This window comes from Protopterus annectens, chromosome 2.part0, assembly GCF_019279795.1.
Source record: "Protopterus annectens isolate FY-2018-M chromosome 2.part0, PAN1.0, whole genome shotgun sequence".
In the NCBI taxonomy this organism is placed as follows: Eukaryota; Metazoa; Chordata; order Ceratodontiformes; family Protopteridae; genus Protopterus; species Protopterus annectens.
Genome location: NC_056728.1, coordinates 1,348,550,036 through 1,348,622,124, shown reverse-complemented (window position 1 = coordinate 1,348,622,124; position 72,089 = coordinate 1,348,550,036).

Below are 72,089 nucleotides of genomic sequence, written 5' to 3'. Positions count from 1 at the left end.
GCTGCTTTGCTGGTCCCACAGTCTTTCCAGAAAAAACTTGCATTCTCCATCCATCCTCACACCACACCTCTCAACCTCTTAGTGTGAAAAATCTGGACAAAGCCAAAAATAATGGGGATACAAAGGCTTAAAAATAGGGACACTTTTTTAAATATTGCTCATATAAAGTTGCAAACTTGCTTTCTGACTTTGCTTTAGCCTGCATTTTCTGAAGGATGTAAAGTCTGAAACGTAAATGTCTGCCATTATTTAGTGAAGAAAAACACAAAATTTTATGAAGAACAAACCAAACATATGAAGCAAAAATGTGGGCATTGTTAAAAAACTGGGCAGTTCAGAGGTAGGCCTAATACTGATAATCCATAGACCTGACCCAACAGACCACAGATTACAGCAAAGCCGATCAGAAAACTGGAATTTGCGTCTTTGACTGCTGCATCCAATCAGGTCCCTAGCCTCATTGAAGCGGACCTGATTGAGTGCAGCTTTCAAGTGAAGCAAGGGACCTGATTGGCTGCAGCAGTCAAGGAAGAAAGTTCTTTAAAAAAAAAAATGAAATTGCGTGACAACACTAAATGAAAGAGGCAAGGAGCAGAAAAGATGGAGAAACCCGCGGCTGCTTAATGTGGGGGCCCTCACATGCAGGGAGATAATCAGGGGCTCCCTGCGACCGCGGGTTTGGCAGGTGCCTAACACCAGCTATGGCAATAATTAAAGGTATAAACTTCTTTTAATTCGTAAAATATATATTCAAATTCACTTATTCTGTCGATCTCCCATGTGCTACCACTATTTTAAAAGTCTCCCTGACTGTCCCTGATAATTTTTGAATTTGTTGAGAGCTATGTCTGATCTGCTTACATCCCATGATGCTCTTAGTTTTTAAAAAGAGTTATTTAGATTTTTATTTTTTAAAGGTTTTAGAAAATACATAAGTTGTACTACAGCAGAGCAAATTAAAATTCACAGAATGGGTTGTACACCTTTGCTTTACTCTGCAAAATAATACTTTCATATTATAAGTTTTTCTTTCTTTCTTTCTTTTTTTTTAAGGAAAACCCCACCTTCTCCTACAGTTTAACTCAGAGGTGATGTTTTACAACAGTAACCCTACAGCCATTTTGCGCAAGAATGGGTGTGGCCATAGTGATCAACCTACCTAATGGCCTTGATGTAGTATGCAAATGATGCATGAGTGACATGCCATGGAGATTTGCCTGTGACATCACAAGTAGTTTACATGCTTCCTCAAAGTACTGCGATCTCGGAGTTGGTATAGTTGTATTTATATACGTGGCTACATGGGGTGTGCAGGGGGGGGTTGCCTCCCCCTGCAAAAAGCTCACTGAAAAAAAAAATATTTGTGAGCTACATGGATAACTGGATGTTTTTGCCACAAACTCTTGAAGACAGAGGTTGAAAGCATCCGATTCAAATTATGTTACGTTTATTCAATTTATCAATGACATTCAAGCAATTGTGAAAAAATCAAATAGAACTTAAATAATAGACGGTTAGGCAGTAACAACATTAAAAAAAGCAATGTAAAAAAGGATGAAAATTACAAAATAATACACTCTGAGCAGTCCCTCTTATAAAAGATAATTAAAGTAAAATATTCTATTTTGCCAGCAAGCTTCATTTAACTTTTAATGTTTACCGCATGCCAGTAACAACAAATGAATATTCATGTGGACTTCCTCACCATCTTCATGTTTATTCATGTGGGCAGCTGGTTGGGAGGGGGTTTGGGCAGACCTTGCTCCTGCGCATCAAGGAGTACTGTTGTAAAATAATGCCAACTCAACTCTTAGGTTGCTTTTCTTCCTACAATATGGCACACCTCTCAACCTGTTATCACCAGAAATCTGGAGAGAGATTAAAATAATGGGGACTTTCAAGATGGCTACAGACTAACAACTTAATTTCAGCTCTACCAATGTGCAGAAACTCACAAGAGACAACCAGTAAGTCCACTGCCTAGATGCCAGCAAAAAAGAAATCCAGAGAACCGGAAAAAAATAAACCACAAAAGATGTGGAGAAAACACTGACTGAGAAGAATTCTGCAGCTGTTCAGCAAAAAGCAGTGCAAGTTCCAACTTTGCTGAAAGGCACGACTTCCAGTAAACTAGAGGAAAAAATAAGTAAAATGTACTCAGAGCTGATTAAAATAAACCAAACACTGAAAGATTATATCAACTCATTGCGTAACAGCTTAACTCTAGCTATCAGAGTGTGAAAACAGAAACTCAACAGAGAAGGATAGTAGACTTTTCTGTTTATGGATACATTTCAGTAACTGGCTACTAAGTGTACTGCCTGGATACCAGGAAAAAAGAAATACAGATCACTTGGAAAAAAACAGCTACAAATGTGAGGAAGAAACACTGACTAGGGAAAGTTGTGCAGCTGTTCAGCAAGAAGCAATGCAACCTCCACACATGACTTCCAGTAACCTACAGGAAAATATAAGACAACCACACACAGACCTGGTTAAAATAAACAGAACACATATAGAGTATATCAACATAAACAACAAAAGGCTGGAAAAAATGGAAACTTTAAACAGATATTCAGGTGAAGAGATAAAAGAAAAATCAGAGGTTGACGTGAAGAAAAAGCTGGCTTAATATGAAACTGCACAGGAAGATATGTTTAAAAAATAGAATTAGAGGACAGAGCACATAGGGAAAACCTGAGATTTTCAACTATACCAGAGAAGCTGGAAGGAACAGACTGCATTAATTTTATGATAGCACAAATAAGCAGCTGGACTGGTATTCCACAACAGGAGTTATTAATTGAAGGGACATATCGTGTGTATGCTCCAAACCTGGCTATGAGAAAGCAAGCTAGAACTTTAATATTAAAGATGCAATCCTACCAGCAGATGGAGTTGATTCTGATAAAACTGTGGCAGAAGGAGAAAATACTAAAATTGGGAGACAGAAGAGTGTTTGTGGAGAACAATTACTCATTGTACACCAGGCAGAAGAGGAGTTAATTCATGCCACTATTTAGGGAATGTCGAGACACAGTTGTAAGATTCAAACTGCTGTACCCAGCTGTCTTCAATGTATTCTTCTCTGGAGGGACAAACTCATTTTTTGATGAAGTACATGCTAAGGAGGAAATACAAAAGTTTGTCCAACAAAAAGTGACCTGTGAGATGGACAGAAATTCTTCTTCTTGTTCTTTTGGCAGTAAAGACCACAGAGATAGTGTGGCTGTAAAATATTTTCCACTGCTTCTACAGAAAATGTTAGAAAGAAGGAAGGGACCATGAGAGTTGACTACAAGAATTGAGAGTACGTTCATAATGAAGCAGAGACAGGATCTGGGAGATGCAGATGAACAGTAATAAAACCAGTAATTTAATATGGGATTACAATGCAATAATTATATTTATGAAATATGACAGAACAAGAAAATCTGGAAATATTGGACTTTTTCAGAATTTGTTAGACTTCTGGGGGACTGTAAAGTATATGCCCTACTTCATGTCATTAATGTTTGGAAAAAAGCCTCGGGGAGGGGAAGAGTGGGGAGAAAGTTAACTATAAGTAAAGGAAATCTTTTTTTCTTAATAGTACTATTTTTGTGGTGTATTGTTTTCTTTGCATGAAATAAAGTAAAATTTTCTCAGTTATTTTTAAGTGTAATAGAAATTGTGTATATGTGATGTTTTTTACCCTTCTTTCTCCATTCTATCTATCTTCTTGCTAAGTTTTAAGAAATGTAGGCTCTGCAATGTAAAAGAAAAAAAAGCCCGGTTAAAAGAGCATGACAAAAGAAAACTTGATGTGCCTTTTCTCATTCTTGCATGGGGAAATGACTAGATTAAGGACCTTAGATCAATTTAGAAACAAGTTTTAAGAGAAAGCAAATCAATCAAAAAGAATATTGAATACTATGAGGCTTTTTTCTAGCAAATGAATGTATGGTTAGTAGCAATTCTGTATCTGGACCTCATGTCTCCATGGAAACAATCCGTTAAAGAGAAATTGGTTACAATCTAGTGGAGAGAGATTAACAGAGAAAAAAAGAAAAGAGAAACTGGCTAGGAGATAATGTTCTCTGAAAGCATTCAGGGGTTTTCTCAGCTGGGAGAGCTGTAAAGATGAAACAAAATGTCAAAAGATTTTAATACTCTTAACATATACTGGAAGAATCACGCAGATAAAAGTAAGCAAAAAGGTTTATTTTACATGCATGGAGACATGCTACAAAGTACATGGTATGTCAGCAGTCTAAATTCTGTACACTTTACATGGGCTTTTATACCCTCTTCTGCACGTACACAGCAGCTGGTTACTAGACAAGGAATTTCAGTCAAGGCTATAAATTCACCTACTGGAGCCTTAGATGGTCAGAGGTCAGACACAAGATAAGCTTGTGCCTGGACCAAGGTAGCATCTGTGCATTCCTCTTTGGTCAGCAAATTCTTTACAAGAAAAACAACTTATTTTAGCTTATTTCTTTGCATGCAATGCAGTTTCACATTTTAACCCTTACTATACATGATACAAAGATGTTGAATACAAATATTCTTACTACATAAAACCAGTTATCACTTAGTAGTAGCACAGGCTGCACCATGCGTCTTAGCATGTAAAACCATCTTTTAGGTTAACTCAAGTCTGTGAGTGTGGCTATCAGTTTAGGACATTTGTTCCTATCAGGAGGGTAAAACTTCAATATCTGAAGATGTACATATTTCTGTGTGTTAGTATTAACAGGTTTTAAGGGGGTATTGGGGTTATCTGTTTATATGAGGGCTTTCAATAAAACAAAAAGGTTTGTAAGGTATGACATAGGCTTAAATGGATATGACAAGAAACAACTATATAAAATTCAATCTGCCAAACACTGTATGCATGTAACACAAAAGTTGGAACTAGACATTTAACAAAAAAGATGTCATACATAAGAGGTGGGAATAATAACTTTTTTAATATAATGATGTTTTCTGTTTTAAATGCCAGTGGTTTCACAGATAGATGCAAAAAAGAAAGAATAGTGAACTATATTAAAATATAGAGTACAAACAGCTATGTTACAGGAGACGCACTTGGAAAGAACTGAACATATGAATTTGAGAAAGAAAGGTTTTCAGGATGGTTAATCAGCAGAATATCTGTGACAAAGGAAAAGAGGAGTACTTATATTAATTTCAAGCAGAGTTCCAATAGAGAGAAAAGAGGATAAAAACATAATGGCAGATTTGTAGTGTTAATAAGGGGCTACTGGCAAAGGAGGATTACACAGACATCTATTTATATTCCACCTAACACTGCTATAATGGAGCTTAAGAAAATTCTGGGAGAAATAATCAGTTTTCAGCAAGAAATATTACTTATAGGTGGGGACTGGAATTTTATTTGCAGCAGTGAAGATGTGTCAGGGGCAGAAGGGAAAGTATAACAAAGGAGAGTAGATTTTTGAAGAAATTTATGAAAATATTTGGCACAGAAGACCTGAATTAAGTAATAGGAGTTTAGAGTGAATTTATATATTATTCCCTACAATATAAAAACCGGGCAAGGGTAGACAGAATTTACATTTCACAGAAATATGTGCATTTAATTGAAGAGCTTCATATGCACCCATTAACTATTTCAGATAATGCATCGATAATAACTAAAATAAAAACACAGGGTACTGAAATAAAAATAAGACACTGACACTTTCCCACCTATCTGTAGAAAAGGGAGGAATTTAAGGAATGGGTAGTGGAGATTATTCAGGAGCTATTAGAGAGGAAATAAATTGCTTCTGAAAATATAGCAAGGGAGTGGGATAAAATTAAGATGGATTTTAAAAATAGGGTGGAAATAAAAGAAAGGGAGCTATGGTTAAGAAGTGACAAGAATTATTTAGAGGGACTGAAAAATTTTAAAGTATTACAGAATAGGGGGAAGCTCAAAGAACAAGAAGAGGATCAGAATGTTAAGCAAAAAATAAGGGATTACCTCGATAATATACATTACTTTAGAAAGATTGCTGTTAAGCAACTGTTTTATGATAATAATACTAGAGCACAAAAACTTTTATCACAATGACTCAGGCAATAGAAAGTAGAAAGGGCTGTCACCAAGCTTAGGGGAGCCTATAACAAGGAAGGTAAGGGGAAATCCTGTAGAGATAATAAAACTATTTTGGAAATTCTATGAAAGTCTGTATAAAGCAGAGAAATATGGAAATCAAGAAATGACACAAATGGAAATTTTATTTATTTATTTTACATTTATTTACCTCGATAGTCCATCTGGGTAGAAGCCCATTTTCAGCAGAGGCCTGGGGATGAAAGCTCCAAAATGAAAATATACATTGTCAGTTACAGTGCAGAATTTTCAAAGGTATTTGAAGTAAAAAAAGAAAATACATCAGTTATATAATGGACACTTAAATGATTTAAAAGATAATACTTCAAACAGACATTTAAGTATAGCAGAAGTGTACAGTTTTTTTTTTGTTATACAAAGCAGGCATAGACCCTTGGATATACATACATATGCATTTTAACATACAGATAAAAGAATTTAAAGAATTAAGGCTTTTATACATAATGCAAGCAGAAAACTATAATTCAAAGTGGAAAGGGATGATGATGAAACAGGAGGGAAGCTCATGAAACAAGGAGAGTCTGGGATTTTGGATACAGACCTTTAACGAAAATAACAATAATCATACAGAATATTATATCTATAAAGTAGCAGAAAGTATCCTAACCACTAAGCCAACACAGGAATGGGGAAAGTACATTCTGCAGATAGGAATGACTGCAATTAGGGATAGAGACAATAGGCAAGAGGGTGCTGGAATTTATTGGAGAAAATTGGCAAAGGAACCAAGGTATTGGGAGCAAATAACTAGAGAGGGAAATATGATGAGAATGACGGCTATACTAGACCTTGTGGACGTTGCAATTTTTGCAGTTAAATAGATAGCACTTCACATTTCTTTCACCCGGATTTGAGAAAGAATTTTATAATCTCTGCTGAAGCGGATTGTATGACACCGCACATAGTCTATCTAGCCACATGTCAGATGTGTTCCTCATTCTATGTAGGAAAGACTAATAGACCCTTCAGAGATCGAATAAGAGAACACGTCTACCATATTAGAAAAGGTTCAATACACAATGCCTTAGCTAAGCATGTATTGATGACAGACACTTCACATACATTTAGCTTTAAAGCCCTTGAAGTGATATATCCGAACCCTAGGGGTGGCGACATCTATACGTTTACAGAAGGTAGGGAAAATGAGTGGATACTTCTCTTGAAAGCTGATAAAGGTCTAGGCCTCAATGAGAGAGCAAGTCTAAAACTGAAATTGAGACAAAGGAGGAATATAAGATAGAACATAGCTTCATACATGTATTCCTATGTAGAGAGAGGCATATATATATATATTTTTATACAAAGAGAGAGGCACACTGTATTATGTTTTTAGCTGAAGATTTTTGAGTATAGACTTATTAGTGTACTATGTATGTACTTCTATGTTTTTGTGGATGTCTAAATATGAACAATCATAACATGAGCAATACCCACTGCATAATAGTGTAGAGTATATCTTTAGATATGAACATTTTTCTGCATTACATTTTTTATATATAGTGTATTATGACTGACCTTTATAAGTTTTTTATATATAGTGTACTATAACTGACTTCTATAAGTTCTTTGCCACACTTTTTAATGATATTGTACTGATGTTATTTATACATATGTATATATTCCCTTGCATATTTCCTTCCCTTCCCTTCCTTTATTTTATGTTTAAGCACATACACAGCCATTTGTTATATAGAACTTTTGATATGAGTTTTTAAATTGAAGGTTGTGATGATTTTAAACTCAGAAGTCACATTACCCACTGCTTTTATACTAAAGGGTAATAGACTCGTGTATAACCTTTTAAGAAGTTCAAATATTGTATTCCATATAATTACATTCTTTGTTTGTATTTTAAGCATTGAAATGTATGCTGGAATGTAGTCGCTTTTTAGTATTTATATCTACACTTTGCATGAGTCTTGGAATTCAATGTTAATAGGGATATTTCTTTAAGAACAGAAAAGTAATTACTGCTAATTAATGACAGTTGGTATATAAGTTATGTATCCTCAAAAGGACATTGTTATAGATCTGAAGAAGCTGTAAAAGCGAAAGCGCTCATCTTTTTATTTATTAAACAGTTTATTGGTATCCTACCTAAATGTTTTGATTCTCTTGTTGGACTGCATCGTAACAGAATTGGATCTGCCTACTCTGGGGTTTCTGACTGCTTTATTGAATTATTTTAAACCACCCAACTCATTTTTCTTGTGCTTCCAGAAAAAAATCCTTTTGCTCCTTTTCTGTAATTTTCCAGATTTGTTCCTTTGGTTGATACAATTATGCCTGGACTACATATAGTATTAATGGAGCTAAGAACATCTTAACCACCTATATCTTTGCAACAACATTCATGAATATAGTTTTCCACTTTTTAACCTTATTTATTGGGTTTTCCAGTGTCTCTTGCCACATTTCCCTTGCTGCTTGTTCCACATATGCCTTTACACAAATCTCTGTCTATTTCATTTTTTCACATCCCCATAAATATTGGAACTGCTAGATCAAATAAAATGCTGGAACGTAATTATTGACAGCTATAGCTTTGCTTTGCTTTTTTCTTCATTTATCTTTCATTCTGAAATTCTCATAAAATCCTTTATGAAGCCAGAGATAGTTTTTGTATCTTGTTCAGGATTCGTTGTGCTCATTGTTGTAACACCTGCAAATAAAAATACCTTCTTTTCATTTTTTTCTTTCCGAGTTGTACCATGAGATGTTCACCCCCTAATTCTGTTGCCAGTGGTTCCATATATTGCAAAAAGAAAAGAGCAGCTCTGTCTCATTCCTCTTGCAACTGCTATCAGCTCCAGTAATTGTCCTCCAGTTTTAATTGTCTCATGCTCACCAATATGCATATTAAAGACAACCTTCACACATTGTTTTGGGAAATTGAACTCCCTCAGTACTTTATCCATATATCCCTAACTCGTCTTGTCAAATGCTTTCTCTGCATCAAGCCCAGTCAACATCAGTGTGTTATTTTTGGCTATTGCATCTCTCTAGATTATTAGGGTTCTGTTAATATTGTCAAACATTTGGCTTCCTTCAGTAAAACCACACTGATCCTTATTTATAATTATTGGCATGATTTTTTACTAATCTCTTCACTAGTTTGTTTGTTTGTTTGTGTCTTTCAGCTTTTTCCCAGTTAGGGGTCGCCACAGCGGAAGTCCGGTCCGCTAATGATTGGCAGTAGAGTTTTACGTACTGGTTTGCTGGGCCAAACGCACAACCTTCAATGAAGGAACGCCCATTCACGCATGACGCTACACAGAAGACACTCTAACTAAGAATCAAACGGGCAATGTCTAACTGTCAGGCGACAACACTACCACAGCACCTAAATAGCTTATAATCATGATTTAAGATTCACATGGGTCTGTATAACCCTGGGTTAGTTAAATCCTTGCCAGTCTTAGATAGTATGACCTTTGTTGCTGTCCCCAGAAGCATCCGTTCAGTATATTATGAAACATCATCCACTATATTTTGATTACTTGATGTTTGACTTATACCTCCACTGGTATCCCCCCACACCTTCCCTTTATTTGGTGCTTTACAGCGTCCAATATCTCAGTCTTTCCTATTGTTCTTATCAAACTTTGTTGTTCCATTTCAGTTAATTTAGGTAGTGTTTGCTTACTTAAGTATTGTGCCATATCTTCCTGCCTCTCTTCATAGTCACCTTTTGTGTAAAAAAATGCTATAGCATCTAGTTATTTCTTCCATTATTTGCTGCAGGTAAATCATCAAGTCCCCTGTGTCCTGTCTCCTTATTTTTACTATTTGTCGATCAACCTTTTGTTGTCATAATCTTTGAGCTAGGTATATTGTTGCTCTTGAATTGTTTTCAAAATAAAATTACGTTGTTATCAACGCCATTGTCCATTCAGTTTATTTATGTGACTTAACTTCAGACCATGTGCTGTTTTCATTTGTTTCTCTATCCCCTCTGATGATTCTTGCCTTTTTTTGTAGTTGTAATGTTGTTAGTTGTTCCATCCCTTTATATCTAGCCAAACTCCTTTCCTACAAATCTTTTGTCCTGATTCTCACCTTATTTCTTATATTTAGCTTACATGCATCTCATTTATTACTCCGTTCATTACTGTCCTTGCCTAACTCATCCAACATACTTGTCATCATTTGTTTAAGCTACCTGACAAAATCACTGTTTTTTTCAGGTAATATGTGGGAAATTGACAGTGCCCTTCACTGTTGTTTATCCTCAGCGTTTTAAGTTGTATTTCTAAAGCATCTGAAATAAAAATAGAGCGAGTCTGCATTACTGCTATCAAGTAACCAAATTCCCTTGAGATATGCCATCTATCTAGCTGTGTGCAATTGCCACCTTTATTAGAAAAATAATGAACTCCCCCCTTGTCTTGGTAATTTTTATAGAGTCTATCATGCCATATAGTTGTATGGACTTTTCTAGACATAGCCCGTCATTTGACACCTTATTTCATCTAGGTCCCGGTGAAATATCATCTTTGCATTATGTGGTGTTCCAGTCATCTGCCATTAATATTATTCCTTGATGAAAAGCCACTATGCCCCCCACTATTGTTTTTACATCCATTTTGTGGATCATGATGGCAGATACACTGCCTGTAGTATAATTTTTAACCCTTTCCAAATACCCCCATTTTCCATTCTTGTCCAGTACTTGCAAAATATTCTGCTTGTGCACGTTTTATAAACTGTTCATGTTTCTGGTTATTTAGATGTGTTTCCTGGATAAGTATTACATGCCCTTGATGCTTACATACATATGTCCTGTCCTGTTTCCCTGCCTCACACAGACCATCCATCCAAGTAATTAAATTCATCCATTAATACTGATGTCCATTATACTATTCCTTTTTCTACATCCCCAGTTCCAATTCTAAGCCACACTGTATTCCTCGACTCCTTTTGTTTGGACTGGTAATATAGTCATCCTCCCAACTTATAAATTCTCCACTGTGCTTTTCCTTATTGGGCTCCTCAGCAATACATTTCAAAACACTCTTCACAGTACCTATTAACTGTCAAAATAATGTATTATAGGACCAACAAATGACACAAATATCTGTATTAGATACTTACTCCTCATTGAGCTTCTGTTTGTATGATTTTCTGAGCTGTCTGTGAGGTAAACTCAGCCTTTCTGATATCTCCCTATACGTGAGCTTATACAGTAATGGGAGAAATTGTAATTGTAGGGTACAAATGGGTGTACTGATGGTACCAGGCAGCATTTACTTTTAACATAGCCCCCGTTTTTCTTTAGTTATTATTCACTTGTTGAGTTTCCTACTTATCTAATCCCTGTGTCTAGTTACTATCCTGAACCTATTATCATTGTGATGGTTCTTTCCATTGCTGTTGTAGTGCATCTTAAGTAAGGGCCTATCAAGGCTTCTCTTTAGCACTACAGCTTGAAATAGTGCTCTACCCCCAGTAAACATATGGCATGAAATAGACATTTTGCCTATCTGACATCTCTTAGTGCTTCCTAACTCCTTCCCCATAAAATGTAGCATGAATATTTTCAATTCTACATCCTTTTTCATTTATGATATCACATTTACATATATGGGGTGTATGTTATTGATAACTCAGAAAAACAGCTGTCTGTTCATAGTATAAACGGGCCCATCTGCCTCTTCATCATTACCTATCTTACCCCTTTAACTTTTTGAATGTATGTTCAAACCAAGCTTACAATCCTCACTGCTATCATATCCCTTGTAAGAGAGGCCAAAATTTAACAAACCTCATGAAAATGATGTACATGCATATGGTCAATGCAAATTGCTTGAGCGGGTATGGTCGAAAGGAGTGCAGTAACATCTCAAAACAGCGATTGCAAGTGTTGCGAATCGCAAAATCCTGTCCCCTTTTTTGACCCATGTTAGCACTCGTTTTAGGGTGTAGAGCAGTCAGAAATGTCGAATTCAGTGTTTTTACAACATTCAGACCATTCGAGTCATTCAAATGCATGGTCGAGAAATTTGTGCTCGACCATATGAATGTAAACCCTTGAAAATACCTATAGGTACTTAAATATATTACATGCCCATATACAACACATATAATCTCCCCCTCATTGTTTAGGCTCTGTCTCTTGCAACACTTCTAGGTCATTAGCAATGTCCATATCACTGTATTTTTTTTCTTTTTGAAAAGTCTTTTACTGCTTTTGTTCTTTGTGCCATTTTCTGCTGGAAGATCAGGGCAGTCTTCTTTGGCATTACCTCCATTCTCTTCTTTCCTTCTTCTTTACTCTTCTCACCTCATAGTACCTCAGACCCAACCTTTCCTGGGCTTTTATTTATTTCACCCATTCCCTTTGCTATCTCTTCTTTGGCATGATGTGGGGCTATGTGTGATTTCACAGCCAAGGAATAAAAAAAAAACTTAAAAACAGCTTGGTAAAGTAGCTTGAATTTCATCTTCATTTCTTTATACATACACATGGCTGGAATAAATGCACTCTGTTTCTGCCACATTTGCATAGAAAAGTCATTATCCACAAATACTCTCTCATCTCCAATTCTGAGGATTGCACCTCTTTCCCAGAGTGTAGAAATGATTTTTTCCTTTTCATGATATGCCAGCTTGATAAGTATCCGCCTTGGTAGTCTTCTGTTTCTCACGTCCAGGATGTTGACCTGTGCACTCTATCTATTTGTATGGTTTCCTTTGGAAGCCCAGTCCGTGTACTCAAGCAATCCTTCATAGATCTCACATGTTCATTGCCTTCTATTTGTTCAGGGAAAGCCAAAAATGTAAGGCTTTCTCTTCGCGATCTGTCTTCCAGTGCCACCAACTTTTGGGATAGCGCTTCCATTCTAGCATCCTGTTTTATTAATTTATTCCAGACCTCCATCTCAGACTTTTGAATACCCACAATTTCATCAGAGTGCTATGTTAATACTATTTCTAGAAGTCCTTTATTCTTTGCCTTTATATAATCTATGATGATATTGCTGATTTTGTTGATTTCTGCATGTATACTATCAACGGCTACCATTCCAGCCATGCGATCGTTATTGGTATCTTGACAGAGTCCTGATTTACTATGTTTTTAATGTTTTTCTTTGCTTTTTTACCCTTATTGGCTCATTTTACTCTCATGAATACTTTCAGTTGTTAGTATATATATATATATATAGCAGTATGTGACTAGGATTTCATGTTCATAGGTTCATAGGTTCATACTAGGCTATCTGCCCTAGGGCATTTATAAGCCTAGCCAGAGTGTGTTTGGCTTTCACCACCCATTTTAAATTAATTTTGCTATGCCTTTTTTGAGGTTAGTATACTGTGCCTCTGTCTAACAGTGACACAGAAGTGATAGCTGGGGTAAACCTATGATCTCCCATCCACTCATCAAGATTCTTCTTGAAGAGAGTCAATGTGGGACTCTGCCTAACCTGGACTGGGATTTTATTCCAGAGTGAAGGGAGACTCTGGGTTATGAATCTGTCCCTCCATCATGTCCTATTTATTTCAGTGCTGAGGTTCAAGTCTCTTGAGCACGTAGCTCGATGGGATTTGGATTTTCTGAGGTGCAGCATGTCCATTAATTCCGGGTTGGACATGGCTTTATACGTCAGGCACAGATCGCCTCTGAGCAGGTGGTATGCCACTGAGTAGAGCTGGAGTTTCTTTAACCGGGCAGCATATGGCATCTGTTTGAGCCCTTTGATCCTCTTGGTGAGGTACTTTTGGGGTCTTTCCAGTTGCTGCAGGTGTCTGGTAAGGTACATCCCAAAAGGGGCATTGTACTCAATTATGGGCCTGATGAGGGATGTGTAAAGAGGTACGATGACCTCCCCTGATCTAGATGTGAATTCCTTCATGATTAGGTGGGCTATATAAAATGTTTTTCTAACCACTTTGGCCACGTGGTTGTCAAATGAGAAATTGCTATCAACTTGGGTCCCCAGGTCCCTAATGACTTCTTCTGTACTTAATGGATTACCACCTTTGTGGTAATTTGTGGGCACTTTGTTTTTGCCAAAGGGGATGACTATACACTTTTTGGTGTTTAGCATGAGGCCATGGCTCTGGCACCAGTTGTCTGTTTCTATGAGGCCCTTTTGAAGGATGCTTGTGTCGGCTGGAGAGTTGATTATGGCACCCAGTTTGCAGTCATCTGCGAACTTGGTCAGCCACAGTCCTTCCGTGCTGGCCTGTACTGCCGAGAAATATATACCGAACAAGAGAGGTCCCAGGACTGAGCCTTGTGGGACGCCACTTGTAACTGGTTTGGAGTCTGACATGGCTCCAGCAATTCTAACCATGTGGGTTCTGTCCTTGAGCCAGTTTGCAACCCATCTAGTGACATAGGGGTGTATATTTAAGCTGGTGAGCTTATCTATAATGCCCGAGTGGGGTATTGTATCGAAGGCTTTTGTGAGGTCCAGGTAGGCTGTGTGGACCACCTTCCCCTCATCAATGGCCTTGGTGACTGTTTCAAAGAAATCGACCAGGTTTAAGAGGCAGGATCTGCCCTTAACAAAGCCAAACTGGGTAGGATCCAGTGTCTTTAGGTCCCCAATATCTTTATTTATGAGGTCCATGATGATCCTTTCTATAGCTTTGCAGACCAAGCTAGTCAGGCTTATGGGGCAATAGTTTCCAGGATCTGTTGAGGCACCACCTTTGTGGAGAGGGACCACTGTTGCTGTACGCCACTCTTTGGGTACATATCCTGTAGTAAGGCTAAGATTGAACAGTAGTTTTATGTTTGGGTTTAGCTCTTCTTGGAGTTCATGTAGGACACAGCCCGGGACACCATCTGGTCCCATTGATGCTGTGTTTTTTGCTTTGAAGAGGGCGGCTCTTACCTGAGCATCTGAGATGTCAGGGGGGCAGCAGTCTGTTGGGATAGATATTTGCCCTTTTGGTGGGGAGAGGGGGGAGAAGTTTGCACTGAACCTGTCAGCTAGGATGTTGGCAATGTCTGTGGGCTCGGTGTATTTTTTGTCATTTTGGACTAATTCTGAGCATATCTGGGAATTCCCACCCAGGTTCCTAACATAACTAAAGAAAGCCTTGTGATTATCCTTAGTGTCCTGTGCAATTTTTCTCTTGAAGCTGGCCTTAGACGATTTTATGAGTGCCCATAGTTTTTTGCTAATACTGATCACAGATGCCTTCCCCTTTTGGGATTTTGCTCTATCACGTAGTAGCTTCCTCCTTCTATTGTATAGTTTGTTTATGGTTGGGGTCCACCAGACAGGACGTCTGCCTTTGGAGGATTGGGTCTTGGTTTTATTTGGGATTGCATGATCCATGCATTCCTGAAGGTGTTCATAGAATGCGTTTATAAAGGATTCTGCGGTCTGGGCCGTATTTTCCACAGGCCCGGGGACTTTGAAGGATTTCGCCTCGGTTTTGAGGCATGTGAAATTTGCTTTAGAGAAGTTTTTCACTGTGGTTTTCTGGGCAGGGGGTGGGGATGGGATGTGAATATCCAGTGAGATTCGTTTATGGTCTGATCTTACCAGTGAGGGATACACTTCTGGTCTGGAGCATAGTGTCCCCATGTTGGTGATGATCAGGTCCAGTATGTTTTCCCCTCTTGTGGGAGTGGTAACAAGTTGTTCCATAGCATTTGAGTTTAAAAATTCTAGGAACCTTTGGGCTAGGGTGTTGGAGCTAGAGTAATGCTCCCAGTCTATGTTTGGGTAGTTGAAGTTGCCCAATATAATGGTGTTTGGAGAGACCTTCATATTTTCCAGTATTCTCAGGAAGGCCAAGTGGGGTTCCTGTGTTTGGGAGGGTGGTCTGTAGCAGGCTATAAACTGGAAGGCAGTTTTACCCACAGTTAGTTGCACATGGATAGTCTCTGATGCTTCGTGCTGTGCCACCAACCTGGAGGTGTGGGTATCTTTGACTAATATTGATACTCCCCCTCCATTTGTGGTTCGGTCCAAGTTTTGGGGCCGAAAAGCATGGTATGAGGTATAACCTGGTAGTGCTGGGGTGCTCTCGAGCCTTGAACCAGGTTTCTGTTACTGCACAGATATCGATGTTCTCCATGCTAAGGAGAGTTTCAAGTGCGTGCATCTTGAGGTTTAGACTTCTGGCGTTGAGTAGCATTACTCTTAGTTTCTTATCCCTTGTGATACCTATGGAGGTGGGTTTGTCTTTTGAGCCTTGCCTAAAAAGGCACTATGGGGGTAGCAAGAGCCTTTGCCAATATCCAAAAGCCCAGGGGTGACAGGTGCAAGCCATCCCTAGTGAAGCATCGTGGCTTGTCGAGCATGTCATCCCAGGCTGACAGGCATTGGATCCCCTTTGAATGACACCAACACTTAAGCCAATTGTTGAAATTGATCATCTTGTCTTCATACTGTGGCATCATTCTTGGTGAGGGTAAGATGCTACTCAAGGTCAGGGTCATACCGGCCTGGGCTACATGCTCAGAGAGCTCCTCTATGTCTCTTTTCATGTAGTCCAGGGAGGTATGTCTCAGGTCATTCACACCATCATGGACAATGACCGAGTCATATTTGTACTTGCCTTGGAGTGACCTGAGTGCTTGTGTTATGTGGCGGATCCTAGCGCCCGACAGGCAGCTCACCATGACCTTCTCCTTGTTCAGCCTGGTGAGCGGGACGTCAGTGTGCCTGACGATAGAGTCACCTATTACAAGTGTATCAGGTGTGTTGTTTAGCCTTAAGGGCTGTGACTGTTCGGCACACTGGCTTTGTGAGCTATGTGTTGCACGTGTTTTGTTTTGGGGTAGCGGTTGCTTGGGTGTCTGCTTTGGAGGTCTCTGCTGCTTAGGCAGATTTTTATTTAGAGCCTCCGAGTATGTTTTTGTGTGTTTATGTGTTTGGTTTGTTGTCGTGGTAGGTCTATGTGAGACTGGAATTGTAGTGAGTGTGGTTTCCTTCTCCTCCTGACTGGTTACTCCAGTACTGAGTTGAAAGAGCTTAGCCTCCAGTTTGGCTATAGGGTTGCATCTCTCACATGTGTTGGAATTTGTTGGGAGGAGGAGAGGGTTGTCTGTGTACATGAGGCAGTTGTAACATTGCCTCAAGATTCCCAGATTCACCAGCTGGACCGGAGAGGAGATTGACAACTGACCTTTGGACATGTTATAGCTGTTTTGTCCCATTTCATCCAGAGCAGCAAATCTCCATGTTACAACTGCTTCTCCATATCTGGTCATCCATGGATAAAACTTTTGTCAATCTAAAGGAGGCTCTTCTAGCCATCAGTGCAAGGGTAGACATTAGACCAGGGTCCAGTAACATTATTCAGACTGGTGGGAGAAATGAAACAAGTGGAGTAGACAAGAGGGGAAAAGAACCCTATACATTCCTTCAGCAGGATATGGTGGTGAGAGTAAAGCTAGTGCTGAGTGTCAGGGTCACCAATAATTAGTTTATTCTCACTGCAAGAATGACAATGATTAAAGACTTTTAGTTTGAGTTTGTGATGACCGTGCCCTGGCCCAGCAATCAAGGAGCCTCAATCCTCACCACTAACACCAGGGAGGTCATCTCCTCGAAGAGGAAAGGATAACTAATACCCACAGTAAAGTACAATTTCCCTTAAGTGCACACAGAGATCACAGTCAGTCTGGGGCCAGTTGCTCCCTTGCTCACCAGGTCCCCAATAAGACTCCCTACTGGCAAAGCTATAGGGTCCAGGTCTCATCCTAGCTGGGCAAGCTAAAACCTCCAGTACCCTCTCTGTCCAACCACTGTTTCATGTCCCTGCCCCAGATCCACTCCCTGTACAGTAATCATTTGTTCCAGTATACAGATTCCCCCTTCCCTTGAGAATCAGGTACCTCCCTAACTAACTGCCTCAGGCCTTGCAATGTAGGGTCTGACAGCTGAGCCTGTCTCAAGTCTCTCCTTGTAACCCTTCCCAGCTCCCCTTCCACAGAAAGTCTGGCATCCTCTGACAGTGGTGCCTCACTGTCAGCCTGGGTACTACTGCTCACCTCTACCTTTGCAGTTACCCTGTCCAAGGGAACATCAGTACCCACAAGCAGCTGTGGCTCACATTCAGTTTCACTGCTACAGCACAGCTCACTCCCTGAAGTAACCACCTTACCAGTCCTGGCTGCAAGTATGCAGTCTGTCTGGGTCTCCCCCAGGCTACCAGACTTACATGCTTCAGTCCTGGCTGCAAGTATGCAGTCTGTCTGGGTCTCCCCCAGGCTACTAGACTTACATGCTTGTCTCCTAGCCTGACTGCGTTTAACTGCATGAGTACATAGTACTGCCTCATCCACATCCTTCCCTCTCAGGACATCTGCAGGATGGTAGTTCCATACCCCGGTTGTCTCAAGACAACCTACTATTGGCATTTTGTCTTTCCCACTTACTGGCTCTTTAACCTTTTGTTCCCCACCTTGCCTCCATGGACACCTGTATGCCACATGGTCCCACTGGTTGCATTCAAAACATTTAACCCTAGCTCCTGGAAGTATATCTCGACTAGTGGCTTCCCCTGCTACTGGTGGATTCTGTTGGGGCAGACTGTGCTGCCCACCATGGGTTCCTTTAGTCCCATGTGCAGTGCTGAGGGTCCCTTTCCTGTGCAGGGCTGCCCTGCTTGCTAGGTATATGTCTCCTTTCTTCCCCAACTCCTCTGAAGTAGCACACTGTCTATCAGCTAACCAGATCCTCGTGTCCTCAGGCAAAGTGCTAAGGGCTTGTTCCCTTACCAAAAGGTCTGCCAGCCCTTCAGAAGTGGTGACCAGACATCCACTCACCCAGCTATGAAAATAAGTGCTCAGTTCAGCAAGATATTCACATATATTTTCATCTGCCTTACGTCTATGCTCACAAAACTTTTTCCTATACATTTCAGGTGTTAGCTTAAAACATTCCAACAAGTGTCTTTTTACAGCAGTATAATCAAAACAGTCAGTGTCATGCATTTTTGCTGAAGAAGTTTCAGCTTTACCGTGGAGTAAGAAGGTCAGGAACCGTACCCAGAGCCCTTGGTCAACTTCATACTGTTTACATACCTGCTCAAACATATGAATGAAGCTATCAAAATTATCCCTCTCTTTAAACTGTGGAAGAAATTTACTGACCTTTTGTGCTTCTGGGGTCCGGTTACTCGCTCCCTCATTACCTCCATGACTCTGGCGAAGAGTCAGCATTTCCCTCTCATGCCTCCTCTGCCGTTCATTTTCCTCAGCTTGTAGACTCCTCATTTTCTCAGCTGCTTCTAGTTCCATATGCCTGGCCTCCAACTCAAGTCTCTTTAGCTCCATAGGTTCATAGGTTCATAGGTAGGTACGAGGCTATCAGCCCAAGGGCCTACATAAACCTAGCCAACAAGGTTCCCTGGCTTACGCCACCCAAGAAAGTTATTTCCCTGTGCCACTGTCGAGCAGAGACACAGAAGTGATTGCCGGGGTGTATTCCCTATTTCCCATCCACTCATCAAGATTTTTCTTGAAGAGTGCTAATGAAGAACTTTGCTTGACATAGATGGGTAGCCTGTTCCAGAGTATGGGAAGTCTCTGGGCCAGGAATCTATCCCTCCAGCATGTCCTGTTTATTGTGGTGACAAGGTTTAGGTCCCTAGAGCATGTAGCTCTGGGGGATTGGGATTTCTTTAGGTGTAGCATGTCCAACAGCTCTGGGTTTGACATAGCTTTATATGTTAGGCAAAGATCACCTTGGAGTAGGTGATATGCTACAGAGTAAAGCTGGAGTTTTTGAGGTGGTCAGTGTAGGGCATTTGTGGCAGTGGTTGGGATATCCTATCACATACTGGTTTGCTGTGGTGGGATCCATATCACATAATCCAGCTGGATTTTTAAGTCCACTGCAGAAAGGTTGAGCTGTCCATTCTCCAAGGATATCGTATCTCCACTGTCAGCCTGATTGTCCTCCAGGCTGCTGTTTTCTGATGCAGCTGTAAGCAAGGCTGCAGTTAGGTCTGCCTTAGTCAGGTTTCCATGCACCAGTCCCCTAGCCTGGCACATCTCCACCAGCTGGCTCTTTGTCAGCTTTCCATACTCCTCTGCTGACATGCTGCCTGCTCACCCTAACACTAAGCTAACAAAAGAAATAAAACAATTGTGATCTGAACACTGAGTATACACTGCTTGGCTGTTTTAGAGTACAAAACACTTTTAGAGATCACTGTACATAAGCTACAGAAATTCTCTCTACCCACACCACTACAAGCCAATTAGTGTTTGCCAACTAATCAGTATGTGATGTGGATCCCACCAAGGAAACCAATATGTGATAGGATATCCCAACCACTGCCACCAATATATGATGACCATACCATGGCCCAGCAATCAAGGAGCCTCAATCCTCACCACTAACACCAGGGAGGTCATCTCCTTGAAGAGGAAAGGATAACTAATACACATAGTAAAGTACAATTTCCCTTAAGCGCACAAAGAGATCACATTCAGTCTGGGGCTGGTTGCTCCCTGGATCACCAGGTCCCCAATAAGACTCCCCACTGGCACAGCTATAGGATCCAGGTCTCAGCCTAGCTGGGCAAGCTAAAACCTCCAGTACCCTCTCTGTCCAACCAGTACTTCGTGTCCATGCCCCAGTAGCTGACACAACACACACACACTTTGAGAAGAGGTTATACAACCACACATACCCTCCTGGGAAAAGGCTGGCACAGGTTCTCCAGCTGTTCCCCTATTACCCAGACCATACAGTAGTAATTCCTGCCACCACCCAGCCAATATTATCAGCTACTAAAAAGCCCTTAAAAGGGTGTCCATTTATTACTGTGCAATATTACAATCCAATGGTAGTATGACACACAGTCAAGGCTTAATATGGAGTGACTTAGACAGTAAAATCTGTAAATATGTAATGTACTTTAGAGGATAAATTATCTCTACATAAACCAGCCACAGGTAAAGGATTTTAAAATATTTAATAATAAATAAATAAATAAACACAATACAATACTACTACACCACAGAGACATCTAAGAGTTCAGATACCACATAGACACTTAAAAATAATACAGTAGGACAGGTCTGATGTCAAAGAAAAACACTTAATCTAACTTTCTAATCTTTAGCTAATCTTAAGAGAAAACATAGTGCTATAATCCTACTTACATACATAAAGCATAAGCAGTGCTGGGTTAGATGTTCAAGATCAAAATGCTTTTCAGTCTCTCACTCAACAATAGTTTTAAACACTAACCAAGAGCTCTTTAAGGCTCTCCCAAATTATATCATTTTGACACTTAGATTTTCTCAGGCCACAAACTGTATTATTTAGCAAGCTAACACCTGCTCAGGAAACTACAATAATACAAGGCATTTCACATATATAGTCTAGCAGAAACCAGAGCAATAAAGCACCTTCCACATGTAAATTCTGGCCCTTAACTTTAACCTTAAAACAATGGGCATGAAACCTTCATCCAGACCCATGGGGGCTGACTTGTAAAACATCAAAGAGATTTATAAGATCTTTTCAACTTCAAAAGACACATTTGAAATGCTTGGCTTGGTTTTCCTTACAGCAGATGGCAATGTTGCAACAATCTTGACGTTCACATTTTACAGTGTTTTCTTTCATCTAAAAACATAAGCCTGTATTTTACTTTTATTTATACAAGTAATAGAATTATGTATCAAATTCAGACCTCCCAACCTTTCCGAATTTCTCGGTTTTTACCGAGTTTTGGGGTCCAAATGAAGGGGTGCCACGATTCCCGAGTGGCACCCCTTCACTTCCGATTTATTTTACCTTTTTTAAACTTTCGCACTGTCGGAGCTGACATCATCATGTGCGCGATGACGTCAGTGCCGTCAGGCTACCAGCCTGTCGGAATTGAGCTCAGGGAGCTCGCATTTCCGGCTGAGGCTCGCCTGCCTATTCAAATACTTTATTCCCAGCTTTGCGAGCGGGAATGGCATTTCAGGAGAAGAAAGGCTGTTTATTTGGGCTCTTCTTTATGAAACAGCTTTGCGAGCAGAAACACAGCACTTCAGGAGAAGCAAGGCTGTTTATTTGGGCTCTTCTTTATGAAACGGTTTTGCAAGCGGGAACAGCACTTCAGGAGAATGAAGGCTGTTCTTCCTGAAATTGAAAGGATTTTATGGCTGGCTTTTTATGGAGGATTTTATGGCTGCTTGACAAGTGCAGAAAGAGATAATGATTATCTCTGATTTGGCTGTGCAAGGTAAGGAAACCAGTTGTATTCTGACATGTCAGAACCCTGTCCTTAAGACAAATTTAATGCAGAAAGTAATGCTATCTCCCAGGTGAGATCCTTCACAAAATGATTCTTTTAACATTGGTTAGAATTATTTCTGTTAACTCTAAAACAATGCATCTATGTTTTGTAATCTCTGTGTCAGGTATTTGTTTTACTGAAGCTTCAAATATCTATACCTGGTAACATGAATTCTAGGTACTCATGGTATTAGAAACTATGTAAACAGTACAGTACAAATCAAATTGTTTCTATAAAATGTGTAGAATTTCACTGACAAATAAATATAATGTAATTTGTAGCTTTTGTTATGTTTACTTTATATGGATTTTCCAGGTATCATAACTCTATTGCCTAATGTTTGTGCAAACTTGATAAATCAGCTCTAGTGCAAATATGTGCATGATTTCTTACTTGTTTCCATTTGCTTTTAATCATGTAGATCTGTATTTCTAGTTCCTCTCTAATATACTCCTGTAGGTTACAATTTCATTTATCTTTGTGTTTGTTTATATGTATGCATCGGTTTGTTTACCCATTGAGTGGGTTGTTTCAAAAAGACCCATTTTCATCATATTCATTTGTTCACCCATTGAGTGGGTTGTTTTGTTTCAAAAGAACCATATTCATCATCCATCAGAAAAGAATATTAACTTTAAGTCAAAGGTACACTAAGGAATACATATATGTTGATAGGATATAACAACATATAATCAATATGCTTACAATAAGCAGACCAGCACTTCCCCCTCTGATATAACCAGGCATGATCTCTGCATTCATCTAAATACATGTTTCTGAGTAACTCAAAAATACAACAGCTTATAAAGGTCAGCATGATACAAACTAATCAAATATCTGTTTGTAATAGATATCTGTTTATATTTTATTTACAGCTAGGATTATTCATTTGACAGTAACTTATTGATAATTGTGGAACAAAAGCTGATAAATGATATAGAGTTCTCAAGTGTGGGAGCAGCATTTAGAGATATACATTTTAGTATGGTACTGAGTTACAGATATCAGTTAAGTGTTAGTGAGTAAAAAATGTAAGTGTCTGAAGCCTTATTTGATTTTGCCGGTGTACTGATAATATCATTACATTTACTTTCACATATCTGGATATAATGTAAAAGTGAGATAGCTAGTTAACACTGGAGACCATTTAGAGGGAAACTATATTACCTCTTCAAAGTTTTCATAAGATATGATTATTCTTTGTTTTGTAACCACTCTCCCTTTTGATTTCTTGGTCAATGTATGGATCTGAAACAAAAAGGGATACAGAATTAATAATAACAATAATAATAATAGTTTTATGGCTATTGCCATTAACTGTACAGAGGGAACTATTTTTTGTTGTCTTCTGTAATATATAGTGAATACACTAGCATTCATAAGATTAAAATAACTGGGTAGTTTATTGATAATGCAAGAATAATAGATGGTATGAGGGCTGAAATTCACTTTTAAAGTATTTTGTTCACTTTTCAAAGCATGCTTGTTTTACACTACTGTCATTTTATTTATAGTGTGGGTGTGGAAGTAGACTTTTATGATGGAAATGTTCTGAATTGGGCAGTTTTATCATTATTGGTTCATGCATTTTGTTTCATTACCTACAGCCTACTGGAAAAATGTTCAAACAATAAATGTAAAATGCGCTCTGTCTAACAAGTGTGCTGTTATACAAGGAATATAATTTAATAAAGTCAGGAAAGTGTATCAAAGAACACATATATGTTGCTTGTTTTGTGTGCAAGGGGCCAATGATTTAAAAACAGCCCAAAGGTCATCTTTATTCACTACTGGTCAGATGCATTTTCTTTGGATGTGGTGTGTGGGTTTCAATGCTGTTTCAATGAATGTGAGTTTCAAGGGCAGAGAAGTTTTAATGCCAAGTCTATTTTCATTGTAAGACAGTGTTGCTTTGTTTAGCAGATATCATTAGTGTTTGTGCATTGTGTTATAAAATGTAAAAACAAAATCAAAGTAGTAATTGTAGAAGTAAAGCAGTATGCACACATTAGTTGTTTGTCTTTTCAGCTATTCCTGGTTAGGGGTCACCACAGCGGAACTCCAGTCCGCTAATGATTGGCAGCAGATTTTTTTCTGGTGCCGAGTTGCCAGCCCGACGCCCAACCATTAGTGTTTATGGTAAATGGGGAGAAATAGCCAGGTGATTGGACATTGAAATGGCTGCAGGGAGACTCTGATGCCATATTTTGGTAGTCTATTTTTCAGTTGACATTTGAAAGTTGGTGTCCCACAATTCCATCAGTGGGTGGGGTTACTTAATTATATATGCAAATTTTATGTTAATCAGTGTACAGATTTGTACCTATTTTTCATGGGCCTTGTCCAGATTTTTGATGTTTCCAGGTTGAAATGTATGATCAAATTCTATTTGACTAGGCTGGCAGCCTTCACCCATCTTCCTCCAATCTTCACAGTGTTCAAAGTGTTTAATACTTTTATAAAATGATGTGAGACTTGTATAATTAGCTTAATGGTTTGTCTGCGGAGGATGCGCATGACCTGTGTAAGTTTTTGCAGGTAAAGACTTTTACACTGACTCACTCCAAGATGTAATTAAACATCGTAAACTTAAATGGAGAATGTGCGGATATTTTCCATTTAAATATGAAATGGTATTGAATCTGGTTTGCTTCATTCTGTGTTTGAACCATTTTCTTTAGAGTGAGAGTAATGCATTATCTTAATAAAATGCAACATGTATTCAGTTATAGTTTTTTATCAAAATACTGACTAGAATGGTTTTGTATTTTGGACTTATAGCTTTTCCTTACATTTAGTCTGAAAGATACATAGACCTATAGCTTGTCTCTAAGTGTCAGTTGAAAGTTGGGGGAGAGTGCATCCACAAGACTAGAGTGGGGATGCAGTGATGAGATGGCGTGTTTCCCTGCATCCATAGTCCTGGCAGCTGGTAATAACCACAGGGGCTTCCAGTGTTATGGAAGGGTCATGTTCTACCTGTCATATATAGTTATGTTTATTGTGTTTCTTGTTATAGTGTATTTTTGAAAATTATTATTTAAGATAGTGGAGAATGTAGAGTAATTCAATTTACCTGAGAATGTCAAATCAGAGGTTTCAAGTGTTGGAACCATCTACCGCCCTAGGTAACTACAGACCCATACGTTTGACTAAGCTCATATGCAAAGCCATTGAAGGAATTATCATGGAAATGATAAATAATGACATAGGAAACCTTTAGACACCGGATTCATTCCAGTTTGGTTTTACCAAGGGCAGGTCATGCATACTCAACCTGGTGGACTTCTTTGAGAAGGCCAGCAAAGCAATGAATAAGGGCAAACTGCTGCATACTCCCCACATTGATCTGGCCAAAGCATTCAACACAATACACCACTCAGGGATTGTAGACAAACTTATGAAATTAGGTTTAAACCCCTATGTCACTCACTGGATAGTCAGCTGGTTCAAAGGTAGAACTCAAGAAGTTAGGATAGTGGAGTCCACCTCTACAAACAGGCCATTCACTAGTAGATTTCCTTAAGGCTCAATGCTGGGGCTGCTTCTTTTTGGTATCTACTTCTCTGAAGTCAAGGCCAACATCAAGAGCCTCTGGCTCACCATGTTTGTAGATGACTGCAAATCAGGTGCAGTCATAGAATCTCCCAAAGACACAGATCAATAACTGGTGATGCTAGAGTCACAGATTAAAACTCAGTGCCAAGAAATGCATACTAGTAGCCTTTGACAAGACACCTACCACTGGAAGCTACTATATTGATAATACATCCCTAGGAGTAGGGGCTGTGGATAGTAGACAGTAACTTGGCCTTTGAGCATCATGTCTGTGGTAGAAAGAAAATCATTCTGTGTTACGGAACTTATAACCAAAGCTATGTCATCTAAGTCCGAGGATGTTACTGTTCCACTTTACTTGTCCCTCATCAGACCAATGCCCCCTTTGATATGTACATGAACAGGCATATGCAACAACAGGAGCAAAAAATATAGGGTGTAAACATGTCATACTCAGACAGCCTCGAAGGCCTGTCTCTATATTTGGTCTCCTACAGACTGCTGGGGGACAATCTATGCCTGGCTTACAGAGCATCACTGATCCCACTCTGATGGACCTGTTTCATATCTATAAATCAAGTAGAATCAGAATTATCTGATCTAAAGATTTAAACCTCATTTACAACATAAACAGGTCATGTTGGAGGGACAGGTATGTGTCTCAGAGACTACTTCTTCTCTTCAACAGGCTTCCCATTCATGTGAAGCAGTGTTCGTCCCTAACACAAATCAGGTGTCACTTGGACCAGTGGATGGGGAATCAGAAATTTACCCATGGTCTGGCATCCATGTCACTGTTAGATAGAGGCAGCCTGTAAATGATTGACCACCCTTGCTCAAGCCTATATATACTCATTAAAATAACCTAAGGGTATCAAACTTGTCAGATACATTTGGAAAGCACATCTAGGCTTAAAGAGGTCCCCTGGGGTCATTAGCTTAGTAATCATCTATGAACCTATATGGATCAAGGTTGCCCTCAGAGTGCTCCTACATACATAAATACAAATATTTCTGATGTAGGCAATGATGCCCTTTTAATCTGACAACATATCAAAACAGTCACCCTCATAATAAGAGTCTAGGTTGTTCTTAAAAATAGCTAAACTAGTTTGTCCTTTAATATAATTAGGTAATCTAGTCCAAGCATCAGCTACTATCTCAGAGAACAAGTTAGCACATCTCTCATTCCTATATTATCTTTTAAACAGGTTGTCTCATAATTTTCTACTAGTCTTTGATAACCCCAAGCATTTCCAGAGATAATTGTCCCCAAATGCTCTATATACTTGAAAAAGGTCTCCTCTTAAGAAACCCTGTACAAGTTCAGATAATTTAATATTACATAATAACCTAAACTTTCATATCCATAGATGCCTTTTGTATATTTCCACTATACTATTTCCAATTTACTTATGCTAGTTTTCTTACAAGGTTCCCATACTCTAGTTTGAATCTAATGTAATTTACAATTATTTCATCATTTCTGGTTTCCTATACTTTATAAATCTTTTTATACAGTCTATAGTTTTATAACTATCATTAAACCATTTTGTTCATATGATAAACAAATATCAAAGCTGGAGCTACCTATATACCCAGGTCCTTGAGCAAGGGCACCCACAGGCAGGTGCAAGGGGGTGCACTTACACTCTCCTGGATTTTCTTAAGTTATCTGTGATGATTTGTTGAAATTGAAAAAATGTACTGGCAAAAAATGTACATTTTTCCATTTCAACTTACTTTTTTTTCTGTGAAACCTGCATCATTTGGAGAAGATGTTATTGGAGGTTACAGTCACATGATGCATATGTTGAGCATCAATTCCTCCTCAAACTGTATCTCTGTCTCTGACCATTAAATGTCTGTTGCTTAGAGTTTGGATGACAATTGGTTGCAGATAGAGTGGTATCCTGAACAAAGATTTTTTTGTGACCAGAAATAGCTCAGTGAAGCTATCATCATGTGGTGGTGTGAAATTGCAGAACTGAAGGTATGTAATGTGAACGTTGTTCACAGACAGGGAGTCAGAGACAAGAAAGAAGCTCTTGAGGTTTGTTTTTTTCCTACATTAAATGGCAGCTTCCAGCTTGGTGCCAAAATGTGAAAGTGGCGCACTTGAGACTGTGTGTGTGTGTGTGTGTGTGTGTGTGTGTGTGTGTGTGTGTGTGTGTGTGTGTGTGTGTGTGTGTGTTGGGGTGCGTTTTGGGAGGTTAGTTTTTGATTAGGATGTATGGATAAACTTAATTGTTTGACTTAGCTGTATGAGTATGAGGGCAAAAAGCTTGTAAACGTTTTACAACAAGATCAGTCCCCTTCTGCTTTGTTAAATCATACCAAATTCATGAGAAGTCATGACTTCTGATTGGCAGTGGCTGAGACAATAAATGTATCTGCATCAAGTCCGTTTGGTTTAATGTTTCTTTAATAAGGGTCTGTTGTGTTGTATGGCACATAGAAGGAAGGAGCTACAGACAATGGACATTATTCTTCAACCATTGAGCATTAAGCATCATAGCACTGGCTTTCATTTTTTTCAATCTAAGGACAAAACAGTATTGCTCCTAAATCATAGCAGTTGAGAGGTATGCATAGGAGTTTGCATAACATATGAACCTTATTAGCAGAGTACATCACTCACTGCCCCAGAATACATTTCTCCCAGATGTTAGAAAACACAGACACACACACAACAGGATTGGTGCACAGAGATACTCCATCAGTGACAGTTTCTCTGCACTATTCTAAGTCTTCTATTTTAAAGATAAATAGTCGTTAAGTGTACTAAAATTGATGACTCATACTCATTACATTTAAAACATTGAAAAGTGGGAGTCAATATGGGTATCTTTCTGAAGTATGTTCACCTGTAAACTCAAAACCCCAGCTGCAACAAGGGACTTGTGGAAAGGCATTTTTTCTTCATGCATCGTTTTAGTATGTAACTTGTACAACAGCACTGCTCCATTCTGCACAATAAATACTGCTGTATTTACATGACAGAAATTCAGCATTACCCACTGCCTAATGCAAGATTTTAGGGACTGCTATCATAAATAGTGTGTGTGTGTGTGTGTGTGTGTGTGTGTGTGTATAAGATGAAGGTAGCATACCCCTCAGCTATCCAGGTTTTTGCAGACTGTTCAGATTTTTGCCCCATATTTCTTCTAAAAAGGACTGCAGTTGCTAAACAGTGAGACATTTTGAGTTTTAGATGTCATATTCTTTAGAAAAATGCATGCTAACACAAATCCTGTTATTCTACCAATTTTATGTTTGTGAGAGCAATATTTATAATCTGTCCTTATTTGTTTTAGGCTTTGTCTAGATTTCTTGCACCAAGAGGTTGAGGTGTGTGTGTGAGAAATGCCCTAGTTAGAGTTAGCAGGTGGAATTTATTTTCAAGTGCATTTTCAATGAATTGTGAACTTCAAGGTAAGAGAAGTTTACCGCTGCTCATGCTAATTCTGCTTAAAATGTGCAACTGTTTTGTTTAGCAAATGACATCATTATTGTGGTATAGAATTTTAAATCAGTGTTAGTAACAGAGCAGGTACCATACTTTAATCTTGATACAGAGGGCTGTAGCTTCTACTCCCACAGCATGTAAATTTGTATTTTAAGGGGTGGAGTACTGCAGTCCTTAGTGTTTCATCCTTTAGATGAGACGCTTAGTAACTATGAACCTCTTTTTAAGCTTGTCACCCATTCCCTATTGTAATACACCAGCTTACTATTTATTTTAATGTAACACAGGCAATTTATTCTTCAAGGGCAAAAGGCACTGAATTTGTAGATCAAACACTGAAATATAAGTTGTTTTCTAGCAACAACCTCTTCATTAGTTTCAGATCTTTTTAATGTGGAATTATTCAGATGACTTTTACTTCTGCAGAGATTGTGCATATTGACTGATATTGGTAATGACAGAAGTTTGAGTGGCCTGTTGAGGTTGAAATGTTCTGAACTGGGCAGTTTATCATTACTGGTTCATATGTTTTTTTCATTGCTTACTGGAAAAATGTTCAAACTATAAATTTAAAGCACACTCTAACAAGCGGTGGTGTATTTTACAAGGGATATAATTCAATTATATATTATAATTGATCCAATCAGGAAGGTGAATCACAGAATTTTGCATGGTTGTAAACAATGTGTGCAAGGGGCCTATGATTTGAAAACAGCCCAAAGATAAACTTAACCCGCCACTGCCCAGATGCATTTTCTTTGTATGTGGGTTTCAATGCTGTTTCAGTGAATGTGAGTTTCAAAGGCAGAGAAGTTTTAATGCTAGGTCTGTTTTCATTGTAAGATTATTGCTTTGTTTAGCAAATGTCTCAGTGTTCGTGCTATAAAATTTAAAATAAACGTAAATTAAATTCAAATATCTGTAGTCATTGTAGAAGTAAAGTATAAAACAGTATGCTTACTGAAAGTTTTGAACAGTGTTCATGGCAAATTTTGAGAAATAGCCAATTAATGGGACACTGGTATGGCTGCGTGGGGGAGGCTGTGTGTGTGTGTGGAGGTGCATGGGGGGGGGCTCTAGGTTTGCACCCCCCACCACAAAAAATCCTGTGGTCTCCTTTGTCCTTGAGCAAATCCACAATTTTAATCACTATGTTTTGTTATTCATATTCACCCTTCAATCTATGTCTCCCGAATCTTATCTGCTTAATTTTATGATATATCATATTATTCTTGTGTACTCAGGTGGTCAATTCAGTCAAGTTTTTTTTTTTTTTTTTTTTGCAGACATGGCCTATCCATAACAGATGCAATCAGTTTTCCTCTTTTCAAGTTGCCTGCAAATAGACTGTAGTATACCTTGGAGGAAAATGAAAAATCAGAAAGATGCAACCTAAACAAAAATGGGCTCAGGACAGAGCTCTGTGGGACACCCTGACTGTAACCTAAAATTTCACCTGTTCAATTACTCTATGATAATAACCATTCACTGTTTGTAAGTAACATAGCTATCCATCTTGTCACGATTACATAAATACCTATTTTTTTTTAAGTACTTGATCAATATTCTATGTATGATAAAGGATTTTTTTAGACATACACCCTTAGCTCAAAATACCTATCATGAGATGCTGCATTATCATACATTTTGTTTCTGTTGATATGGATATGTGATTATGTTTGTAATTTTTATTTTTTGTTGAATTACTATAACACATTCACATGTTTAAAAAGGCTCTGTAAATAGATTTTTTCTTTATATTCACTCAGTTTTACTATATTCATATGTTGGAATTTGTGTTTACGGAAGAATAAAGTTGGCTTTTTCTAAATAAACAAACAAATACTAGAAGACAGTCAAAAGAGAGCTCTGTTCAATGTTATGTTGTTTCTCAGTATACACTACCCTCCCCTTTATGTGGTTTGCCATCTGCTTCAGAGTGGCTGAATACCACCCTCTCAGATTCTTTTACCTTATTTACAAATACCTGCTGCCTAAAGTCTTTTTTATTTCTGGTTTCTGTCTTACATTGACAGACATGGGTTTAGAGCTCTGAGCCGGTACCATTTCTCTCTTTAGCTAATCTGGTGAAATCTTTCTTATCATTACATTTCTCCCTCTCAACATACACTTAATGTTCAGAATTCTCCATTTCTGGGGGATTTCAGTTTTATCTTAACTAAGTGTTTAGGATTCAGTGTAAGGGGACTATTTTCCATGCTTCTCAAATGCATTGCCTTAGAATATACCCTTTTAGAGAGCATTCCCCTGTTTTCAGTTCTGTTAACCACCTTTTGTCACTGCCTGCAACATTTTCAGGCTGGAGTGATACTTCTACTTCCAAGCTGCAATATTTCAATATGTAAGTTCATTCCTTCTACTGGCTCTGTTTTTTGCAGGCTGCTCTATTAAAGATGTATTCTGACACTTCTCTTTAAGTCATATAGGTTCTTCTTTTTGTATCCTCGGTCAATTTTTTAATACCTTTAGGGCATTTTAAGACCATGGACTGGTCTATGTTGGAATCATACACTCTAGCAAATGTGAAAACTTAATGGTTTGTCTGTGGAGGATGCGCATGACCTGTGTAAGTTTTTGCAGGTAAAGACTTTTACACTGACTCTCTCCAAGATGTAATTAAACATCGTAAACTTAAATGGAGAATGTGCGGATATTTTCCATTTAAATATGAAATGGTATTGAATCTGGTTTGCTTCATTCTGTGTTTGAACCATTTTCTTTAGAGTGAGAGTAATGCGTTATCTTAATAAAATGCAACATATTCAGTTATAGTTTTTTATCAAAATACTGACTAGAATGGTTTTGTATTTTGGACTTATAGTATGGAATATTAAAAATACTTAAATTCATGAGATAAGCACTTGCAATCTTAAAAGTACGTATGAAACTTTTTCTTGTGAATTAAAAAAAGATTTTAGTCTTCCATCCAGTGGCTGTTTTTCTCTCTCTTTTTTCTGTTTTGTAGCTCAGTGTGCTCCATGCTGTAGCTTGGGTTCTGTTAACACTTTCTACTCTAACGAATGCATTTGGTGGTTGTGCCCCCCCCTTTGGATAGACAAAGTCACATTTGTAGAGTTATATTCACATGCTGTCCCCCTCTCCACACTAACAGAGTGGTCTCTCAAGAGAAGTATCTTCCTCAAACTGCTTCCACAGCCCTTTATGGTGGAGAAACTATTCCCCTATAACCATGTCATGTGCTACATTGGGAACAATAGCAGCTAGATGGACTACCTTTCCAAACCAGATTCTACTTCTGTCTGAGTAGTAGGATATTATTTTAATCACTGCAAATGCATAATAATTCTACTATTTTATTAGTAATAGTTTTCTTCTTACATACATACCAGTATTTTACTAGTGTTACCATACTGCCTGAGTCTAATAGTTCTTGCAGTTCTCTGCCATCAATTAACACATTGCATTTAATTAACTTGACAATTGTATAATAAAATTAAGCTATCTTAACCATTCTGAGAAAAATCCATCACACTTTAGAGGCATAAAATCACTAGTAGCATAGCATTCAGAGGTTACATTTTTACATGTTTAAAACAGTGTTACAAGTATCAGTACAAATTCTAGCTAGGTGACTTTTTTCCACATTTAAAACAGAGTTTAGGTTATACAGAAGACTCACTGTAATTTATTATTAATAACATTTGATATAGGTTTTACTACAGGATGCCAGGAAAAAAGAAATACAGAGGACCTGAAAGAAAATTAGCTACTAAATGTGGGGAAAAGACACTGACTGAGAAGAGCACTGCAGCTGTTCAGCAAAAAGCAGTGCAAGCTCCAAACATGACTTCCAGCAGTTGCACACAGACCTGATTAAAATAAATAAAACACTCATGGAGTATGTGACGAGTGATGGTCCCACCACTGCCAACCAATATGTGACAACCCTTCTCTGGACCAGTAATCAAGGAGTCTGAATCCTCACCACTGACACTGGAGAGGGACTCACACTTGAAATACAAGTGGATATACTCAGTGTTTAGAGATGCAGATCTCTCTGCATCAAGCACAATTTCCCTTAAGAGCATACAGGGAACACACAGCCCTGGATCTGGATTTCTCTATACCTGCTTCCTCCAGGTCCCCAGTAAGACTCCCCACTGGTACAGCTGTAGGGTTAGGTCCTCAGCCAAGTGTCCAAGCCAAGTCCTCCAGCACCCTCTCTGTAAACCCAGTGCTTCGTGTCCCTGACCCAAGTAGCTGGCACCCAAACACTGAGAGATTTAATTTTTCATACACAAACCTGGGAAAGGGTGGCACAGATTTACTTGCTGTGCCCCCTTCTGCCCAGAGTATAAGGTAGTTATCACTGCCACCAGACACCCCACAATCAGATACTCTATGGCCTTTAACAAAGGGTGTCCAATTATACCGTGTAATATTAATACTAATACAAGTGGTAATAGTTGACTAAGACAGCTAGGCCTTCTGCAGTGGCCCACACAGTGTCACCAAATAAATATAAGCACTCTTAAAGGTTAAATACTTTCTACAAGGACCAGACACAATACAATATTTAAATATATTTAATAATAAATAGTAAAAGAGCAGAGTTCAAATTACAGTAAATATTGAAAAGAACATTGATGGACAAACTCAGACAAATAAAGAAAAACAATATCTAAACTAAGCTTCACTATATTCCTGACTGAATCTAGGATAATTACTATTCCCACATAACTTACTTGATAGAGCAAGGCACAGTGAAATGCATGAGTGGTCCTTCTAGTTAGGTTCTCCAAAACAGAATACTCCCTGCTCAGAGATTACTCCCTGTAAAATACAATATCCAAGATGGCTTGCAGAATGACCTCATATGGTCACCTGACACCAAGTTCTCACAGTAACCCCCTTTGAAGCTGAGACAGGAATTTAGCATAGATGTCTACAATACACATATTAAATGTTTATGGCAGTGCCTGGGGCTTCCCCTCTTTTTACTGAGTTACTGAACAAAGGCTTCCTCCAGTCTCAACATCTCTGGTCCTATTCAACACTGTGGGGTGATGTTTTAATGGTTTAACAGCTCATTTATATTTCCCTTATTTTTCTTAAAGACTTTTGCTGTCCCAGTGTTCTCTATTAAAACATATACTTTTAATTCAGTTGCAGTAATACATGTGCATTTCTTTTCATTCCAGCAGGGCGCACTATTGATACATTGTAGCACAAGCAAACTTCACAAATACATTTTCAGCATAATTTCATCTGTACAAATGAGTTTGATATAAAAATAACATATAATTGGTGTATCTAGAGAAACGATTTTTCTGAGCCATGATACAGAATCAGAATTGCCTAGACTTAGAAATGCCTTGCTGAGTTTAACCATGGTGGCTGACAAAAAAGTAACTACTAGAAAATGGAAAACAAAGTCAAAACCAACTATATTACAAATAGTGAATATAGCAGCAGAGATAAAACAGCTGGAATTGGGATCTTTAGAAAAGGGTAGTAGCAATTTACATAGAAAAAATGGGAATTGCGGGAACAATACATACAGGGGAGGAATGAGGTTTAAAAGAAGGCGGGATTTGAATGAGCTATGTAATGTTTGACTGATAATGATTAGGTAGATTATAAGTGATGTATAATGGTTGCAACTAAAATGATGTCAATATGGTTTCTGATGTACGATGCTTGCAACTAAGATTATGTCAATATGGTTTGTTTCCATTTATATATTTATGACTGCCTACGTCATAAGTCACAATTTAATAAAGATGTTTCTCATTTAAAAGAAAAATCTCTTCCTGAGTTAGAAGTTTTAACAGTGGTGCTCTTCTTTGGCTAACCTTCAACTTACCTACCGCAACCATTCATTTGGCTGTAGTTGCTATGATCTGTAGTGACTGGCCTTCAGCGGTCATCATAGTACATGTGTCTACACACAGATGCATTCAAAAAATATCCACACACTACAATAATTTCTCTATCTCTTATTAGGAATTTTTTTTCCAAACACCTTTATTGAATTATCACTTGTGACATAGGCAAATTTACATTCATATAAAAGTAATCACACTATAATTAACATAGGATGCGGTGGTGCAGCGGTTAGCATTGTCACCTCACAATAAGAGGTTCTTCTGTTTGATTCTTGGCTGGAGTGCCTTCTGTGTGGAGTCTGCATGTCTTGCCTGCAGTCGAGTGATGTTTAAAGACATGCAGGTAGGTGCGTGCGCAAATGGGTGTGCCTTCTTTGAAGGTTGGGCGTCGAGCTGGCAACTCAGCACCGTAAAATCCACTGCCAATCATTAGCGGACCAGAGTTTCACTGTGGCGACCCCTAACCAGGAAAAGACGAAAGACACTATATTTAACATAACAAACATTTTACTTCACATATATTGCTGTATGTCATCTAACTTAAGCAACAATACATAAATTATTAAATTCCTGACCCTTTTTTTAAACAAGAAACATCTTTATTAAACCATCACTTACTACATAGGCAATCATACATTTATACAAATGAAAACAAACCACACTGACACAATCCTAGTTGCAGGCATTTTTCACCACAAACCATACTGATACTCCAAGTTGCAAACATACATCACTTATAATCTACCCAATCATTTTCAGTCAAACATTACATAGCTCAAGTCCTACCACCTTTTAAACCTCATTTCTCTACTGTATGTATTGTTCCCACAATTCCCATTTTTCCTTTGTAGTTTGTTCCTTTCCTTTTCTAAAGATCTCAATACCAGTTATTTTATCTCTCTTACTATATTTACTACTTCTAGTATAGTTGGTGTAGATTTTGATTTATATTTTCTAGTAATTGCTTTTTGGCAGCCACCATTATTAGACACAGGAAGGCCTTACCATGCCTAGGCAATTCTGATTCTGTACCATAGCTCAAAAAATCATCTCCCCTTATTAGACCAATCTGCTCACCCAGCATCTCCAACAGTGCATCCTGCAGGGAATCCTTCAAGTCCACCAATTCACCACACTCCCATAAAATATGTTACCAATTACTTCCTTCCCTGTCACACCTACAGCATTTGCTGTCTGCCTGAGGAAAAATTCTATGGAGTCTAGTTGGGGTATTGAAATATCTATGCAGACATTTCCAGGCAAAAATCCTAAATCTTCTAGACTTTGTTGAATATTTGGGAGACATACATATATCCTCCCATTGTTTCTTTGTGAATTGCTTATCCAGTCTCACATTCCAATCCTTTTTAACTTCCTCTGATTGATTCTTATAGTTATGATGCAATATTTTATATGCTCTACTAATTATTACTTTTTTAATGTCAGCTTCTGTTCTAGATTCTACTAAAAACTCTACCAGTACTTGTATTTTGTTTAGGGCCCCCCCATTTGTTTCTGTTTGCCTGTACTCTGATATCAGTCCCTGAGATGGAAGGCAATCTCTAACATACAGTCCAAATAAATTCTTGGCATCTTTCCATTCTATCATATTTCCATTTCTAGTTATTTGCTCCAAATATCTTGGATCCTTTGCCATTTTCCCCCAATAAATTCCACCTATCTCTTGCCTATTGCCTATATCCCTAACTTCAGTCATCCCTATCAGCAGAATCTCCTTTCTTTGTATCATTATTGTTATTCTCCTTAAAGACCTGCATCCAAAATTCCAGTCTCTCCTTGTTTATTGAGCTTTCCCCATTTCATCATCATCCCTTTCCACTTTGAAATATAGTTTTCTGTTTGAGCTATGTACAGGAGTCTTAACTGTGTAGTGCTGAAATAACCCTTCAAATTGGGTAAACCCAATTTGCTCTATTCTACTGGAAGAATCAGCTTATCCAACTTGACTCTTGCCAACTTCCCCTCCAGATACAGTCCTTCAGCTCTTTATTAATTGCTATCCACAACTTCTCCTCTGATTGATAAAAATGTGCCTGACCTGTGTATAAGAATAAAGGGACTAAAAATATTTTAACTACTTGTATCTTATTATCAATATCCATATAACAAAGCTTCCATTTTCTCAGTTTTACTATTATCTTTTGTTTAGTCTCTTTCCACATATCCTTAGCTGCCAGACTGGAATCATTTTTAATCATATTCCTAAATACTTCATTTTATTATGTCCCCATAAATATGGATATTCCTGAACCAATTCATGTGTGGGTACATAATTTGTCACTATTGCCTTTGTTTTAGCTTCATTAATTTCTTATCCCAAAAAGATCTGAAATTGTCTCAAAATGCTCCACAACACTGTAATGTCTCTTTCTGGTTTTGTCAAGTATAAAATAATATCAACTGTAAATAAAGCCAGCTTTTATTGAGTACCTTACCAATTATTTCCTTGAATTTATGATTCCCCTATTTTCTCTGCCAATGGTTCTAAATATAATGCAAATAACAAAGGGGAAAGAGGACATCCCTGTCTGGTTCCTCTGCTCAAGCAGAAATTGTCAGAGAGGACCATGCCCACTTTAATTTTCACCTCCAATCCCTCACATATCCTCCTAATCAACCTTATAATTTTTTCAGGAAATGCAAATGCTTCTATTGCATTGCTCATAAAGTCCCAGCTTACTCTTTCAAATGATTTCTCTGCATCAAGACCCACCAACAACAATAGTATTTTCTTACATTCTGCTTCCCTCTGGATCATCAATGTTCTGTTAATGTTATCAGATATTTGTCTCCCCTCCACAAAACCACATTGATCCATATTTATCAGTTTTGGCATTACTTTTGTCATTCTTTTAGCCATTATTGACATGAACACATTGTAATCATGGTTTAACACTGAAATGGGTCTGTATGAAGATGGATCTGATGTAGCTTTACCCTCTTTAGGTATTACAGCTACCACTGCTTTCTTCCAGGATGTTGGTACTTCTCCTCCTCTTAAAATACTGTTAAACAAAACCATCCAGATCTTTATCAAATTTTTCCTCCTAGCTTCCAAACTTCCATCGGAATACCATCTACTCCTGGTGACTTTTGCTGTAGAGTGGTTATATATCACAATTTTTATCTCATCTCCTTCTATCCTAACAGTTAGTAATTGAGCCTTGTTTACCTCTAACCCTGACATATTTAATGCTTCCATAAACATTTCCATTTGCATCTTTTCTTGATTTTTCACATTTCTCTGGTTTATAGAGACTCTCATAGAATTTCTGAAATATTTCTCATAACTCTACAGGATCTCTTGTTACTTTCCTTGTTTCAAGCTCCCTAAGTCTGGTGACATCCATTTCTTCTTTCTGTTGCCTGCGTTATTGTGCTAAAAATGTTTGTGCTCTAGTGTTATCAAAAAGCAGTTGCTTAATAGCAACCTTTCTAAACTCTTACATATTAACAAGGTAATCCATTATTTTCTGTCTAGCATTATGCAGTTGATCCTCTTCTTGTTCTGTGAGATTCACCCTATTCTGCAGTACTTTAACATTTGTCAGTCCCTCTAAATAATTCTTGTTATTTCTTAACCATAGCTCCCTTTCTATTTCCACCTTTTTTGAACTCCACCTTAATTTTATTCTACTCCCTAACTATATTTTCAGATGAAATGTCTATATTCTCTAACAGATCCTGAATAATCTCCACTACTCATTCCTTAAAATCCTCTCTTTTCAACAGATAGGTGGGAAAGCACCAATGCCTCATTTTTATTTCATTACCATGTAATTTTATTTTAACTATTACTGGCGCATGATCTGAAATAGCTATTGGGTAAGTATCAACACCTTCAATTAAATACATATGTTCCTGTGAAATGTAAATTCTGTCTAGCCTAGCCTAGCTTTTATATCTTGGAGAATAATATGTAAATTTGCTCTGAACTCCTATTACTGAATTCACATCTTCCATGCCAAATATTTTCATAAATTTCTTCAAAAATCCACCTCCTTTCTTATATTTTCCCTTCTGGGTCCTAGACCCATCTTCACTGCTGCATATCAAATTCCAGTCTCCACCTGTAAGTAATATTTCTTGCTGAAAACTGATTATTTCTCCCAGAATTTTCTTAGTCTCCATTATAGCAGCTTTAGGTGGAATGGAAATACATGCCAATATAATCCTCCTCCCATGCCAGTAGCCCCTTAGCACTACAAATCTGCCATTGTTATCTTTTTTATCTTCTTCTGTCACTATTGGAGCTCCTCTTGCAATTAATAAAAGTACTCCTCTTTTCCTTTATCCCATGTATTCCACTGAATAACCTTTCTTTATCAAATTCAAAATTGCAAGTGTGTCTCCTGTAACATAGCTATTTGTATTCTACATTTTTAATATAGTTCACTACTCTTTCTTTTTTGTATTTATCTGTGAGACTATTTACATTTAAAGACATTACAGAAAGCATCATTGTATTAAAATTATTATTTACACCTTTTATGTATAACACCTTTTTTGTTAAATGTCTAGTTCCATATTTTGTGTTACATGCATACACTGTTTGGCAGGTTGAACTTTTATACAGTTGTTTCTTGTCATATCCATTGGAGCCTATGTCACATCTTATAAAACGTTTTGTTTTATTGAAAGCCCTCAAACAAACAAAAAAAAAAAAACAAACACACCCCCAATACCCCCTAAAACCTGTTAACTTAATACTAACACAAAAAACTATGTACACCTTCAAATATTGAAGTTTTACTCCCCTAATAGGAACAAAAGTCCCAAACTGCTAGTCACACTCACAGACTTGAGTTAACCTAAAGAAAAGTTATCCATGCTAAGACGCATGGTGCAGCCTGTGCCTATACTAAGTGTTGATTGTTTTTTGTCTTATCTTTATAGCTCTCCCAAATGGGAAAATCCCTGAATGCTTTCAGAGGACATTAACTACCTTGAGAAAGCCCCTGGATGCTTTCAGGGAACATTATCTAGCTTGGGAAAACCCCTGAATGTTTTTAGAGAACATCATTTCCTAGTCAGTTTCTCTTTTCTTTTTTTTCCTCAGCCAATCACTCTTGACCAAACTGTAGCCAGTTTCTCTTTATCAGATTGCTTCCATGGAAACATGAAGACCAGCTGCAGAATTGCTACTGAGTATACATCTATTTACTAGAAAAAAGCCTAAATGTTTTTTTTCATTTACTTGCTGTCTCTTAAAACTTATTACTAAATCAATCTAGGTCTTTAACCTGGTCATTCCCCCATGCAAGAATGAGAAAAGGCATATTAATTGTTCTTTTATTATGCTTTTTAACCAGGCTTTTTTTTTACAATGCAGTGTCTACATTTCTTAAAACTGAGCAAGAAGAGAGAAGGGAGAAAAAAACAGCACCTGTTTACAATCCCCATTATACTTAAAAATAAATGAAAATATTTCCTTTATAGCATGTAAAGAAAACCATATGCTGGAAAAATTAGTACTATTAAAGAAAAAAATCTTTACTTACAGTTAACTTTCTCCCTCCTCTTCCCCTCCCCAAAACACTTTTCTGAACATTAATGACATGAAGAAAGGCATATGCTTTAGAGTCCCCCACAAGTCCAATAAATTCTGAAAAAGTTGTAATCCCATATTAAGTTACTGGTTTTATTAATGTTCATCTCCAAAATCCTGTTCCTGCTTCATTTCCAATGTACTCTTGATTCTTCTAGTCAACTCTTGTGCTCCCTTCTCTCCAACATTTTCCATTGAAAATTTTGAAAATGTTTTACAGGTACAGTCTCTCTGTGTTGCATCTCTTCCTGAGCAGTCTCATATTCAGCCAGCCTTTTCTTCATTTTGACCTCTGAATTTTGCAGCTTTATCATCTCATCTGAATATCTGTTTAATGAGTCTTCCATTTTCCAGCCTTTTGTTGTTTGTGTTGATATACTGCATCAGAGTTTTGCTTATTTTAATCAGGTCTGTATGGATTTGCCTTGTATCTTCAAGCAGGTTATTGGAAGTCATGTCTGAAGGTCACATTGCTTTTTGTTGAACAGCTGCAGACCTTAACCCAGTCAGTGTTTCTTCCTCACATTTCTTAGCTGACTTTTTCCAGGTCTTCCATATTTCTTTATTCCTAGCATCCAGGCAGTGCACTTACTAGCCATTTACTGAAATTTACCCATAAAGACAAGTCTACTGGCCTTCTCTGCTGAGTTTCTGCTTTCACACTGGGAGAGCTACAAATAAGCTGCTACTCAATGTGCAGTCATCTTGGATGTCTCCTCTTACTGGGAAGAATTACACTCATATTGGCAGTGACAGGTATACTGTTGGAAATTTTGGCATTAATACAGGGTGCCAAAATGCTAATCAGAATATATCTTTATGAAAGATTAAAGCAACTGAGAGCACCAATCTTTATAACAGCAATGCAGATTATTACATATAAATAAAAATAAGGCAATCTCTTTCAAGCAAAGTCTTGTTGTTTAAGTTAATCCACAAGTAACTTTAACTTCCTCAAATAGAACAGTCATCAGGAAAGCAGGGTTTCTGTGTATCCTGTAAGAGAATACTTGTCCCTACAGTTGAGTTATTTATACTCCTGAGATGAGTACTGTTGTCAGTGTTTTCAAAGCCTGATTTCTGAAGTCTTGGTACAGATGACACCTAAAAGCAAGGCATTAAGGTGGCATTTGGAATCTGGAATGATTTTCTAAGCATGCATAGTGAAATGGTCAGCATGAGATGTGCACAGCTGGAGTTATTAAGGAGTGTCTGCAAAAAGTTAGTAAAATATGACCTCCTCCATGTTTATATTAATAATGTGAATGTGGGATGTGATGCTGTCATATTATAGGTGGTATATGCATACAATGGTGTTAATAAACAAACAGTATTAAAACATGTTGGGTAATGTATATAGTCTGAAATATAAATGTTTGGTAAAGCAGTGTTGACTGTTAGCAATATTTTCATAAAAAACTGTGTGACTTACAGGTGAACAAATGGTGTCATGTTAAATAAAACAATAAGGCACACAATGTTGCCACTAATATGTGCCATCTAACACATATGGTTTTACAGACTAATTTTGTTTTGAAATACTGGGAAGATATCATATGCATTACTTTCATAGATTCTGCAACATCGCAAAACAAGTGTATGCTACTCCTAATTCCATACATCATTGGACAGCTCTTGAACAGCTAACCAATTCTTTTGAAACTGAATCTGTAAAAGATACAGCTCTTTGTTTGAAAGTAACACTAGTATTTTTTTTTAAATGCCATTTATCTTTCACAAATCTGCAATATAAAGTCAGCATCTACAGACAGATACTAACACCAGCGTGCACCCCATTGCCTACCAAAGAGCTTTCATGTTTTACTTTTTTTTTGTAACATCATTTCGCAAATCTTATTCAGTGTGTTTTCAGTAGAACACTTTGAGAAAAGTTCTCAGGAAGTAAATGGCTTCCTGGCACAGAAGACCTTAGGAAAGATGGGGATTAATTAGCCTCTTGCTGCTCAGGACTGAATGAGTTAATTTAGTTTTATACTGCTTTGAACCAGGTGGTGGTGCTGCGGTAGCGTTGTCGCCTCACAGTTAGACGTTGCCCGTTCGATTCTCAGTTAGAGCGTTTTCTGTGTGGCGACATGCATAAATGGGCATTCCTTCGTTGACGGTTGTGCGTTAGGCCCAGCAAGCCAGCACGTAAAACTCTAATGCCAATCATTAGCGGACTGAAGTTCCGCTGTGGCGATCCCTAACTGGGAAAAGCCAAAAGACACAAACAAACAAACAAACTGCTGAGAACCAGTCACTGTTGGTAGCACTCTCTGGATTCCTCTCACGGGAACAATTTCCACCTTCCTGCACTTCAAGGTCTTTCTTCACTGTGATAGATTTTCTCTCTCTCATCCAGTGCTACTGCTCTGGGCACCCAGTCCCTTCTCATAAAGGACAAATGCTATCTGATGGGAATTCTCCTACCTCTTTTATTTATATTACATTCAGTATCTCAATAAACAAGCCTGTTGTTACAACTACAGCTAGGTATCTTTCTGGCCTTAAAAACACAACTACAAAGTAACAGAAAAACTTTCTTCATTTAATGTAAACATCACTCTGTTTACAAAATCACTTACACATTTTGGGTCACTGGCAGTCTTCTAAATGGTGCAAACTATTGCACTTTACAATAGTTGGCTTATGGCAAAAAAGGTTAAATATATTTAGATTAGGACCTTTCTTTACTAATAGAAGGAAAAGCACTATGTTAATTAAATTACTATGCAGTGGTAATGAGGATGCGGATATGCATGTAATAATCAAATTTTAATAAACTTGCAGGTGTGTTTGATTCTATGGAAGTTGAAATGTTCTTGTGTGCATTTTAATAAAAGGCTTTTTAATTCACAAATTGAGAGTATTTATTTATGTATGAATGTCTTTTTAATAGCATAGATATATTGATGAATGCCACAATGGAGTAAATTACAGAGCCTTCAGCATAACCTAAATAGCCATAATCTCTGTGGACCTAAGCATTAGCTTGACTGATGGAATCAGTGTCATTGAAGACTTCAGAGAGTTTTTCTTCAAAGACTAGGGTTAGAGTTGCTGGTGCCATGTCAGACTCTAAGCCGGTCACGAGCGGTGTCCCCCAGGGCTCAGTCCTGGGCCCCCTCTTGTTCGGCATTTATTTTTCTGAAGTGCAGGCAAACATAGGGGGATTGTGGCTGACAAAATTTGCAGATGACTGCAAACTGGGCACCATAATTGACACTCCATCAGACACAGACATCCTCCAGAAAGGTCTCATAGAAATGGATAACTGGTGCCAGAGCCATGGCCTTAAGCTAAATGCCAAAAAATGTATAGTCATACCCTTTGGGAAAAACAAGGTAACCCCTAATTACCACATAGGTGGTAATCCATTAAACACGGAAGAAGTTATCAGGGACCTGGGGACCCAAGTTGACAGTAACCTCTCTTTTGACACTCACATTGCCAAAGTGGTTAGGAAGACCTTCTACATTGCCCACCTGATCATGAAGGGATTCGCATCCAGATCAGGAGAGGTCATTGTACCCCTGTACTCTTCACTTATCAGACCAATGATTGAGTACAACGCCCCATTCGGAATGTACCTTACCCGACACCTGCAGCAGTTGGAAAGACCCCAAAAGTTCCTCACCAAAAGGATAAAGGGGCTCAAACATATGTCATACGATGCCCGACTGAAGAAACTCCAGCTCTATTCAGTCGCATACCGTCTGCTCAGAGGTGATCTGTGCCTGACATACAAGGCCATGTCCAACCCGAATTAATGGACATGCTCCACCTCAAAAAATCCAAATCCACCAGAGCCACGAGAGCAAGAGACTTAAACCTCAACACGGATATAAATAGGACGTGCTGGAGGGATAGATTCATCACCCAGAGACTCCCTACACTATGGAACAGAATCCCAGTCCATGTGAGGCAGAGCCCCTCACTGACTCTGTTCAAGAGAAATCTTGACGAGCGGATGGGAGATCGTAGGTTTACCCCGGGAATCATCTCTGTATCACTGCTGGACAGAGGCACAGCAAACTAATGGGTATAGTATTCTCATCCTAAGGGGTGGTGAAAGCCACACACACTCTGGCTAGGCTTATAAATGCCCTAGGGCAGATAGCCTAGTATGAACCTATGAACCTATGAACTTCATACATGATTACTTTAAGTGGTATTGTTGTACTGCATGTGATATGACTTCCCAACCCTGTTGGGTCATATGGCAAGAATGGTATGGGTATTATCACAGCTGATTTGTAAAAAGGTAACCAATTAGCCACCTCCTCTCTCACTGGAGCCCAAGACAGTTGTTCTGAGTCAAGAAGGCATGCCTTGTCAACAGTTCTGTAAGCAGCAATTCTGATGAGACAATTGACGAAGGAATATTTTTTGGTCTTTTTGGTGATAGCCTGCCTACTGGGTGCCATACTGGTGTACAGACCTTCCTTACTCCTTGGATCAGTGTTTTTTATACCATTTGTACTGTCACCTATGATGAGGTATGTGAGTATGAATCCTTCTTCCTGGAGAATGATGAAAAATCCTTATGTGCTTCTTTCTGTATGTGCTCGCATAACATTTTCAACCAGTTTACTATTAGAATTCTGAAACCACTTCAGTCAACCAGTATGTGGTCAAAAGTCAGTTTTCTATTGGGCAGAATGCCGAACCAAAATACATCGACTACACTACAGCGAATGGGTAGTGTAGTTTGAGTATTTGAGTTTGGCATTGTGCAGGGAGATCATAGTTCAGTGAGGAACAGGGAATTAGCCTATTTCCTCACTGTAGTGCGATCTCGGAGTTGGTATATTTAATTTGCAGGGGTTGTGTGGGGCACAGCCCCCCCCCCCCCACAAAATAGTACAATTAACGTACCATTGACTGTAGAGTGTAACGGTATGTTAATGTGCATAGCATGGGTGACTGATGTCACCTCCTGCTATGTCAAATACATCGAACTATGGATGTCGATGTATTCATTTTCGCCTTGGTTGCTGTTTTGAAATTCTGAATTGAGTACTTCGGGTTGACTCTGACCAGTTGACCGATGCAGTTTCAGAATTTCAATAGTAAACATTTTCAACCACTACTTTAACATCATCTGGTTAATTTCTGATTGGAAAGGCAGTATTCAGGATGATGCTGTAGTCCAAGATAACACAAGCACAGTGTTCATATTGGGTTATGGCTATCTTCTACCAATGTAACCATTCATGAAAAGGTGGTTGAGCGATAACAAATTAAAGACCTTCTTATTGAAACACAAAGAATTCAGGCACAGACTCAAAAATGAAAACTGGAATATTTTTCAGAAGATTGCACAAGAAATTCTGACAAAAATACTTAAAAAATACTACTTTGATGTTGCAAAGGAAACAAAAGAATTTGAGACGGATCATTAGAAAAGAGAAGGAGCAAATTACATACAGATAAAATGGAATTTGTGAGAACAATGTATGCAGAATAATATTTAGGAGGAGGAGGAGTGAGGTTTAAGGGAAGGCAGGAATTTTGCAAGTTATGTAATGTTGGAGCGAATCCCAATTGTTAAAACAAAACATATATGTACACTGCATGTAAACGTTTCTATGGTTTGTTTTCTCTTCTATTAATGTATAAGTACCTATGTAATTGTCTAAAATGGGATGTAATAAATCGGTTAAAAATGCCATTATCCATCAACATCAAAGAGTGTGTTGAAAAGAAAAAAAGAGTGTACCCAGAGAGGGAAAATTTAAGCTTCCCCAGCAGTGCCCCTCAAAAGAAAAGAGTGTACCCGAAGGAAAGCTTTAGCTTCCCCAACAGTGCCCTCTGAAAAGAAAAGAAAAAAAATATCCAGAGGGAAAGCTGTAGCTTCCCCTATTGTTCCCTCTGGAATTGGGAAGAGTACACATATGAAGATCCTTCTGATTTTCACTCCCTGCAAGTTCAGCTAATACTACTTAGAACAAATTTTATGGGAATAAATTACACACCTGTGTTACATACCTCTCCTCTATTGCTCACTGAGCCATCTGCTTCAGTCCTCTGTGTTCATTCTGTGTGAACCACTGTAGGGTTATACCTGCAACCTCCTGCGTTTTCTGTACTTTTTCTGCAATGTATAAGGATTTATTATGTTGCATCTAAGAATTTTTACATCCAATTACAAAACGTCTAAACATTCCATCAAAAAAAGATTTACCAGAATCACATTAAATCTAAAAACTTCATAAACAGCAAATACCCTTCCAAATCTTTTTTGTTTTTTGCATGGGGTAAGCCTCCTTGTACCCACCATGTCAGAAGCCTTACCATCCACCCTTAATTAAATATACTAACTCCACAGTCACACAACCAGAGAGAGAGAGAAAAAAATCACCACAAACGGTATTGGCATTATCAACGTACTAGACTAATTTGCTTGTAATTCCTGCCACCCTAATACCCTAAACCACATCACCATTAATTCTATATAATTGACTGTGATGACCCACCACTGGACCAGTAATCAAGAAGCCTCAATCCTCACCACTGGTACCTGTTAGGAATGTTCACTGGAAGGATAACAGGTACACACATACTATTTCCAGATGCAGTTCTCTGCATCAAGTGCAATTTCCCTTAAGAGCACACAGAAACCACAATCAGTTCGGGGCTGGTTTCTCCCTCTATCTCCAGATCCCCAATTAGACTCCCAACTGGCACAGCTATAGATTTGAGTCCTTAGCCAGGGTTCCAAGCCAAGTTCTCTTAACACTTGGTCTGTTTAACCAATGCTTCGTGTCCCTGCCCAAGTAGCTGACACACACACTCTTGGAGATTTGTTTTAAGCACACACACCTGGGAAAGGCTGGCACAGGTTTACTAGCTATGTTCCCTTCTGCCCAGACTACAAGGTAATTGTCACTGCCACCAGAAGCCCTCGCCAGCTACTTTAAGGCCCTTAATAAAGGGTGTCCAATTTTACTGTGTAATCTTAATAGTGATACAAATGGTAGTTTGACCAAGGGCAAGGCTATTAGGAGTGGCCCACGCAGTGTCACCAAATAAATATGCAAGTACTCTCAAAACTTAAATATCTCTACAAAGATCAGCCACAATGAAAGGTTTAAATATATTTAGTAATAAAAGAACAGGAAAATACTAAGTATATATTCACAGTGACATCAGAGTTCAAAACCACAGGAAATATTTAAAATAACATTGCAAGACAGGCTCAGACAAATAAAGAAAAACAATATCTAAACTAATACTGCAGAAAAGTAGAGTGGTGTAGGTGAACTGGTCTCCCAACACAACAACAATACAAAATAAAAAGAATAGGAGATACCAGACCATGGCAGATAAAATCATCAAACAATTTAATCCAAGTAAAAAGGTGAGCGCTTTCACAGCCAAAGCTGCTTCATCAGACAATACAATACATCATTTCCCCATGTTGTATACAAAGCTCCAACCAATCACAAGGTTTCCTGGTAAAAATCACTTCATTAGTGCATATTAACTCTTTCATGCATAAAAACATTTACAACTAAAACTTATTAAAAAAACTGAATGAAAAACACATTATATAACTTCACATAGTTAAAAACATGGTTAAAAAAACATAATATATAAACAATTAACTATATAATTAATACTTTATTCAGCAAAACAGGTTTAATACTGATTTTGTCATTTAAACCTTTACCCATATAGACAGCTGGATGGTGTAGCTATGGGCACTTCTTGTGCCACTAGCTACACCAACCTAGTTATGGCTAAATGGGAACAACAGTTTGTTCTGACAGAAGCTTGGTCCAGGAATGTTGTTTTTTATCGGAGGTTTGTGGATGACCTCTTCCTTCTTTGGGAGGGAGATGCATCCAATTTTGAGTTATTTCTGCAAGATATCAATAGCAGCACATAATTTTTGAAATTCACTGCTAAGAGTTCTAATAGATCCATTGAATTTCTGGATGTCTACATAAAAAGGAAATATACAGGGGAATATCATACAGAGATCTACCGCAAGGAATGTTTGATGATTTTATCTGCCGTAGTCTACTATCTTCTATTCTTTTTATTTTGTATTGTTTTGTGTTGGGAGACCAGTTTACCTACACCACTCTACTTTTTTGCATTACTGTGTTTTTTTTTATTGTGGTGTGGAGACATGGTAGAAGGTGCTTCGGCTATACAAGACACTGGTTGTGTACCTGAGCTGAACAGCTACAACAGAACCAGGAAGAGGAATCTACTTACTTTCATCAATAACAAGGATAATCCTTTTTTAAACTATTTCCCCACATCAGCACCTGTGACAACAGGTCCAGGTTGTGAGCATGACTCCAAGCTACTTAGAAATGAACTGCATAAACTTGAAAATGATGCACGCAAATTAGTGAGGCTGTGACTGCAAAGATTTCATTTTGAAGCATGCCTCAATTTGTGTATTATACCTCGAGGACTGAGGGTATTAAATATGCCAACTTACGGTAATACATACAGAGATTTGCTCACACAATGGCAGGAAATAAATCTAGAAACCAGCCATAATTACATGAAACTGTTGATTCAGTTTTTTAAGCCGGAAGAAGAACTCCTAACTACCAGTATAGACAGAGCTCAAGTGGATCTGTATGAGAGATATCCACCGGCAGTGGTGGATGTTAAGGTGGAACATGTATTTGAACAGATTAGTGTATATGAAGTACAACTTTTAAATTACAAGAAGAAAAAGATTCAGAGAGACATCAATGATTTCTCTAACGGCCGAGTTTTTGCCTGGTTGAGAGAAGAGCATCATGCTTCTGACACTATACCAGATAAAGTGAGTCAAACTAAATCAACAAATGTTCACTCACATAGTAATAGCTGTAATTCCACCTTAAGTATGGAGCAGCAGCATTACATGGGAGACAAGGAAGTGACTCCCACCCACCAAGCCAGTCAGAAAGTACAGTTTTGTACACTTACCATAAATGTAGATGTTCGTGTGTATTCACTGTTGCAGTCCTAACAAATGGGTTATCCAGCTCCTGGTAGCCCTCAGTCGGTCAGAATACCAAAGGTAAGTAAAATGACATTGGCTGCCGTCGGTTGTAAAGGATGTCAGGGCTTCATATACAAAAGGAGGCAGCTGACATCACTTCCTCAGTCTTTCTTGCCATAACAGTCAGGAGCCCCCAGAAAATAAGGCTTAAACCAAAAACCAATTTGACAAATTAAGCCTGTACCTCAGGAAAAGAGAATAGGAGAGGATCACAAAAAGGGGGAAGGAGGGAGGGAAACCAGGACTGCAACAGTGAATACACTCGAACATCTACATTTATGCTAAGTGTACACAACTGTACTATGTTCATCGTGTTTCACTGTTGCACTCCTAACAAATGGGTTGATTACCAAAGCCCAGAGAAAAAAGGGGAGAGGAACCAACAGCATCAGGCATTGGAGATAATGCCCTGCAACACCGCAGTGGCAAACCCTGCCCTGGCTCTGGAAAACAGTGGCAAATTATAATGCTTTGTGAAAGTGTGAACAGAAGACCATGTGGCAGCCTCCAAAATGTCTTTAGTAGAGTAGTAGGGACACCCCTTAGAAAGACTGCAGAAGTGGAAGCCACTCTAGTAGAGTGGGTCCTAAACCCTTGAGGCAGAGCTTTGCCATGAAAGGAATAACAAAAAGTAATGCAATGTGCAATCCATGTAGAAATGGTTTGTATAGAAATAGCCTTGCCTTGGGCTCCAGGGGCAAAACTGACCAATAACTGTGCTGATTTCCATAGGTCCTTAGTCCTGTCCAGGTAAAACCTGAGCTGTCTGTGCACATCAAGACAATGTAGGATCCTTTCACCTCTATTTCGAGGATTAGGAAAGAAGGTAGGAAGGTGTATGGACTGATTAACAGTCAGGCTGGAAACCACCTTAGGCATAAAGGAGGGATTAGTCCTCAGAGAGACTATCTGCATGGAAAATAAGAAAAGGCTCCACAGCCATCAAAGCTTGCAGCTCCGAAACCCTCCTTACTGAAGTTATAGCCAAGAGGAAGGTGGTCTTCCAAGAGAGAAACTTTAAATCTGTAGAGGCAGCTGGCTCAAAAGGAGGAAGAGTGAGTTTCTCCAGAACCAAATTAAGATCCCAGGCTGGAGTAGGTGCTCTTCTGGGAGGTTTTAAATTGCAAGCACCTCTGAGAAACATTTTCATCAGGGGATGAGAGAAAATGGGCTGTTCAAAAGAACAATGAGCAGAGATGGATGAAGCATGGATCTTGATAGGTGAAAAAGAAACCACCCTGAAGCAAATCAGCCAGGTATTCCAGGATCAGAGGAAGGGTAGGTTGAGAAGCAGACCCCCCCCCCTTTAGCCTGCATCCATTGAGAGAACCTTTCCCATTTGCCAGCATAGGATTTTCTAGTGCTAGGCCTCCTGGCCTCTTTCAGCACGTCAACCACCTGTTGGGAAAGGGAGGAAGAAAGGGAAGGAGTCATACAATGAGCCATGCTGCCAAATGGAGAGACTAAAGATGAGAATATAGAATGTTTCCCCTTTCCTGAACCAAAATATTTGGCTTCAGAGGAAGATGCCAAGGAGGAAGATGGAAGAGACTATGAAGCAGCGAATACCAATGCTGTCTAGGCCAGTCTGGGGCTATGAGAATAGTCCTTGGATGTTCGTCCCTGATCTTTACTAATACTCTGGGAAGAAGAGGAAGAGGAGGGAAGGCGTACACTGATAGCAATATCTAAGGGAAGGCCAGAGCATCCACTTTCCAGGCTCTGCTGTGCTGCTGTCTGGTGCAAAAGAGAGGCAGCAGATGGTTGTCTGGGGAGGAGAAAAGATCCACCTGAGGAGTGCCCCAACATTGAATGATGCTGTAAAAGACTGCTCTGTTCAGCTGCCACTCGTGAGGATCCATGGTTTGCCTGCTAAACTGGTCTGCCAAAACATTGAGCCTTCCTGGAAGAAACTGAGCTAGGAGATGCAGGTCCAGGGATACTGCCATGGACCAAAGAGTCATGCTTTGTCTGCACAGGGGGTAAGAGTGAATCCCTCCCTGCTTGTTGATGTACCACATGACCGTGGTGTCTGTCCTGACAAGCAGGGTCCCTGGAGAAATAAGATGCTTAAAAGCTAGTAAGGTCTGCTGAACTGAAATCAACTCTTTTAGATTTATGTGCAGGTGCATCTGCTGGGCGTTTCAACGTCCCTGTATGTATCTGCCATCCAGGTGTGCTCCCCAGGCGTAGTCTGATGCGTCTGTAGTCAGAACTTGAGTGGCAAGAGGTGTCCAAAAAGGCATGCATTTGTTTTGTAGACAGGCTGTTACCCACCATAGAAACTCCGCCTGCAGAGATGGAAGCAGAGGAATCATCATATCCAGGTCCTCTGTGTGTTGACACTAAATGTTCTTGAGGTCCCATTACAATTTCCTCATATGGAATCATGAGAATACAAGATGCCATGAATCCTAGAGCTTGCAGGTATTTCCTTGCAGGGAGCTGGGACAGGCTTGCCAAGTCCTTGAAGTAAACTGAAAGAGTTGTCTGCTTCTCCTGGGTGAGATATATCAACTGGACGGCTGTGTTCAGACTCGCTCCCAGGAATGTTATCTCCTTGGATGGTACCATTTTTGATTTTTCCACATTGAGTGTAACCCAGGGAAGAGAGAAGAGTCTTTACGAATTCTAGATCCTTTAATAGCTGTTCTTGAGAACTTGCTTGAATCAGACAGTCATCCAAGTATGGGTAAATCTGAATTTTCTTCTGCCTGCAAAAAGCAATGACTGGTGCCAGGCACTTTGTGAAGACTCTGGGAACAGTAGATAAGCCAAAGGGCAACGCAGAGAATTGGTAATGTTGCTCGCCCACACTGAAACAAAGGTACTGCCTGCAACTTTCCCTGATAAGAATGTGCAGATAAACCTCTTTGAGATCCAAGGTTACCAGCCAGGAATCCTTTTCTAGCAGTGGTAATAATTGATGCCGAGTGAGCATTTATAACTTTGGAATTACTAGAAAAGAGTTCAGAATGGAAAGATCCAGGATAGGAGGCCAGGTGCCTTATTTTTTTGGAACTAGGAAAAGCCTGGAATAAAATCCCTGGCCTACCTGCTGAACAGGAACTGATTCTACTGCTCCCAGATGAGACAGAGACAAAATTAGTTTTTCTACTTCTGCCCTTTGATTTGGAGGAACGTCCAGGAATCCTTTGGAAGCTGGAAAGGTGTAGAAAGAAAACTTGTGCCCTAGGGACACCGTTCTGAGTACCCATTTGTCGTCTGTGATAGTGGCCCAGACATCGGCAAAAAGGGCCAACCTTCCCACTAAAGGACTCTACAGGCATGCAAGAACAGGCAGAAGTTGTAAAAAGTCATTGAGAGTGTTTTGATTGAGATGCAGGCTTGGAGCTTCCCCCTTTAGAAATGGAAGCCAGTCAATGTCTAGACCTTTGAGGGGTAGACCCATGCCCCCTAGAAGATTTGTAACCTCAAATCCTGGAACGGTTCTGTCTGCTGGTATCAGGAAAGGTCCAACTCTTGGAAGAGTAATTCCTGCTACAGCAAGGGGGTTGAACTTGCAGAAAATCCTTAACAGTTTGCATGGACTTGGCCTTATCCTCCATCTTCTTCAGTACCTCCTCTGCTTTGCTGCCAAAAAGACTGTCTTTATGCAAAGGTACAGCCAAAAGCTTAACCTTGACAGGTTTTGGAAGAGGCTGTTCTCTGAGCCAAGCATGCCTTCTAATAACAGATCCAGTAGCCGTAGCCCTGCTGGAGGCCTCAAGGATGTCAAAACCACAATGCAAAGAATGCTTATTGACCACACTGGTGGAATTCAGTAAATCCTGCATGTCTTTACTCTCTGCCAAAATAGGTACACTTGCTATCCTAGACTTAATAGCCTCTAAGGCGTGCTGCTGGTACTTCAGCATATGAAACAGACAATTGGTAGCCCTAATAGCTAGGCTGGCAGAGGTATAAACCTTCTTGCCCCACCTATCTAGGTTCGTAGACTCCCTGTCAGAGGGAACAGGATTCCTGGTAAAAGTGGCCTTAACTCCTTTAGGGCCCTGAGAAATAACCTCTGGATCTGCCAACGGATTCTTGAAAAGAAACATATGAGAATCAGGGACTCGGTAGTAACTGTCAGATTTCCTGGGAGCAGGAGGAACTGAATTTGGAGACAAGGAATTTTCCAGAAAAACATCATCAACTTCCAACACAGGGGGAATAGCAAGAGGCTTATGCTGAGGTAAATCCAGAAACTCCCTAATCCGTTTCTTGGATTGGGGATAATCCTGACTTTCCCATTTAAAATGTTCTCTGAGGGTATTTAAAGTATCACCAAAAGAGAAATCCTCTGGAGGAGAGGCCAAAGGGATGGATTCCTCTGCATCTGAATCCTCAAAAGGAGAAAAAGCCTGAGAAAATTCCTCTTCATCAGCAGAAATGCTGGAGGAATCAGAACCTGAGCAGGACAAAACCTCAGGAGAAACCTCCCTACTCCTTTTAGAAAGAGGAGGCTGAGAACTCCTAATAAACATCAACAAATCATTAGCCATTTTAACCATTTGGGATTGAGGGGAATGAGAAGAAGCTGGAGCCTGCCTTTTCACAGGCTTATGAATGGAAGATTTACTGCAAGCCTGAAGGATTCGGGAGGCCTGGCAAATGCCGAAGTTGCCGCAGAGGTAGAAGGAAGAAGTTTGCTGTCAGAACGCAAAACGGAGGCCTCGGACACCGGAGTCAGCTTAGCAGCTCTGGCTCCAGCAGAAGAGGTGACCGGTGTCATGTCGGAAGGCAAAACGGAGGCCGAAGGCCTAAGGGACTCGGACTCAATCAAGGCCTGCGGTTGTACATCTGTGGACTGCAGGGACTGCAAAGGCGTCTCACTGGCTACCGCCTGACTGACGACCAACTTAACCTCATCCGAGGACTTAGCTTTCTGAGGCCTGTCGCGGTCCTTATCCTTTAAGTTTCTTCGGAACTTCCGAAGACTGAAGACCAGCGGACACCATACCAATGAACTTAGGCCAAACTCCAAAATGCCTAGCCCAAATCTTAGCCCAATGACGGATAGTATGTGGATTAAAGGAGGCACAGAGATCACACTTGGGAACATCGTGGTCAAGGCCTAAACAAATAACGCGATAGGAATGAAAATCTCTATGGGGAATCTGCTTTCCACAGGTAAGGCAATTATTAACTTTTTCTGACATTCGTTAAGGCAAGAAAAGAGGATCCCCAACAGGGAACTTGGCTGTAGTGGACTTCAACTCTTGTAGTCGGAAACCAACAAAGGTAAACTGCCAACTGGCACTCGTGCATGAAAAGCATCAGCTTTGGGCTCCGTGGCAAGGAAGACAGAGGAAGTGACATTGGCTGCCTCCTTTTGTATCAGATGCCCTGATGTCCTTTACAACTGACGGCAACCAACTTCATTTTTACTTATTCTGGCCGACTGAGGGCTACCGGGAGCCAGATAACCCATTTGTTAGGACTGCAACAGTGAAACACGACGAACATCAATATAGTGGCTATTGAATTACCTGCTTCATCTTCGTTTGAAGGTGGAGCATGCAGGAAAGAGAGTTTTCAAGTTAATGGCAGCAGCAACAACATGCACACGACATTACTGGAAGAAAATATCTGTGCAAACATGCCCTTTTCCATATGCACACCAAATTTTCATGATCACAACCAGGGGAGAGGCCGGCTGAAGATGAAGGCATCCCTGGAAGAGGAGATCACTTTAACCATCAAGAAGATGTGGCAAATGAAGAACGGTCACTAATCTGGAACATTTCCAGCCAGAGTTTAAATCAAGCTGAGGGGACAGTACTGAGCAAAGGTATGAGTTTCATACCCTCTGATCAGATGACAATTACTGACAATATAACTGAATTAAAAACGTATAGTAAGACCTGATGTTGAAATTGCAATATCAAGACACCAGTATGAATGTTAATGAGATAAATGTTTTTAAAAAAGCTAGTAATGTACCTACTATGGTGGGGGTTGTGGAAGCCTTTGAAAAAGCTTGTATAAAAGACATATATTCATTGTATGATAACAGAAGTCATACTAAAAGTTTTGTTAACTTGAACAGTTGTGAAAGAGAAGCACTTGAAACTCTGTGTCATGATCAAACCATCTGTATTAGGCCAGCTGATAAGGGAGGGCCCTTAGTGATTATGGATTATTCTTTCTACATTGATGTCATGTACCAGATGCTTAATGATAGGCAAGTGTATGAAAAAATTGAAAATGAACAAGCTGAGCAATGCATTTTTAAGAATAAGAAATGACTTATTTGAATGGATGCAGTGTCAACAAATCACTATGGATTTGCACAAATATTTTTTTGTAGATGAGCCAACTATTACCCTTTTTCAGGGATTAACCAAAATACATAAACATCCCAGTAATCCTCCAATGAGGCCTATTGTAGCAGGCCGTGGATGGTGTACTGAACCCCTATCCATCTTTGTAGAACATCACTTGAAATCTGTGTTATTTAAGAATAGTAACATCCTTAAAGATACCAAGCACTTTTTATTGGATTTGCACAAGCATATTAAAGATCATCCACCTACTAAGGATTGTTTGATGGTTACCCTTGATGTGCACACTTTTTACGGTGATTCCCAGTGAGATTGGTTTTCTGTTATTACAACAGTATCTTGAGCAAGATGGATTGTATGATGTTCGAACCATAGATCTCTTATGCTTTTTGGTGGAAACCATTCTAGAAAATAATGTTTTTATGTTTGAACACTCTACATATAGACAGCTGGATGGCATAGTTATGGGCATTACTTGTGCCAATAGCTACGCCAACCTAGTTATGGCTAAATGGGAACAGCAGTTTGTTCTGACAGAAGTTTGGTCCAGGAATGTTATTTTTTATTGGAGGTTTGTGGACGACCTCTTCCTTCTTTGGGAGGGAGGTGCATCCAACCTTGAGTTATTTCTGCAAGATATCAATAGCAGCACATCATTTTTGAAATTCACTGCTAAGAGTTCTAATAGATCCATTGAATTATTGGATGTCTACATAAAAAGGAAAGATACAGGGGAATATCATACATAGATCTACCACAAGGAATGTTACAGGAACACTTATGTCCATAGACAGAGTATGCACCCTGAACATGTTTTCAAAAACGTGGTTAAGGGACAAGCACTAAGGACATCCAGATTAATGGCAGATGACAGTATATTTTCTACAGAATTGCAACACCTAGAAAAAAAAGTTTCTAGATAGGGGCTATAACAAAAGAGAAATTGAGCAAGTGACATGTAACATGGCCACATTAAGAAGAAATAAAGGTCAACCATACTTTTCAAATTCTTATGAAATAAGTGAAGAGAGAGTTCCTAAACATAATCCCCTGAGGATTACAGTAACCTATGCTAATAATATTAAATTACTACAGGATATATTTTCTAAGAACTGGAACATCCTTTGTTCACATAATCGAGTTAGTAATATAGTGGGGGGAACTTTGAAATATGCATATAAAAATAAGAAATCCTTGAAAAGACTCTTATGTGGTCCTAGGGATGGGTCTGTAAGTAGTACTCATAGTACATCACAGATCTTGGTTACATTTCCCTGTAATTCATGCAACTACTGTCATTATATTGATAGGACGGGGATATTCAGGCATCCTGACACAGGTAAGATATTACACTTTAAGCTTTCAGCTGACTGCAATACCACCAATATAGTGTATCTGGCACACTGCACCCTTTGTTCCTCCTTTTATGTAGGAATGACCACACACAGATTAAAGGACAGGGTCAGAGAGCATGCATATGATATATACAAAAAGGCGGACACTAATGCCCTAGCTAGGCATACTATGGATATGGAAGCATCACATACCTTTAAGTTTATGGTAATGGAGAAAGTCTGGATAGGTAATAGAGGAGGGGCAATCAGGAACTGAGTTGAGACAAAGGAAGGAGAAAGTCTAGATAGGTAATAGAGGAGGGGCAATCAGGAACAGAGTTGAGACAAAGGAAGGAGAAAGTCTGGATAGGTAATAGAGGAGGGGCAATCAGGAACAGAGTTGAGACAAAGGAACTAGAATGGATAATTAGGATGCCTGCAAACATGGGTAAAGGTTTAAATGACAAAATCAGTATTAAACCTGTTTTGCTGAATAAACCATTAATTAGATAGTTAATTGTTTATATATTATGTTTTTTAACTATGTGAAGTTATATAATATGTTTTTCATTCCGTTTTTTGAATAAGTTTTAGTTGTAAATGTTTTTATGCATGAAAGAGTTAATATGCAATAATGAAGTGATTTTTACCAGGAAACGTTGTGATTGGTTGGAGCTTTGTATAAGAAATGGGGAAATGATGTATTGTATTGTCTGATGAAGCAGCTTTGGCTGCGAAAGCACTCATCTTTTTACTTGGATTAAATTGATGATTTTATCTGCCGTGGTCTGGTATCTCCTATTCTTTTTATTTTGTATTTTAATATCTAAACTAAGCTTCACTATATTCCTGACTGTATCCAACAGAGTATACACTAACTTACTTAATAGAGCAAGGCAGATGATGTGGTAAATGGTTCTTGTTGTTGTCAGGCCAAAGGCAGAATACACAATGCTCTGTCTCACTAAGACTTCTCAAAATACTAAAATATTACTGCTGGGATTGGTTGCAGAATGAAATAATTTCTGGTTATTTGACTTCTAGTTCCCATGCAAACCTCCCACTGTTGGAAGCTGGCAGGACTTTAGCACCTGCCTGTAAAAATACGCACACACAAAGGCTTTTGCTCAGATCTTTGGCAGGTGCTGGAAATCATAAAATAATCGCACACCTCCACATTTCAGGAGAGTAATTAGTTCACCCCCAAATCAATACAGAAAGCTTCCTAGCACAGGCTTTGTGTCTCTGGCTGCATTGAAACCTATGAAATAGCATCTTTATTGCCTTGCCTATAAAGTGTTTTAATTTCAGATATTTTTCTAAAGTTTGCTGGACTGAGGTTAGCCCTCTGGTTTCCTCTGTTAAAACATACATTTAAACAGTTACAATAATGCATGTACATTTCCATAACAGACAGACTAAGCACTTACTAAAAACACGAGGAACTAAACGGCACACAGGTGGATAGCTGGAATTTTAGAGAACCAAGGTTTCACCATTCAGGGATTTGGCAAAATATACCTAAGGCAAAAGTATAACTGTGGGACTAAGAACTTGGTTTATATAGCAATTTATCAATGTTGCCCAAGGTTTTATATAGGGAAAACAATCAATTGTCTCAACAAGCAGATATACCAACATTTGTATGACATCAGAAGAAGCAACGTAAATAATGCATTGTTTAAACATATTAAAGATAACCCTAACCATCATTTCAAGTTCACTGTTATAGAACAGGTTAGCCATAAGGATGGGGGGGGGTCCATTAGAATTGTTCCTTGAATTACGAGAGCTGATGTGGCAGTTAAAACTAAATGCCAACCAGCCCCCTGTTCTTAATGAAACAGCCTCTTTATCTAGCTATCTTTAAACTATATAAAAAATCTCAAAAGTAATTATATACATTTGCGGGAGGGGGTCAGCATACTGCTTTAGTATATTTCTTTAGCACAATGGGAATATTTTTTTAAAAGTAGATGTGATATTTATATGTATGTTAATGAAATATGAATCTTGTATAAAAAAACTTTTTACAAGTTTATTTTTATTTTATTGTTAAAATTAGCTATAAATTGAATGATTGTCTTAATTGTTTTAGTCACATGGTATGTTGATTATTTATAAGGTAGGAAGCAAAGCAAGCTTCTTGTATTCTGAAGTCATATGCTTATTGCAGACGAAAGTGCTAAATAAAAGTTATTCCAGCTATCCATCTGTGTGCTGTTTAGTTCCTCGTGTTTTTAGTAAATGCATGTACATTTTTGTTCTCTCTAGTAAGGTACACTGTGCATACAATTCAAACACAAGGACTTTACAAATACATTTTCAACACAAACATCTGTACAAATCAGTTTGATAAACACTTGGCATACAATTTTAATACATTTGTAAGACCAGAATTTTGTATGACCCACAGTTCTAATACATTTGTAACACAATAATCTTGTATAAATCAATTTGATATTCACAAATGACATATAATTATTTACAAAGTTCCAGCTAGCTGTGCTGGCAGTACCTCCTTTCATTACACCACTCCTCCCCCTCTTCAAAGACTCATGCTAGATTTTCAAGTGCCCCTTGAGAAATGCTGCTTGAGAGGGATGAACCTATCTGGGAGTACATTATCCCATACCCTGTCTTGAGATCCCAGCTGCCTTAGCATTGCTAACCCCAGTACAGTGGTGCACTGTGATATCATATGCCTGCAGCCCTAGGCTCCACCATAGTAACTTGGAATTTTGCTAGCTGGCTCCCTGTAGCCATAGATGCCCCCTCAGACTCCTCCTGCCTTCTACTGCAAATAGTTAGCACAAGGGCCTCTCTATCATGTTAAGGTTTCATCATGTTAACATGGTATAATTTGTGCCCCTGCCTCCTGCCTAGCAGTTCTACCATGTAGTTAACATCACTGACCTTCCTTACCACTTTCAAGGGTCCCTCCCAAGCTACCTGCAGCTTATTGTGTCTGACAGGAATAAGAACCATAACCTGCTTCCCCGCAGCATACTCTCTGGCTCAAGCATTCCTGTCATACCAGACCTGTTTCTGCTGTTGGGCTACTGCCAGGTTCTCTTGGGCCAGGCCCATGATTTCTCTAAGCCTTGGCCTGAGGTTTAGGACATATGCCACAATGGACTCCTTCTGAGATTCACACTTACCCTCCCACTAATCGCGAATCAAATCTAGAGGTCCCCTCACCCTATGCCCATACAGCAACTCAAAAGGTGAGAAACCTGTGGATTTGTTTGGCACCTCTCTGTAAGCAAACAGATGGGGCAAATATTTGTCCTAATCCCCCTTAAACTGGTTTGCAAATGCCCATAGCATGGTCTTTAGTGTAGAGTTTAACCTCTCCACCGGACCATTAGTCTGAGGGTGGTAGGGTGGTCTTTAGGTGATCTACCCCACAGTGGTTCCACAGACAAGCCAGCAGGTCTGACATGAAACTGGCACCTCTGTCTGTATTTCTTTTGGGAAACCAACCTTAATGAAAATCTCTAACAAAGCATTTGCCACCTTTTCTGCCTCAATGGAGGACAGGGTCACCACTTCATGGTATTTGGTAGCATACTCTACTACCACTAGGATATACTTCTTCCCTATGAAACTTGGGGTACTCAAAGGCCCCACAATATCAATAGCTCCCTCTGAAATGGCTCCTCAATCACAGGCAAAGGCATCAAAGGTGCTTTCACCTTGTCTCCTGCTTTGCCTACTTTTTGGCACTGCTCACAGATCCTGCAGTACCATGTTACATCCCTTCCAATCCCGGGCCAATAAAAGTTCTGCCTAATATGTCTCTCTGTACACTTTATGTCCATATGAACTGTAAAGGGAATGTCATGGGCTATGGCTATAAGTGCCAGATGGAAGGCTCTGGGCACTACCAACTGCTGTATTCTCTCACCCTCTAGCCCTCCTTCATGGGTCCATTCTCTATACAGTATCCTCCCTCAAGCCTTGTAATGTAGGGTCTGAAAACTGAGCCTGTCTCAACTCTCTGTTTGTAACCCTTCCCAGCTCCCCTTCCATAGGAAGTCTGGTATCCTCTGACAGCAGTGCCTCACTGTCAGCCTGGGTACTACTACTCACCTCTGCCCTTGTAGTCACTCTGTCCAAGGGAACATCAGTAACCACCAGCATCTGTGGCTCACCTTCAGTCTCACTGCTACAGGGTAGCTCCCTCCCTGAAGTAGTCACCTCACCAGTCCTGGTTTCAAGTGTGTGGTCTGCATGGGCTCCCCCGGGCTTCCAGACCCACATGCCTGTCTCCAAGCCTGACTGTGTGTCACTGCATGCACACAAGATACTACATTATCAAAATCATTCCCTATCAGGACATCTGCAGGGATATCCTCAAGCACACCTACTTGCTTGCTTCTTTTTCCACGCTCCCTGTCAAGGTGAACCCTAGCCAAAGGTATTTGGAATGGGGTCCCTCCTAAAGCTCTGACTGGATTAGACTGCCCAAGCAAGTAGTGCTCTTCTTTAACCATTGGAGGCTTCACAATGGTTAGGTCAGAGGCTGTGTCTCTCTTAGCAATGTCCTGTTTCCTATCTACTAAGATAGGATTATAACCTCTTGTGGTAGTTTGGTAACCTTGTTGTCTACAGACAACTTACCACTGGCATTCTGTTATTCCCACCTGCTGGCTCCACTACCTTTTGTTCCCCACCTTACCTCCATGGACATTTATATGCTACATGGCCCCACTGGTTACATTTAAAACATTTAACCCTTGATCCTGGGCATGTACCTGAACTAATGGCTTCCGTTGTCACTGGCAGACTCTGTTGGGGTGGTTTAGGCTGCCCACCATAGGTTCCCTTACACCCATGTGCAGCACTGGGTATCCATTTCCTGTGCAGTGATGCCCTGCTTGCTATGTATAGGTCTCCTTTTTTCCCCCAACTCATCTGTGGTATTGCATTCCCTATCTGCCAACCAGATTCTCATGTCCTCAGGCAAAGTGCTAAGGGCTTGTTCCCTCACCAAAAGATCTGACAGCACTTCAAAAGTGGTGACCTGACACCCACTCACCCACCTATGAAAATAAGTGCTTAACTCAGCAATATAATCACACACATTTTCATCTGCCTTGCGTCTATGCTCATGAAACCTTTTTCTATAAGCTTCAGGTGTTAAAGCATTCTAATAAACAATTTTAACTGTATTATAATTTAGGCAATCAGTATCAGACAATTTAGAAACAGTAGTTACAGCTTTACCATGGAGTAAGGGGGTCAGAAACCATACTCAGAGCCCTTGATCAGTATTATACTGTTTATATACAATTTCAAACATATGAATAAAACTATCAAAATTATCATTCTCTGTAAATTGTGGAAGAAATTTGCTGACCTTTAGTGCTTCTGGGGCTTGTTTATTGCTTTCCCCATTACATCCATGACCCTGGCGAACAGCATTCTCCTTTTTTGTTGTCTCTACCTCTCATTTTCTTCAGTTTCCAGATGTTTCAGTCTCTCTGCTGATTATAATTCCATCTGTTTGGTCTCCAGTTCAAGTCTCTTTAACTCCAGACAGATTTGTAAGTCCTCTGAGGTAAAGTTGAACTGTCCATTTTCTGAGAGTTGTACATCCCCAAGCCAGTCTTGTTGTCTTCCTGGTTGATGGTCTGTGATGCGGCTGTGACTAAGGCTGCAATAATTTCCCCTTTAGTCAGGCTGGTATCCATCAGTCTTTTGGCTTGGCATATCTCAGCCAATTGGCTCCTTGTCATCTTGCCATAATCCTTTGCTGACATTCTGGCCTGCTCTCCCTGACTAACTAAGCTAATAAAAATAAAACTCTTGTCATATGAAACTCTGAATGTCTACTGTGTGGCTGCTTGACATTACAAATACCTTCTTAGTGACCACTGTTTACAGGCTACAGGAGTTCAATATCCACACCACTGAATCCCAATATGAGATGTTTTGACCCCACCACTACCAGCCAACATGTGATGTGAACATCCCACCACTGCCAACCAATAAATATGTGACGATCCACCACTGGACAAGTAATCAAGGAGCCTCAATCCTCACCGCTGGCACTTGTGGGGGATGTTCACTGGGAGGATAACAAGTACACACACACTATTTCCAGATGCAGCTCTCTGCATCAAGTGTAATTTCCCTTAAGAGCACACAGACACCACAGTCCAGGGCTGGTTTCTCCCTCTTTTTCCAGATCCCCAATAAGACTCCCAACTGGCACAGCTATAGAATTGAGTCCTTAGCTAGTTTTCCAAGTCAAGTCTTCTAATACTCTGTCTGTACAGCTAGTGCTTCATGTCTCTGCCCAAGTAGCTGACACGCACACACTCTTGGAGATTTGTTTTAAACACACACACACACATGGGAAAGGGTGGTGCAGGTTTACTAGCTATGCCCTCTTCTGCCCAGACTATAAGGTTACCACTGCCACCAAAACCCCTTGACAGCTACTTTAAGGCCCTTAACAAAGGGTGTCCAATTTTATTGACAATATTAATAATAATATACATGGTAGTTTGACCAAGAACAAGGCTATTAGGAGTGACCCACACAGTGTCACCAAATAATATGCAAGTACTCTCAAAACTTAAATAGCTCTACAAAGATCAGCCACAATGAAAGGTTTAACTATATTTAATAATAAATAATAAAAGAACAGGAAAATACTAAATATATATTCACAGTAACATCAGAGTTCAAAACCACAGGAAATATTTAAAATAACACTGCACGACAAGCTCAAAGAAAGAAAGAAAAACAATATCTAAACTAAGCTTCACTATATTTCTGGCTGTATCTAACAGAGTTACTATACAGTTAATAGAGCAGGGCAGGTGATGTGGTGAATGGTTCTTATAGGTTCATAGGTAGGTACTAGGCTATTGGCCTTGGAGCCTACATAAGCCTAGCCAAAAAGGTTCCCTGTCTTTTGCCGCCCAAGAAAATTATTTTCCTGTGCTCCTGTCAAGCAGTGCCGCAGAAGTGATCCCCAGGATGAATTTTATATTTCTTCTTCTTCTTGTTAGGCCCAAGACAGAACACAGAATGCTCTGTATCACTAAGAGACTTCTCAAAATAATACCTAAAATATTACTACTGGGATAGCTTGTAGAATGACAATTTCTGTTCATCTGACATCCAGTTCCCATGCAAAACGCCCATTGCTGTAAGCTGGCAGGATTTAGCACCTATCTGTAAAAATACACAAACAAGGGCTTTTGCTCAGATCTTTGGCAGGTGCTGGAAGTCATACAACAATTGCATACCTCAACACATCCAGAGAGTAATTAGTTCACCCCAAAGACAAAACAGAAAGCTTCCTAGTACAGGACTTTGTGTCTCTGGCTGCAATGAAACCAGAGAAATAGTAACTTTATGGCCTAGCCTACAAAATGATTTAATTTCAGATACTTTTTTAAAGTTTGCTGGACTGAGATTAACCTTCTGCTTTCCTCTGTTAAAACATGTACATTTAAACATTACAATAGTGCATGTAATTTTCTGTTCTCTCCAGTATGGCACACTGGGCATACATTTCAAACACAAGCACTTTACAAATACCTTTTCAACACAAATCCGGATATTGGCAAAGGCTCTTGCCACCCCCATAGTGCCTTTTTTAGGCAAGGCTCAAATTCTAAACCTACCACCCTAGAACACAAAAAAGGAAAAAAACTAAGGGTAATGCTGCTCAATGCCAGAAGTCTAAATCTCAAAATGCACGCACTCGAGGCCCTTCTCAGTATGGAGAACATCGATGTCTGTGCTGTGACAGAAACCTGGTTCAAGGCTCCTGAGAGCACCCCAGCACTATCAGGTTTTACCTCATATCATGCGTCCCCGCCCCAAAATCCGGACAATACCAAGAAAGGAGGGGGGTATCCATATTCATCAAGGACACCCACACCTCAAGACTGGTGGCAATGCACGATGCATCGGAGACCATCCAGGTGCAATTAACCATAGGCAAGACTGCTCTGCAAATTGTAGCATGTTACAGGCCACCCTCACAAACTCAGGAACCTCACATGGCCTTCCTGAAAACACTAGAGGGATAAATGTATCACCAAACACCATCATACTAGGTGACTTCAATTACCCTAATATAGACTGGGAACACTACTCAAGCCCAAACACCCTAGCCCAAAAGTTCCTGGAATTCATAAACTCAAATGCCATGGAACAACTAGTCACCATCCCCACAAGAGGAGAAAACATACTTGATCTCATCATCACGAACATGGGAGCACAATGTTCAACACCGGAAGTATACCCCTCACTGGTGAGATCAGATCACAAACTAATCTCGCTGGAGGTCCTCATCCCACCCCCACCTGAAATAAAAAAGACCACAGTAAAGAACTTCTCGAAAGCCGACTTCACACTTCTAAAGACTAGTGTGGTCTCCTTTAAGGCCCCCACACTAGTCTTTAAGGCCCCCGAGTACTGTTTTCTGCCGGCTCGGGGGCCTTAAAGACTAGTGTGGTCTCCTTTAAGGCCCCCGAGCCGGCAGAAAACAGTACTCAAGCCGCTGAATCACTTACAAATGCCTTCTACCAGCACCTGCAGGACTGCATGGATAAGGCAATCCCAAGCAAAACAAAGACTCTTTGTACCAAAGGCAAGCGTCCAGTCTGGTGGACCCCAGCCATAAACAAACTCTACAACAAAAGGAGGAAGCTACTACAAGATAGAGCAAAATCCTTAAAAGGTAAGACACCCTTGATCACTATAAGTAAAAACTAAGAGCTCTCATAAAATCATCCAAAGCAAATTTTGAGAGAAAATAGCTAAAGACTCAAAAGACAATCATAAGGCCTTCTTTAGCTATGTTAGAAACCTGGGAGGAAACTCCCAGATATGTTCAGAACTAGTTCAAAATGATGTGAAGATTACTGATCCTACAGACATTGCCAACATACTGGCTGACAGGTTCAGTGCAAACTTCTCCCCTCCCCCAAAAGGAGAGATATCTATACCAAGCGATTGCAGCCCCCAAACATCTCCAACGCCCAAGTGAGAACTGCTCTCTCCAAAGCAAAAACACAGCATCCATGGGACCTGATGGTGTCCCAGGCTGTGTGCTCCACGAACTCAACGAGGAATTAAACCCACAGCTAGGACAGCTGTTTAATCATAGTCTTACCTCTGGATACGCACTCCAGGAGTGGCGCACTGCAACTGTGGTCCCACTTCACAAAGGCGGTGCCTCCACCGACCCTGGAAATTACCGGCCCATTAGCTTGACAAGCCTTATCTGCAAAGCCATGGAGAGGATCATAATGGACCTCATAAATAAAGACATAGGGAATTTGCAGACTTTGGATCCATCCCAGTTTGGCTTTGTCAAAGGCAGATCTTGCCTTCTAAACTTGGTTGACTTTTTCGAAACAGTCACCAAAGCCATTGATGGAAAGGCAGTCCATACAGCCTACCTCGATCTGGCGAAGGCCTTCGATACAATACCCCACTCGGGTATCATTGAAAAACTCATCAGCTTAAATGTTAACCCATACATCACAAGATGGGTTGCAAACTGGCTGAGTGACAGAACCCACAGGGTCAGAGTTGCTGGCGCCATGTCAGACTCAAAGCCTGTCACAAGTGGTGTACCACAGGGCTCAGTCCTGGGCCCACTCTTGTTTGGCGTCTACTTTTCCGAAGTACAAGCAAACACAGGAGGGTTATGGCTGACAAAGTTTGCAGATGACTGCAAACTGGGTGCCATAGTAGAAAACACATCTGACACAGATATCCTTCAGAAGGGTCTCACAGAAACGGATAACTGGTGCCAGAGCCATGGCCTAGGGTTAAATGCCAAAAAATGCACAGTCATACCCTTTGGGAAAAACAAGGTTACCCCTAGCTACCAAATAGGTGGCAATCCACTGAGCACAGAAGAAGTTATCAGGGACCTGGGGACCCAGGTTGATAGTAGTCTGTCATTCGACACCCATGTAGCTAAAGTAGTTAGGAAGACCTTCTACATTGCCCACCTTATCATGAAGGGATTCTCATCTAGATCAAGGGAGGTCATAGTCTCCCTATACTCATCACTCATCAGACCAATGATTGAGTACAATGCCCCATTCGGAATGTATCTGACCCGACACTTGCAAGCAGCTGGAGAGGCCACAAAAGTTCCTCACCAAAAGGATAAAGGGTCTCAAACATCTGTCCTATGCTGCCCGACTGAAGGAACTCCAGCTCTATTCAGTTGCTTACCGCTTGCTCAGAGGTGACCTTTGCCTAGCATACAAGGCCATGTCAAACCCAGATTTGATGAATATGCTTCACCTCAAAAAATCTAGATCTGTCAGAGCCACAAGGGTGGGAGACTTAAACCTCGACACGGCTATTAATAGGACGTGCTGGAGGGATAGATTCATCACCCAAAGACTCCCTATGCTGTGGAACAAAATCCCGGTATATGTGAGGCAGAGCACCTCGCTGGCCTTGTTCAAGAGAAATCTTGACCAATGGATGGGAGATCGCAGATATACCCCAGGGATTACCTCAGTGTCACTGCTCGACAGAGGCACAGCAAAATAATGGGTATAGTTCCCCATACTAAAGGGGTGGCGTAAGCCACAAAACTATGGGCTAGGCTTGTAAATGCCCTCGGGCAGATAGCCTAGTATGAACCTATGAACCTATGAACATCTAAACAAATCAGTTTGATATACACGACATACAGTTTTAATACATTTGTAACACCAGCATCTTGTATGACCCACAGTTCTAATACATTTGTAACACAAGCATCTTGTATAAATCAATTTGATATTCACAAATGACATATAATTCTTTACAAAATTTCAGCTAGCTGTGCTGGCAGTATCTCCTTTTGTCACACCAATTACACTTTTCTATGAAATGTAATTAGATTAAGTGTATTTTTGACTAACTTATTCTTAGATCAAATTTTTAGATATTTACAGCTTAGAATGATAACACCTAAACAGTTCCCAGCGTTTTGTTACAGCTTACTTTACCCACTTGCAATGTCAAGAAACAACTTTTCAGTTACACGGAACCAGTCTTCAGGGTGCATTTCCAAAAATCTCTCTAACACACAACTGCTTCTAAAAGAAAACGATAAAAATCAAAGCTAATTTGAATTGTTTCCTTCTGGACAGGACAAGGCAACCAAGGCTCACTCTGCTAACTGAGAAGCTAAAAAATGGTCTTTGACATTACCTCCCAGTAGGAAACTTGTTACAACTCTTGAGATCCTATTTATTTTAAAAGAGGCTAAAATACCAAATACTAGAAAGTATTAGCTCTGAATAGATTAGATTTTTCTTTGGTGACAGAAGTCCAGTAATGTACATAGTGTTTCAGTTCCCCAAGTATTTTAGTATCTGTCCTATCTGTTTAATACAGGCTTGGTTTATTCAACTATTACAATACATCTTTTAGTTATTTCCGATTGTTTACTTAAAGAGCTCAAGCAATTTCCAAAAGGAACTTTAGACACACTCAACATGTTACTGTAACAGTTCTCTTTTTAGTTTTAAGGTCATTATATCTATTGTGCTGTCTCAACTGTGGTGCTGCAGTAGCATTGTCACCTCACAGTAAGACATTGTCCTGTTCGATTCTCAACGAAAGCGTCTTCTGTGTGGAGACATGCATGAATGGGCGTACCTTCATTGAAGGTTGTGCGTCAGGGCTGGCAACTCGGCATGTAAAAATCTACTGCCAATCATTAGCGGACCGGAGTTCCGCTGTGGCGACTCCTAAACAGGAAAAGCCAAAAGACACAACAACAACAACGTATCTATTGTGCTGTCTGCTGTGAAAAATCTATTGTTTGTTAGTGGCTAGTTGATGGAGACTTAGAATACTTTTTTGAAGGATGCCAGCAAATTGTAATAGTGGTTAGACAATCAAAAGTGAGTGTTGCATTTTTATCACTTTCTCCTTTTTCTCTGAGTTTGTGTGATCTTGGAGTTAATATATATATATATATATATATATACATACATATACACACTTCTAGGGTGTGGGAGCTTGCCTTATGTGGGGGGGGGGGGGTTGGAATTGATTAAATGAGACAACTATTTATGGTAAATGCATCTGTGGCATATATAACTTTTGTCACTTGCTCCATGACTGTGATCACCCAAGTGGTATTGAGTATAAATAATTTAAATAAACAAACCACTATATTCTGAACCAGAACTAGTTTAATTTTACACACACACACACACATATATATATATATATATATATATATATATATATATATATCTACAGTGGATATAAAAAGTGTACACACCCTTGTTAAAATGCCAGGTTTTTGTGATATAAAAAATGAGATCACAATCATTTCAAAACTTTTCTCACCTTTAATGTGACCTAGCCTGTACAATTCAATTGTAAAACAAACAAATCTGTTAGGGGAAAATATAAAAAATAAAAAATGTACAATAAGCTGGTTGCATAAGTGTGCACACCCTTAAACTAATACTTTGTTGAAGCACCTTTTGATTTAATTACAACATTCAGTCTTCCTGGGTACACACCTACAATCAAAAAGACTCTGATTAACCCCAAATAAAGTTCAGCTGTCCAAGTAGGATTTTCCTGACATTTACTCAGTTGCCTGCTACAGCAAAAGCCATGGTTTGCAGAGAGTTTACAAAGCATCAAATGGACCTCATTGTTGAAAGGTATCAGTCAGAAGAAGGATACAAATAATTTCCACAGCATTGGATATACCATAGAACACAGTGAAGACAGTCATCAGAAAGTGTAGAAAATATGGAACAGTGATGTTGCAAAGAATTGGACAGCCCTCCAAAATTGAAAAGACAACACAAAAATTCGTCAGGGAGGCTGCCAAGAGACTTACAGCAACACTGAATGAGCTGCAGGAATTTCTGGCAAGTACTGGTTGTGTACTACATGTGACAACAATCTCTCGTATTCTCCATATGTCTGGACTATGGAGTAGGGTGCAAGATGGAAGCCTTTTCTTACGCAGAAAAGCTGAACATGAAGAGGAATTTCACCTTTCAACATGACAATGACCCCAAGCATACATCCAAATCAACAAAAGAATGGCTTCACCAGAAGAAAATTAAAGTTTTGGAATGACCCAGCCAGAGAACAGACTTAAATCCAATAGAAATTTGCAAAACAATACATCAAGTCTCCCAAAAGCATGTGGGAAAATGTGTTATGGTCTAATGAGGCCAAGGGTGAACTTTTTGGAGACAATTCCAAAAGGTACGTTTGGCACAAAAACAACACTTTGCATCACCAAAAGAACACCATTCCCATGGTGAAGCATGGTGGTGGCAGTATCATGCTTTGGGGTTGCTTTTCTTTAGCTGGAACTGGGACTTTAGTCAAGGTGGAGGAAATTATGAACAGTTCCAAATACCAGCCACTTTTGGCTCAAACCCTTCAGGTGTCTGCTAGAAAGCTGAAGATGAAGAGGAATTTCACCTTTCAACACGACAATGACCCCAAGCATACATCCAAATCAACAAAAGAATGGCTTCACCAGAAGAAAATTAAAGTTTTAAAATGGCCCAGTCATAGCCCAGACCTAAATCCAATAGAAAATCTGTGGGGTGACCTGAAGAGGGCTGTGCATAAGAGATGCCCTCGCAATCTGACAGATTTGGAGCACTTTTGCAGGGAAGAATGGACAAATATTGCCAAGTCAAGATCTGCCATGCTGATAGACTCCTACCCAAGAAGATTGAATGTTGTAATTAAATCAAAAGGAGCTTCAACAATGTATTAGTTTGAGGGTATGCACACTTATGCAACCAGCTTATTGTATGTTTTTTATTTTTTATATTTTTTCCCCTAACAGATTTATTTTTCAATTGAATTGTACAGGTTATAGGTCACATTAAAGGTGGGAAAAGTTTTGAAATGATTTATTGGGGTCTCATTTTTTATATCACAAAAACCTGGCATTTTAACAGGGATGTGTACACTCTTTATAGCCTGTGTGTGTGTGTGTGTGTATATATATATATATATATATATATATATAGAGAGAGAGAGAGAGTAGAGAGAGATATTTAACACTTTTATTGAATGATCAGTTAAGACATAGGTAAACATACATTTATATAAAAGAAAACAATGTAAAAAAAAAAAACAAAAGTTATGTACTTACCATAATGTTCCATCTATGTTGTCCATTTTCATTCTTCCTCAACCTGTGGGTTTGGATCCGAATGTAGGATATGACTCTGCCACTTTTTTATTGCTTAGGATCCGACCCTTGAGCTCTTCCCTTACTCAAAACACCTCTGTCCTCCAAATTACCTCGGATCAAGTTTGCTGCAGCTATATAAGCAGTACATAAAGGACGGATAGAGAACTATCAGCAGACAGAGAGCAGCTAGAACCAGCAGCTCAAAAGGAACAGCAGTTCCTAGAACACCTCTGCAAATCTTCCCAGAAGGGACAAGGGGATGGATAGGGGGATGGCTGAGGAAGATGAAAACAAACAACACAGATTAAATGTTATATTAAGTACATAACTTCTTTATCTGATGTTGTCATGTCACGAGAAATGCAGTATGGGATCCATTTAGACAAAATAAGTTTGGACACTGGCCTTCCCTTTCTAACACTGGAGAAGGAAACAAAAAGC